This window comes from Prionailurus bengalensis, chromosome E2 (genome assembly GCF_016509475.1).
Source record: "Prionailurus bengalensis isolate Pbe53 chromosome E2, Fcat_Pben_1.1_paternal_pri, whole genome shotgun sequence".
NCBI classification, from domain to species: Eukaryota; Metazoa; Chordata; class Mammalia; order Carnivora; family Felidae; genus Prionailurus; species Prionailurus bengalensis.
In genome coordinates, this window is record NC_057352.1 from 5840229 (window position 1) to 5912317 (window position 72089).

At 40.6% G+C, this 72089-nt stretch overlaps 3 protein-coding genes and 1 non-coding gene across 4 annotated transcripts in view; 1 reads left to right on the forward strand and 3 right to left on the reverse strand.

Annotated features, from left to right (window-relative positions):
• Positions 1–14821: 14821 nt before the first annotated feature.
• TRNAQ-CUG lies at positions 14822–14894 on the forward strand. The gene has a single exon. It is a non-coding gene; the product is annotated as a tRNA-Gln (tRNA).
• A 4718-nt stretch (positions 14895–19612) lies between these two features.
• Positions 19613–20189, reverse strand: LOC122495249 (zinc finger protein 677-like; the record flags this gene model as incomplete). Its single annotated transcript, XM_043600995.1, has 1 exon — positions 19613–20189. A coding segment is annotated over one exon (237 nt), but the record flags the coding sequence as incomplete, so codon positions are not given.
• Positions 20190–32833: 12644 nt separating this feature from the next.
• LOC122495250 (zinc finger protein 677-like) lies at positions 32834–36200 on the reverse strand. Its single transcript, XM_043600996.1, is given in 4 exon segments — positions 32834–33151; positions 33239–33404; positions 33407–33682; positions 36147–36200. Coding segments are annotated over 4 exon segments (792 nt in total). The 3' UTR covers positions 32834–32855.
• Positions 36201–64543: 28343 nt separating this feature from the next.
• The window catches only part of LOC122494761 (zinc finger protein 665-like), a 14580-nt gene continuing 7034 nt past the window's right edge, over positions 64544–72089 (reverse strand). The window contains exon 3 of the mRNA XM_043600181.1: positions 64544–67043. Within this exon, the coding sequence (XP_043456116.1) occupies positions 64741–67043 (2303 nt within the window). The 3' untranslated portion in view covers positions 64544–64740. The remainder of the gene's footprint in view (positions 67044–72089) is intronic.

The following is a 72089-nucleotide window of genomic DNA, read 5'->3' on the forward strand; positions in this document are numbered from 1 at the left end:
CATATGGGTTCACCGGGCTGGATGTTTATCCTCAATGCCAAATATACAGAAATGTGAACTGATGTGGTTGTTTTACTCAGTGGTCAGAATCCAGGATCTTGGCTTACTGCCCATGTCGGAGCTGTCTGACCTGCCACTTGAAAAACTATACACTGGGGGCACCTGGGTGGCTCAGTTGGTTAAGCATTCAATTTCTGCTCAGGTCATGATCTTGTGGTTCGTGAGTTCGAGCCCCATGTTGGGCTCTGTGCTGACAGCTCAGAGCCTGGAGCCTGCTTCAGATTCTGTGTCTCCCTCTCTCTGCCCCTCCCCTGCTCACACTCTCTCTCTCAAAAATAAATGAACATTTTTTAAAGAATGGATTTTGGTCCTTGGGTTCAAAGACACTTTCTGCAAATATCACTGACTTAAGGTGGGGTTTCCCCCCAAATGTTTTATACCCTTGATCTCTTCTAGCAGTAAGGATTTCCTTATGGATAATTGTCCCAGTTCGGTTATATCCATCATAATATCTGTTCTGCCCATCACTACCTCCCACCACCTTCCCAGTGATTCATTAAGTATAAATACTCAAGGCCACAGCTTCCATATTTTCCCATATCATTCTATGGAATGAATCTCCTTTGCCTGTCTGCCAACAGGCCTAGGGTGTTATGGAAAGATGCAACCAAAAGATACAAAGAAAGTTATCCCACTTCTTACACTAACATGCATGTACATTAAAATGCTCATGTGCAAAATTAAATTTTTTTAAGGTTTATTTTTTGAGAGACACAGAGAGAGAGAGCAGGGCGGGGGGGGGGGGGGGGGGCAGTGAGAGAGGGAGACAGAGAGTCCGAGGCAGGCTCCAGACTTTAAGCTGTCAGCACAGAGCCTGACACAGGGCTCAAACCCACAAACCGTGAGATCATGACCTGAGCCTAAGTTGCAAGCTTAACCAGCTGAGCCATCCAGGCACCCCGCTAACGTGCAAAATTAATATGCGTAACAGGACATCAGCAGAATGGAGGAATAGGAAGCAACCTGGACTTTACTCCCCTGTGGAGACAATAATGGACCACATTACCTTGTGGAAGCTAGTTAGTGTCTCTCTGAGAAATAAAATAAACATTAAAAAAAATTAGAAAAACTGTAGACTAAGATTAAGGGCTGGTATCATTGTGTCGGTAAATTGTACAAACAAATCATTGGGGCTGATATAATCGTCTGCGTCATTCAGAAGCCATGGTGAGCAAATGCCTGTTCACTGAAGAAACGGATGGTAGTCATGCTGCTGGTGAAGCTGGACATGTTTTTATTTTTTTAAGTTTATTTACTTTGACAGAGAGAAAGAGAGAGAGAGAATGTGCACGCATGTGAGCCAGGGAGGGGCAAACAGAAAGAGAAGGGAGAGAGAGAATCCTAAGCAGGCTCTGCACTGTCAGCTTGGAGCCCGACACCAGGCTTGAACCCACAAACTGTGAAGTTGTGACCTAAGCTGAAACCAAGAGTTGGGAGTTTTAAGTGACTGAGCCACCCAGGTGCCCCAAGTGGGACATGTTTTTAAAGCACCATTTGTGGGTCTGTAGGCAGACACATTTGTCTCATGTTTTGGAATTCCCTCACCTGTTTATCTCCAGCTTTATAAAGCCCCTTTACTCTGCATCCTAAAACTCTCTTTCTTCTTACATTCCCTACGAATTCTCTTTCCCATGACCACTCCAGGCTGTTATGCAATCCTGGGACTGCATCAGTTGTGTGAGGAAAAGGGATACTTAATCAGCTTTGTGTAAGAAACAGCAGGGGCCACATTACCTCACTTTTTCCACAAACCCTCCAGGTTAGGACAATAGGAGGCAAGGTTACAGGGGATGCAGGCAGGTGCAGAGGGATGATGTGGGACATTAAGAATTGCTTTTGGGGTGGTACTCTGGCTAGATGAGACTGAGAAGCGCCTGAATTCGGATACTAGGTTACTCGACCTGTAACGATTATACGAAGGCACACACATGTACAATGGCTCCCGCTGACCACACCATTTCACAGGAAGGTCCCACACAATATCCAGCTGAGCCTTGCAGGGCGGGCGCCACCCAAAGGAGCCAGCTGAGAATTAACAAAGGTCAAACAACATGTCCAAAGTCAGGACCCAGAAGTTTTGCCACCAACACAAGTACCAATCCTCCCATGACACCAGAACCAATCCTGATACCCCTCTTCTTGTCTCACGCTGCGTGAAAACGAAAGAATGTCCCCATTGCCTCCTTCAGGGCTGTGACAATCACCAATACCCCACGGTATTCTCCCAGAAGCACAGGGAGGGCCTGGCCCCTGCTCAGAGAGCTTAGGGGTAAGGTCAAGATATGGGATTAGAGAACTACCAAAAACTGGTTGTCTTGTGTGGGGACGGCTTCCCTTCGTGAGGCAGGAGCTGTTCTGTGTATCTCTACTTCTTCCGTTGTGAGTGTCCTGGGAACTCCTGTCTGGAACGGAGGGTTTCTTATCCTTGTTCTTAAGAGAAAGACCGAAGCTTTGTTCATTCAGACATTAAGAGACTTTCAATGGTGCTTCTGGACTCATCATCTCCTTTCCTCAGACCATCTGCCCACTTCGTGCAGGATCATTGCTGGTTCCAGAACAAAGTATCCACCAATACACAGGAAAGCAAACACTTTAAACCCCAATCCTCTGGATGTACTCCTGTGCTCCTGACTCAATTCTTAAAAGAAGAGCGACTAAATGTTATGTCGGGTGGAGGCACATCCACATTTACAGTGTTCTGGAAAATTCCCAAAGAGGCGATGTATTTTAAGAATGATTTCTGGACTCACCTGTAATGTCCTTTATTCCCATCTGAACACAGAGCTGCACGAGAACTTCATAAAAGCCACCGAACATTGTGTTGCCTTTCTTATTTTGAAGGAATTATAGACACACAAACTGTGCGAACGAAGATAGTATGGAAAAGTCCTTGTAAACTTTACCCAGGTTCCTCAGAGAGTTACATGTTACATAATACAGCACAGTGTATGCCCCAGCAAGCAAATTTACATTCACAATCAGGGAGAAAATGCTCCTATCCAAAAGCTGTCACTGTTCTGGAGATTCTTGTAAAGATGATGAGTAAGGAGTTGGCTACAAACAGGTGCCTGACACTCACATCTGTGGCCCTTACCCTTAACCTATGAAGAAAAGGAAGATGTAATGGTAAGGAAGAGGGAAATTCCCCAGCATTTTAATCAGAATCTGTGATAAGGAGACCATTCCTACTGCCAAAACCCTGGAGGCCATATGTGGGTTCCCTATGATGCATGTCCTTCCTTTGTCCTTCCTTCCTGAACCATTGGCTACATTTACCATTTCAACTGAAATCCAGTATTCTCCACTTACCTTTACTACCCATTGAGAAATACTTACTTTACTTCTTTTTAGAGCCTTATCTATAATTCTGACTGTGACCAGTGTCCATTTATGTGTAGAGATTTATTCTAATGCCAATACCAATTATGCCTAAAGCTTCTGAGATCCTGTTAACTACAGATACTCAGACTGCAACAATTACACATGGAACCTGCCCTATGACCAAGTGGTCATTAAGTGGGACTGAATGATTGCAAGATTCACTCAGTAATAGTATGGTAACAGAGAGTCCTTTGTTTTTACGCTAGGAACAAAGCAGAGTAGCACCTGTCACCACAGCATTGAACTATTTCATATGATGCCCAAAGTTTGGTAGATAAAACACTAATATGCAATTATATCAAGCATGCAGGATACAAAGCTAAGGTACAAAAGTTAACTGCCTTCCCAGATACTAAAGATGAACAAGTGAATTGAAAATTGAAAACAAAATACCATTTACATTAGACCAAAACAAGAGGTTCCATCACAGACACTGTCATGGCAACATATGAAAGGTCTGTGATGAAGACATAACATGAATAACAGATTTTCAGCCAGAAGTCCAAAGTCAATAATGAAGTAACCTCATCAAGATATCTATCATTTTATTTAGGATGCCCTGTTTCTTTTATCTAAGTAAGTACAATGTAAGCTTTTGTGAAACCCTAAATGAATCATGTGCTTTTTTTTTTTAATGTTTATTTTTTGAGAGGGAGAGAAAGAGTGTGAGTGGGGAAGGGTCAGAGAGAGAGGGAGACACACAATCTGAAACAGGCTCCAGGCTCTGAGCTGTCAGCACAAAGCCCAATGCGGGCTCAAAGCCACGAACCCTGAGATCATGACCTGAGCCGAAGTTGGCCACTTAAACAACTGAGCCACCCAGGTGCCCCCATGTGCCTTTTATTAGCCCAGGTGCATCCTGGCTCACTGGGGCATTTCATATTCTTGGACTCTCCAGGTTGAATATCATCCATTACAATTTTCTTCCATGTTAGATTCAAACCTACAATTTTGGAAATACATATTCATAACCTGAATGTGTTTGAGAGTCATGCACTCCACAGTATATCCCAGATTATTTTTCTGGCTATAATGAAAATACCATAATAATGCAATTTCAAACTCTCACCCTCTACAACCTGCCTCGCCATTCATGAATATACACCACATGATTATATTTTGGCATGCCTTTTGTGCTGCAATGAGACCCATGTGTTGCACCGTTATATTAAATGACAACAGAAAAGTAGTAGGCATATGAAAAGAATGAGGAACTAAAAGAAAATTTCAGAAGCATGAAGATAACACAAACTACATTTTTGCTGGAGTGCTCAGGGAATAATTTGAAAAGATAAGGCTTCATGAGTTTACTCTCAAGAATGAACATACACGGGGAGCCTGGGTGGTTCAATTGGCTGAGCGTCCGACTTCAGCTCAGGTCAAGATCTCACGGTCTGTGAGTTCGAGCCCCACATCGGGCTCTGTGCTGACAGCTGAGAGCCTGGGGCCTGCTTCAGATTCCATGTCTCCCTCTCTCTCTGCCCCTTCCCTGCTTATGCTCTGTCTCTCTGTCTCCAAAATAAATTAATTTAAAAAAGAAGAATGAACATACACAATGGCAATTTTGATAACTAGAAATCTCTTATTTACCCTCTAAAACATTTATGCTCACTTGCATTGTGCTTAGTCCACTGGAACAGGATGTCAGATGTCAAGAATGATGACTGCATGCACTGAAGTGTAAGGAGAATGTTTATTACATAATGATGCTTTCTCGGGAGAGCAGGGTAGGCTTCTCAAGTTCTGAAAATGGGTAGAGAAAGCAGGGAATGGGGACTACTTTTGTTATGATGCATCCTATGTGGGGCGGGGGTGATGGTACTCACTGACACTGTGAACTTATGACTCCTGCCAAGGGAAGGGCCTCTCGGGCGTCATTATTAGCTTTTCCTGCCCAGATGGGCAGAATGGTAAGAGGTTGTAATGATGCTTCACAAGTATCATTAGTCAGACATCAAAAGTAGAGCCAGACTCTTTAATATAAGACTGAATGTTTACTCCTGACTGACTTGGTTGGGAAAGACCACAATCTTCCTCATGCTTCCTTTTGTTCCTGATGCACAAATAGCCCCCACTGCACAGTATGATTGTGGAAACTGGTTGTGAATTACTGTTTAGATCAACTACCTAAGATATTTTTAGACGATGTCCCAATTCTTTTTCTATTAAGTTCTAGTCTATTACTAAAACACATTCAGAAGTGATAGAATATTTCCCAACGACAAGCCTTTTATAGAGCTTTCACTTTAAGGGAGAATGGAATGAATGGAATCTCAAAATCACTCCTTCCATTTTTATACCAAGATACTAGAATCAGGGAGTGCCTGGGTGGCTCAGTCAGTTAAGCATCCAACTCTTCATTTTGCTGAGGTCATGATCTCCCCCGTTGGGGTCCACACTGAGTGTGAAAAAATAAATGAACAAATTCTTAAAAACTTTTAAAAAAGGTACTAGAATCAGAACATCTGTATTGAAACATGGCAAACTAGTTGATTCAGATAAAATTAACTTAAAATGAAATCAATAAATTTCATAGGAAATAAATCTGTAAGTTAGAAAACACTAAGGATTAACAATTTTTTAGTCATTTCAAACACATATCAGACTGGTCATGGGTTGCATGCAATATTATACATTCAGGATAAAGAACAAAGTCCACTGAAGAATCTGTCTCATCCCAAAGTTATCCTTGAGTACCTTGTCAGTTAATATTAATAGTGGGTATTTTTAAATTTGGTCTATGAAATGTTTTCTTTTTTTTTTTTTTTGTTTATTCGTTTTTGAAAGACAGAGACAGAGTACAAGCAGGGGTGGGGCGGAGAAGAGAAGGGGACACAGAATCTGAAGCAGGCTCCAGGCTCTGAGCTGTCAGCACAGAGCCTGACGTGGGTCTCGGACCCACGAACTTTGAGATCATGACCTGAGCCGAAGTTGGACGCTCAACCGACTGAGCCACCCAGGCGCCTGAAATGTTTTCTTCAGCATTGTTTTCTTTTACCTTCTGTTGTTGAGGTGGGTGGTAATATGAAATGTGAAAATTCCTCAATATATTTATTTTATTTTAATTAATTAATTTTAGAAAGGGTGCATACAAGTAGGGGACAGGGGCAGAGGGAGAGGGACAGAATCTTAAGTAGGCTCCATGTTCAGTGTAGAACTGACCTGGGGCTCAATCCCACAACCCACAGATCATGGCCTGAGCCAAAATCAAGAGTCGTGACAGTCAACTGACTGGGCGACCCAACCACCCACCCCCCCCAATATCTTTATAAAAATTGCACTTTTAAAATGTGTAGCTAATTAGGAAAAACCCTCTTGGATTACTTCCATGTAAATAAGACAAAACCTAATAATGAAAAGGCCTTTGCCCCTCACTATTCATTCTTCTTGGTCATACAGTGGCCATCCTGCAGTAAGAAGAGAGAGTACTGAGTGCTAAGGGAAGTGGAGCAGGCAGAGGACTGCCCAGGGGACCCGTCCCATCCCAACCTGCATCTCTGGGCTTCCTGTTATGTGAGAATGATAAACCACCTAGTTGTTTCAGCCACTGATTTCCAGGAGGTCTGTCCCTCACAAATAAGAACTGTCCAACCTGACCAATAAGATTAATATTTGTATTGAGAGTAGAATGGAGCATGTGAGAGGGAATCTTGAATTTAACATTTTGTAGCTGAGAAGATCTACAAAAGGAATCCTTCACAGATGGGTTAGAGCTGTTTGGCACGTGCTGCCTAAAACTCACAAGATGAACCGAACAAAATACAGCTTGAGAATTTATGAGGAATGTGCAGAATGCTAGGGTACAAAGTTACAGGAGTAAAGAATTTGGTGTCACAAATAGAATTACATGTTTACTTGAGCATGTGAACTATCAGTCTTGGAGTTTTTATGCACTACAGTAACTTTCTGCTTTGTAGAGATAAAACGCATTTGATCATTCTACCAGTTAGGAACTATTGTATTCATTGATATTAGCAGGAAACAAAATTCCCTGCCTTCAAGTAGCTTATATTCTGTAAGGTTAAGTCTGTAAGGATAAAATATGATAGTGGTAAGTACCGTAAACGTTTCATGTACAATGACAGATCACAGGGTTTCCTAATTTAAACAATGTTTTCAGGCAATGCCCACATGATGAGGTCATCTTTGAGCAGAACCACTGAAAGCGTATCATGCAAATACCAATGAGGAAGGGCAAGTGGGTGGAGGAAACAAGCAGAAAATTGCCAGAATGGGAACATATTTACAGTGGATTGGGAATATCCACAATTGTTGTGTGGTTTAGAGAAATGTGAAACTAAGTTTCCACTGCAGGCATTTAAATTTTGGGAATCCTTGCAGTTAGAATTTTTAAAATTTTAATAGGAAAACTGCCCAAAGTGCTTCAGATTGTAGGTAATAGATCCAAAACCATGACCTTTTTGGAGAATGCATGGACCTACTTCTTTATGGCAGCCTCACCCCTACCGAGAGAACATAGCAGTGGGGGGGGGGGGGCGGTAAGGACTGAAAGGAAAGACAGTAAATACCATTTGTCAAAACTGTCTGAGGGATTTGATCCCAGGACTTGCTAAGATACATACTTTTCGTCTTGTCTACCCCTGTAGCCAGCCAGGGGTATACTGCTACTTAAGAATGTGTATCAAGTAAAATTTGGTGGGTCTTTTATGCCTCAGTTATACCTTCAATGTCAATGTCAACAAATTTTTAACATATAATAAGATATTGTACTTAAAAATTGAATAGTAACAAAATCACATATTTCATGTTTCCTCATTAATACAAGATCTACTAACCCCCAATTATTCCTAGTCTTATGCTTCCATGTGAGACTTGTGCTTCCATCTTGTGCCTAGTATTTATACAAAGTTGACTTTTCATATGTTTCATATCCCAAGTTTTATACTAACTCAGATGTGATGATAATGTGACTCTATGTGTGAGATCGGCAAACTTTTATGCAAGGAACATACAGTAAATATTTTATTCTTTGTAGGCCATACTGATTCTGTTACCACTCTTCCAGTATGTCTTTACTGGATCAAAAGTACCTAAATATGAACGTGGCTGCATTCCAGTTACACTGTACTTAAAAACAAATGTTAGGCTGTATTTGGCTCATGTTCTGTAGGTGGCAGACTCCTGATCTACACAAAGGAATTAAGAGCACTAGAAGTAGTAACTCTATGGATAAATAAACAATACCTTTCCTATTTTTTAGCCTCCTTAAAATATGGTGGACTGTTTAATAAACTAACACTCTAGTATATTTGTGTATAGCATATGTAAAAGAAACCCATACTAATGGTAGCACAGGGCAGAAGCAGAGAAATGGAAGTCCATGTGGAAAGGAAGTGTCGGGTGCTCTACATGAAGAAGTATAAACTCACGTGTGGTAAGCTGTATAGGATAACCCCTAAAACAAACACATAAAAGATAGTTATAGGTAATACCAGTAAACCAAAAAAGAATAAAAAGGATTTAAAACAAAATCATCTGTAAAAACTGAGTTATTTCAAACAAGGCAGAAAAAGAGGAAACAGAGAAAGGAGATCTAAAAGCAACAGCAAGATAATTTAAATCTATATAGTAATATCTGTAAAAGGAAACAGTCTAAAAACCCCAATGAAAAGGAAAAATTGTCACTGATTTTTTTTTTTTTTTTTAGTTTTATTTATTTTGAGAGAGAGAGAGAGGGAGAGAAAGAATCTCAAGCAGGCTGTGTACTGTCAGTATAGAGCCCAGCAACCTCATCAATATATCTAAAAGACTAGGGGCGCCTGAGTGGCTCAGTCGGTTGAATATCTGACCTCGGTTCACCATCTCACAGTTTGTTAGTTTGAGTCCTGCATCAGGGCCACTGTCTGCTGCTGTCAGCACAGAGCCTGCTTGGATCCTCTGTTCCCCTTTCTACCCCTCCTCCACTTGCACGCACTCTCTCTCAACAATAAATTATGAAAACATTCAAAAATAAAAAGAGAGGCGCCTGGGTGGCTCAGTCGGTTAAGCGTGTAACTTCAGCTCAGGTCATTATCTCACGGCTCCTGAGTTTGAGCCCCGCGTCGGGCTCTGTGCTGATGGCTCAGAGCCTGGAACCTGCTTCGGATTCTGTGTCTCCCTCTGTCTCTGCCATACGCCACTCATGCTCTGTCTCTCTCTCTCAAAAAATAAACATTAAAAAAACTCTTTTAGGGGCGCCTGGGTGGCGCAGTCGGTTGAGCGTCCGACTTCAGCCAGGTCACGATCTCACGGTCCGTGAGTTCGAGCCCCGCGTCAGGCTCTGGGCTGATGGCTCAGAGCCTGGAGCCTGTTTCCGATTCTGTGTCTCCCTCTCTCTCTGCCCCTCCCCCGTTCATGCTCTGTCTCTCTCTGTCCCAAAAATAAAAAAAATAAAAAAATAAAAAAATAAAAACCTCTTTTAATTAAAAAAAAAAATCTAAAAAAAGACTGCACAAACTGAAGAGAAGTGGATGTTTCCACAGGTGCCCTGCTCCTTTGACGCCCAACATCTTATGAATTTTAGGTCATTTTGAGTTTTAACTTTCCTGCAGAGTGAAACGTTTGATTTGATTAACCTTCAAGAGCTAGACTTCGTTCTTAGTTCTCATGCACAACACATTGTGGAACCTGCTTAAGCAATTAACCACACTCATTATATTTGTTCTCCAACATGAAATCTTTGGTGAATCCTGAGGCCAAGTCATAGCATGAAGGCCCTGCTATGCTGTTTGTAAGGTTTCTTTCCATGACTCCGTGATTCTGTGGTATGGAGTTCCCCCATGACATTGCTTTACATTCATATCTTCATTCTACATGTATTCTGGAGTTTACTGAGGCTTGAATACTGCTTAAAGGCCTGGCCACACTGGTGACATTTGTAAGGTTTCTCTCCAGTATGAGTTCTCTGGTGAACTGTCAGGCTCGAATTCTAACTAAAAGCCTTGCCATACATATTACATTCATAGGGTTTCTCTCCAGCACGAACTCACTTATGTTGAGTAAGGTCTGAACTCCTGACCAAGGCCTTGCCACACTCATTACATTTGTAAGGTTTCCCTCCCCTGTGAATTCTCTCATTACCCCAAAGGTGTCAATGTGTAGTAAAATCTTTACCGCACTGATTATGTCGGTAAGGTTTCTCTCTAGAATGAATTCTTATGTTGAGCAAGATCTGAACACTCAGAAAAATGCTTTGCAACACACATTGCATTTGTAAGGCTTCTCTTCAGTATGAATTTACTCATGACCCCAAAGGTGTGACCATGTGGTAAAATCCCTTCCATATGCATTACATTTATATGGTTTCTCTCCAGTATGGATTTTCTGATGACTTGTGAGGTTCGAGAACCTGTTAAAGGCTTTGCCACACTCGTTACATTTGGAAGGTCTCTGCCCAAAATGAATTCTTGGATAATTAGCAGAAGTCAAGCAATGGCTAAAAGCCTTCCCACACTCATTAAGTTTGTAAGTTTTCTCTCCGTTGGGGGTTTTCTCACATTGTGTCAGTAATGAAGGATGCATAAGAACCTTCCCACACTTATTAACAATGTTGCTTTTGACAGTAGAAGGAATTCTTTGAGGTAGTGAAATCAAGGGCTTTTTTTTCTTTTACCTTTATTTATTTATTTTTTTAAATTTTTTTTTTTCAACGTTTATTTATTTTTGGGACAGAGAGAGACAGAGCATGAACGGGGGAGGGGCAGAGAGAGAGGGAGACACAGAATCAGAAACAGGCTCCAGGCTCTGAGCCATCAGCCCAGAGCCCGACGCGGGGCTCGAACTCCCGGACCGTGAGATCGTGACCTGGCTGAAGTCGGACGCTTAACCGACTGCGCCACCCAGGCGCCCCACCTTTATTTATTTTTGAGAGAGAGAGAGACAGAGTGCGAGCAGAGGAGGGGGCAACAAGAGACAGAGACACAGAATCCGAAGCAGGCTCCAGGCTCTGAGCTGTGAGCACAGAGCCTGATGTGGGGCTCGAACTCACAGACCGTGAGATCATGACCTGAGCGGAAGTCGGACGCTTAACTGACTGAGTTGCCCCAGGCTCCCTATAAATTGAGGACTTTTTGATAGACTTCTCAGCTTGATTACTTTCATAAATTTCCTCTTGGGTTTGAAATCTCTGAAGTTCAGCCAGATATGAATGAAAGCTTATTCCAAGCCTATTGCCCAAGCAGTTCTTATACTTGTTTCCTGAATAGCCTACCTTGCTCTTTAGTGACTTCTTTATCATATCATGTTTGTAATACTGAGATATACTTCTTCTTATGGAAATACCGTGCTTTACCGGGAAATGATTCCAGAATTTATGATGTTGTTGGTCTTCTCTACAGATGAGATTTAAAAAAAAAAAAAAAAAATTTTTTTAATCTTTATTTATTTTTGAGAGAGACACAGACAGAATGCGAGTGGGTTAGGGCAGAGAAAGGGAGACACAGTATCTGAAACAGGCTCCAGGCTCCGAGCTGTCAGCACAGAGCCCGACATGGGGCTTGAACTCACGAGCTACGAGATCATGACCTGAGCCGAAGTCGGACACTCAACCAACTGAGCCACCCAGGCGCCCCGTGGTGAGATATTTATAATGGGATGTGGTTATTCCTTCATAATTTGTTTTCTTCATATACCCACTGAGTGGCAAATTTGTTCACATCTTGCTGGATTCCTCTTAAAGTCATCAAAGTCATGACTTATGCATCTTTCCAAAATCAACGTTTAGAATAACTCTCCATTATTAAGGCCATCTTTTAATGGTAATTCTTTGCTCACACATCTAGTAATGATATCTGTAAGATATAAATAATCATAGCCTTCCTATTAATCAGGGTGGGAAGATGGATATTTTATACTGAAAAGTATTACACCAAAAGTAAAACTTATAACTGACAGAGTTATCAACTTTCTCCAACTATGGTTTGGAAACACAAAGGACCTAAGATTCCTCAGTGTAAAGACAGTGTCATTACATATAATCCAAATTGTTTTCAGGGAAGCCTATTTCCAAATAATCTGTGACCAAGAGTTACAAGAGCCCTGAGAAAACAGAAATTTGCCACAGGCATCCCAAAGCACACAGAACCTCACAAGAAGCATAAAGGTGTCTCACATATGAAAACAGATAGTAAAGCTGATTATCGAATGCTTATTATACACAACATTAAATCATGACTTAAAGAGAAACAAAATATTCTTCTGAATATGTGTTACAAAAATACATCCAGGTAGAACAGGCATACTGCAGTATTAATAATCCAGAATATACATTAAAAATTATCTGTTAGTCATAAAATATAATAAACATTTTGTTAACCCCCCCAAAAATCTAGCAATTAACAAGTATTTACAATTATAAGACATATATAGTCTGTGGAATTATAAGGAATTCACCCATAAGAACAAAGGAAAGGACCTGCATTTCAGAAAGAGCACACAATGTTGAGAACTGGAAAATATGCTGAACATCGCGGATTCTGGAATAAGAGATTCAGATAAATAGCTAATATTATAGAGATTAACAATGGGAAAATGGGACATCAAAATGATCAAGCTGGGAACTCCAAATGTAACTCCCTTTATAAAAGCAGGAAACAAGCTAGAAAAAAAAATGTCAGGATGAACTTAACTCTGGAAATTAGTCACAGGATTTCAGCAACCAGGCACACTTTTAATCAAGAAAAAGGTAGCTGTACCCCAGCTAAGAAGTAGCCTTGAAGATAGGAGCCTGCAGGGGGTACAAACTTCCTGAACTACAGGGGAACAGATGGGACCTTTAAGGAATTGTTGCTGTGTTTGTTTAATCTGAAGGACTGGCTCAAAGTGCTTGCTGTCTTTGGTCTACTTCAGATCTCTACTTAGGTGGAGGTGATAACCAGGGGTCATATGTCACAAACTTTTTTTTTTGTTTAAGTAATCTCTACACTCAACGTGGGACTTGAACTCATGACCCCAAGATCATGATCTGTATGCTCTATGGACTGAGCCAACCAGATGTCCCTAAATTTTTTTAAAAAACATTTATAGAGGGGCGCCTGGGTGGCGCAGTCGGTTAAGCGTCCGACTTCAGCCAGGTCACGATCTCACGGTCCGTGAGTTCGAGCCCCGCGTCAGGCTCTGGGCTGATGGCTCGGAGCCTGGAGCCTGTTTCCGATTCTGTGTCTCCCTCTCTCTCTGCCCCTCCCCCGTTCATGCTCTGTCTCTCTCTGTCCCAAAAATAAATTAAAAAAAAAAAAAAAAAAACGTTGAAAAAAAAAACATTTATTGACACATTTAAAAAAAACATTTAAAGGTAAATTAATGCCACCTAGGGCAAGGGATAACAATTGGAGCAAACAATGGGACAAACCTAAAACCCTGGTAAAAACATTGGGGAGTGAGGTGTACTGGGGAATAAGGCTTAGAAAATCCCCACATATTCCAGGGATTCTGGAAGGTTGTGAGCATGCCTGGGACTTGGTACTTAGGAAAAGACCTGAGAAATCCCCAAGCTTACCTCCTGTTGACCGCCCAATTCTGAGCAAGCAGAAATGAAGGGTAAGGCACTGGTGTAATCTTCTTCCTGAATACATAAGTCATTCCCTAAAACAATCTACCCCATACACAAACACACAGAGTTCGTCTACAGAGAACATAAGCAGGTCTTGTTTTGAATATGGATGCAAAAATACTCAACAAAATACTAGCCAACTAAATATACATAGCATATGAAGATTATACACCATTAAAATTGAGATTTACCCAAATGTCCATCAATGTATGAATAGATAAAGAAGATGTGATATGTGTATATATATACATATACATATAATGGAATACTAGTCGGCAATCAAAAAGAAGGAAATCTTGCCATTTGCAACTACGTGGATGGCAGTGGAGGGTATTATGCTAAGAGAAATTAGTCAGAGAAAGACAAATGTCATATGACTTCACTCACATGAGGACTTTAAGAGACAAAACAGATGAACATAAGGGAAGGGAAACAAAAATAATATAAAAACAGGGAGCGGGACAAAACAGAAGAGATTCATAAATATGGAGAACTGAGGGTTACGGGAGGGGTTGTGAGGGGGAGGGATGGGCTAAATGGGTAACGGACATTAAGGAATCTACTCCTGAAATCATTGTTGCCACTATATGCTAACTAATTTGGATGTAAATTTTAAAAAATGAAATTAAAACAAATAATAATAATTGAGATTTGTTCGAAGAATTCAAGGGTAAATGGTTCAACACGTGAAAATCTATCAATGTAATAAACCACATTCATGTAAGAAGGCAAGAAAAAACACAAACCTACATAATCACCTCATTGTATGCAAAATGTCTGAAAAAATCCAGAACTCTTTATTGATAAAAAAAAAAAATTCAGCATACTAGGGGCGCCTGGCTGGCTCAGTCAGTAGAGCATGTGATTCTGGATCTCAGGGTTGTGAGTTCAAGCCCCACGTTGGGTATAGAGATTACTTAACAAATCAAGGAAAATACTTTTAAAAATTCAGTATACTAAAAAGAAAAGTGAACTTCCTCAACCTCTTAATGATCATTTATGAAAAACCCACAGCTAATATCACAGTCAACGGTGAAAGAATAAAAGCTCTCCCCCCATAGGCAAAGAAAAAGACACAAATGCACACCTTTACCACTGCTATCAACGTGTTCTGGAAGTTTTACCCAAAGCCATTAAGCATGAAAAAGGAATAAGAAGCATACATATTGGAGAAGTAAAAGAAAAACTACCTCTGCATGTAGATGGCATAATCCTATATACAGAAAATTCCGTAAAATACCCCCCAACACACACACAACCTTCTAGTGTTACAAATGATGTCAGGAAACACAGCATCAATACATGAAAAATCAGCTGTGTTACTACTACACATTAAATGGACAATGTGAAAAAGAAATGTTAAAAATTATTCCCTGTATAACATAACATCCAAAGAATCAGATACTTAGGAACAAATTTAACCAAGGAGATGAAAGATCAACAGACTGAAAACTATAAAACGCTGCTGAGAGAAATTAAACACCTAAATAAATGGCGAAGATGTTCCATATTTATGGATGGAAATATTTCATAGTTTTGAAAATGGTAACATTCACCAAAGTGGTCTGGAGATTCTACAGACACACTATCAAAATTCCAAGACTTGTTGAGAAATAGAAAACATGATCCAATACATATGGAACCACAAAGGCCCCTAAAGAGTCCAGACAATTTTGAAAAAGAAGAAATCTACAGAACAGAAAAACAGAGACAGAATGCACACAGGCAGTTTCAGGGACTGGGGACAGAGGAAAGAAAATGTGGAGAAACTGATTAAGGGTAATGGACACTAATTTGGAGTGATGGGAATGTACAACCAGACAGAGATGGTGGTTGAACACCTGGTAAATGCACTAAATGCCACTGAATTATTCAGTTGAAAATGGTTAATTTTGTTACGTAAATTCCACTTTAATTAAAAGTTCATCTTTAGGGACGCTTGGGTGGCTCAGTTGGTTAAGTGTCCAACTCTTTATATCGGCTCAGGTCATGATCTCACGGTTCGTGAGATCAAGCCCCATGTTGGGCTCTGTGCTGACAATGTGGAATCTGCTTGGGATTCTCTCTCTCCCACTCTCTCCCTCTGCCCACCCCCCAGTATTTTTTAAAAAGTTAATTTTTAAATAACAATGTAAGTAATTTCACAACAGCTTTAAAAATATATTGGGGCGCCTGGGTGGCGCAGTCGGTTAAGCGTCCGACTTCAGCCAGGTCACGATCTCCCGGTCCGTGAGTTCGAGCCCCGCGTCGGGCTCTGGGCTAATGGCTCAGAGCCTGGAGCCTGTTTCCGATTCTGTGTCTCCCTCTCTCTCTGCCCCTCCCCCGTTCATGCTCTGTCTCTCTCTGTCCCAAAAATAAATAAAAAACGTTGAAAAAAAAAAATTTAAAAATATATATCTTCCAATTTTAATACCTTAAAATTTTGAAGCTAAGTCTGTTTATATTATATAAAAATAATAGTTTCTCTTAGGCTGGCTTCCTCTAATACCCTGAAATTCTCACTGGATCCCTCATCATAATTCCATGCATGAAACAGACATGAGGCGAGGGTAATACATTTTACTATGTATTAGTAAACATATATTTATCAAGAATAAATAAAAATTAATGTGCACTTGCCCACAATTAATAATCCTGACTTCATAAAGATTATTAGGGAACTATAGATAACCTTAAGGGTCATATGACCAAAAGAACAAGGAATAACTTTTTTTTTTTTAATTTCTTTTGAGAGAGAGAGAGAGACAGAGCGAGAGACAGAGGAAGGAAGGGGCAGAGAAAGAGAACCCCACGCAGGCTCTGCACCACAAGCATGGAGTCCGATGCAGGGCTCAAACCCACAAACTATGAGATAATAACCTGACCCAAAGTCAGATCTTAACCAACTGAGCCACCCGGGGGCCCCAGCAAGGAATAACTTCTAATGAAGGCAGTTTTATCAGTTAAAGGAAGAAACAGTATTTGCCAGTTCCAGAAGGTCCATGCAGGAGGTGGCTGTGCAGCGGTGACCAACAAATAAAAACCAATAACACCCTGAGAACAACAGAACACCAGGATATGGGTCAAGAAGGACAATGTGCACTTCAAACAGAGTTCAGGTTAATAGAATATGGGGAAGAAAACAGCCATCATGGGTTAATGAATAATAGGATTTCCAGAACCTTAGAAATTTTGTGGATACTGTCTCATGAATAACAGTGATGAAGAAGTACACGAAATGTAAGAAATTGGCTATGTTTCTATAAAATGAACTTAGATATTTAAGTACAAGTTCAATGTACCAAGAGTTACAGGGATATGATTAATTAAAATAAAGCACTTAAACCAAAATATAAAACATCTATAAAATTCATATAAAATTCAACAAGTCATATTTAGAAAATTTTAAATATACCATAGAAAAAACAAGGTATTTTATATAAAAAATTATGAATAAATTACTTTGTTTTTCTGGGATGAACAGAGTCACTTCATAACAAAAGCATATTCTCAAGATATCCAATATTCTTGATTTTAAAAATCCAAATTCAGGGCGCCTGGGTGGCTCAGTCAGTTAAGCAACCAACTTCAGCTCAGGTCATGAACTCATGAACTCATGAACTCATGGCTTGTGGGTTCGAGCCTCCCGTCATGCTCCATGCACAGCTTGGAGCCTGGAGCCTGCTTCATATTCTGTCTCCATTTCTCTCTCTCTGCCCTTCCCCTGCTTGTGCACTCTCTCTCTCAAATATAAAATAAACATTAAAAAAAAATTTTTTTTCTTCTAAATTCATTCAGATGGGCCAGGTATTTGTTAATGAGCAGGTATGAATTCAAGCAAAACATGTGCAGGAAGGATAAATATGATATATCTTCCCAAAATTCTAGACATTACATAGGTTTTAGAAAAACACTTGCTCCACCATAACCCTGAACACTCAGGAAGGAAATTTGTAATACCTGGAAATGTGCATCAAAGTACCAGCATCTTAAACAAAAGAAATGGAGTAGAGCTCAATAATGTAATAAGCATCATGAACTCATAAATTCTCTCAATACGATAATTTAAAATCTTATTTGCTGGGGAAGGAACAAGGACGTACACATGGAACGAACACTGTTGTGTGAATAATAGTTCAGTTAACAGCCTCATAGATGGGGTTATGAAGGCGGACAATGATCCCTCTAGAATAACTTCCTGTATTTCTTCAGCCAAATCAAGGGGGATGACCCTTAGTGTACTCAATCACCACTCCCACAGTGCCCTTGAGAGACACTTTTGTGACACTCCAAAAACCAGAAGTCCTGAAGCCCTAAGCCAGGCTCTCATGCTACACTAGATGCCAGCATCCTGGAACATGCTGACCACTCTACTCAGGTGCTTCGGGGGCACAACTCCACTTAGCAGAATGGTGCTTTGACATCTAAATATAAGTGTTCTGCATCTAGAATGTTCTTTTTACCACTAAAACTTTGTATGGAAGAGTTCACCACACAAGTCGTCCAGTACATAATGGGTAGGTTATCACACCAGAAAATACGAGGATAAAAGTTCAGACACTAAGGAAGTGTATTTCACAACCCAGAAAGTTTCAGAGGCAAAACCACACAAACTTAGGAGACTATGAAATCAGGGAGAGCCAAGGTTTTCCCACACTCCCAGACTAAGGAAGACCTGCAAGACAGAGACAAAGAAGATAAGAGACTAAGGAAAGGGGTTATACTTTGTGGGATGTTGAAACAGGACCTGGGATCTACCTACAGACTCCTGGCTGATGGCCCAAAGCCCGAGATATGGTCCCCATGAAGGACTGGGGATCAAACAAAGGGCCCCCCACCCGACCGCCCCCCGCCACACACTCTCCTTACAGCATTGCTGAGTAACAATCTCGAAACAATCACTCCATTCCCAGTACACATGCCCCTACAGCGTGAAAGTGGAAATGAAGAAATGGCAGAGGCATGGAGCAGGCAGAGGGCTTGGGACAGCCCATGCACCTGCCTCTGGCCCAAGATGCAAAGAATGTTCCCATCATGACAGGTCACTCAAGCACATGAAACAGGATACAAGCTGGAGAAGGCCCGCAGTCAGGACGAAGGGGGCCTCACCTAAGATCTGTGTGACTGACTAGAGAAGGAGATGCAACGAAGGAAGACGCCCCTTACAAACAGCCCTCCATGTGCTCCCCAAGGTCGAACCAGTAAGGACTCCTGGGGGCAGACAAGGGCATGCCTGGGTCGTGACAAAGACTTTGCCCTTGTGGCCGCCAGGAGCTGCACTACCACTGAGGAGGGCAGGAGACATGCACACACCAAGAAGAGGGTGAAGGAGGAGAATAACACCCTCCTTTGAGACCCCACAAGAGATCAACTCTTCTTTTCCAAACACCTCTCCCACCCGGGGAGAATGTCCCAAACAACATTTCAGGGAGTCAATTCCTCTCTGCCATCTGACCCTCACTTGCCTTCACATCTTTGATACCTTCCCACCCACCTGGGTTTTGCCGCTAGTTTCACCCCACTCCTGGCCGTGCAAGGCTCTTCCTTCCTCCACAGTGGAGATGATATTCAGCTCAGAAAGAGGGTCTTGCTGACATGGAAACCGGTAGATGATGTCCTGCAGCTTTTCCATAAACTAATCCCAGTCCCTGGACAGCTGAGACCAAGGACATTCAACACAGGCGGGTTGTGAATAGCATTTCACAGACTTGTTCAGTGACCGACCTACATCTTCCAAATGCTTGAATGTTTGACAAATACACATAACCAGCTCTCTTCCCAGAACTACTGAATCAAGAGTACAGTAATAAAACCAGGCAATCCGATGTTTTAAAGTTTTGACATAAAGTCTTGTGTCTCCTCAACTTCTAGCGCCACCACTAACCTGCATGTAGTGAGCACATCATCGGAAGAAAGGGGGCACTTCAAATCCAGACACCTCATTGTGAAGCTTTTCATTTCTGGATCAACAGGGCTTCACTCTCAGTCAAACAGGGCAGGGACTCTCAAGCGCCTCCCAAAAGAAACACAAAGATAGCCTAGAACATTTCCCAACCTCTGCAGGGAAGTTATCTTCACCCAGGGAGACCAGGGTCCTGTAGTTCTCCAACATCACGTCCCTGTACAAGGCCCTCTGAGCGGGGTCCAGGCACTCCCACTCCTCCTGAGAGAACTCTATGGCCACATCCCTGAATGTCAACAGTTCCTGAAATGAAAGCACATTTCACCAAGAGGCCATCAGGAGAGTACTTCTTTCAGAAAAATGAGAGGAGCAGAGAGGTATAAGAGTTAATTATAAATGAGTAATTGGATAAGACACATCATCTTGAGCAAGTCATAAATCCCTGATTTTGCTTTGTTACACTTTCCATCAGAGAATTTCCATCAGCTAAACTACGAAGAATTTTACAATATTGTGCCAGATAAAATTCAAAAATGAAAAACGTCAACAAATGGTAGACTATATGCAAGTTCTAGACAGTATGTTGTATACACCATATAACACTTAATTTCTCCACGACTTAGAGCACGAGTAGTGTCTTTAGGGATGACCAAGTCCAAAGTAGCATCAATGAAAAGTGAAACTGGAAAAAATGAGAAGCTGATGACAACAGAATCTATTCAAAGTTTCAAACACTTCTCATATGGTACATATCACCCTACTTGTAGAAGAACATAGCATCCAATTAAATTAGTAGTGGTTCCCATCTTACACAGGACCCAACTCACACACACACGCTAAGGAACATGCATCAATCAGGTAATAAGTGGCAGAGCCTGTCCCTAAACAAGTGGTCAGGCTTTAGCATGGAACCCACAGGGCCTCACAGGAATGTAATGGACACACGGTAAAAGTCTGTTGACACAGAGCTTCCTAATGGAGAAAATATGAAACAAGTTAATGGCTGAAACTTAAACGTGGATAAAGATAAATATATTTGTCTGCAACAGGCGCATGTGCACACACAGTATTCATACTGCTGTTACCTCATTTAGGTGATGGTGTAGAAAAAAATTTAAGGCCATGGAAAACATGTCAGACATACCTTCAAAGTTAAAATAAATATGAAACTTATTTCTGAAATGACACGGTGTTTTATACACACCACAGGCTCCTGCTCACACACGTGTGCACCTACAACACACACACTGAAAAAAAACGAAGTCGAATTAACGGTCTTTAAGTAACATCTTTTTATAGGTAAACCTTCATTCTCTATATCATTTTTACTCATGTGCATTTCAGCATTTCTGGTACAATAAACATGTATGAATTGCATTACAGGTAAATAAAATTGTAATGTTAAGCCTGCTTACAAAAACAACACTATGAAGAAAAAAAAAAAATCTAAGTAATCACACTCCCAAAGTCTGGCTCGAACCTCCAGATCGAGAGTCACTTGATCTACATACTGAGTCAATCAGGCAGCCTCTTGCAAAAAAATATTCAAAAATAGTAACAAGCGACTCAATCTCCATTAAATACACATACAGTTGAAGTATGAGCTGGAATCTGCGTGGAGATAGAGGGGCTCAGATAAGGTCCTGGGGTGAACGTGAGCAAGCATGTCAGGAAGGACGCTTCAGAGTGAGATGAGCATGGCCCAGTGGTAGTGCAGGACACAGAGGACAGAACAAGGAACCCAGATACAACTTTACCTGAGAAAGAGTCATTCTTGACTCCTGGACTTGCCTCCTCTGCGCTTCTGTCCCAGGCAAGATGGGTCTCGAGACGTCAAACCTGAGTGTCAAATATATGCTGTTTAATGCTTAGAGTCAACTTACCCCTTTCTGTGCCACAACCACAGACAGGTAGACCTCCCCATGTGGGAGACGGCCCTCTGCTGCCCACTGCCAAAGAGGGGTTCAGAACAGTAAACTGCTACACAGAGACCTCTTCCTGCAGAACGCACTCCCCTCCTGGTGAGGCACACACACAAGCTGCAGCAGAGGGGATCTGGGCTGCACTAACCTCCCCTTGGAGTCACAGGCTCCCCCAATAACACCCCATGTCAAGGACAGCCCGCCTCACCTCTCTCCCTGTCTCTAGATCTGGGGCTGGTTCATTCCTCATTAACGGATGAGCTAAGACCCTGGGGCCCAATGCTGGATACAAATTAGAATCACCTGGGGCATTTTCAACATCACTGAGTCTGTTCCCCATCATCCCAAACACAAGAAGGGGAATTCCTGGTGACTAGGCATAAGAGGTAACTACAAAATGCCTCAGCAATCCAATGCAAAGTCAGGGTCGAGCACCACGCAGAGGGCACCAGCCCAACACACCTCCCACCTGAGGCTCTGCTCTCTCCTGGGCCCCTGTCCCCTGTATCCAGACAGTGGAAGAGGAAGGAGCAGAGAGACCCATGCGGAGTAGGCATTACAGGCCAGAGCTGGGGTAGGGACGAGGCTAGGATGTGACAGGGCAGTGTCAGAGATGGCCCCACAAGAAAGTAATATCAAGACAAAGACCTGGGGAAGGAGGATCACCATGTGCATTTGAGGAGTCACAGAATTCTAGGCAGAGGGACCACCCTTGGGAAAGCCCTGAGGCAGTGCTGACCCTGGCCCCGGGAAGAGCAGACCTTTGAGTGCCTCTATCCCAGCGAGGGAGGAAGAGGGAGGAAGAGACAAGCCGGGTATTAGGTCACAGAAGTAGATCAGGAATAGCCAGCCGGCCATTGTCTTCAGACACTGTTCTCCCCCATCCCAACTGAATTTTGGAAACCATGTAGTGTTTTACCCATATTAATGTATTTTCTTTTAATCTATTTCTTTTTTTTAACGTTTATTTTTAGGGAGAAAGCGTGCATGCACACATGCGGAAGTGGGGGGGGGGAGGGAGAGAAAGAGAGAGAAAGAGAAAAAATCCCAAGTAGGCTCTGCACTGGCATTGCACGAACCGTGAGATCATGACCTGAGCCAAAACTGAGTTAACCAACTGAGCTACCCAGGTGTCCGCCCCACCCCTTTTTTTTATTCTGTCTTAAGTAAAAACACACACAATTAATGTAATATGCTCTGGAATTTGAAAACATGCCAAGATGGTCACCTAAGCCCCAGGAAGGATGGCACTACTCTTAACTGAGAAGTGGAGGACTGCAGGGAACATAATTGGGGGAGTTCAGGAGCTCATGTTTGGACATCATAAGGTGGAGATGCCTGTTAGACGTCCCAGCAGACATGTCAAGGAGACAGCTGGACAACACAATCTGGAGTTCAGGGAGGAGGTCTGAGATAAGACTGTGAAATTGGGACCCCGCGAGGTATTTAGAGCCATGAGATATAGTGACACAGAAAGTGACTTGGTGCAGGCTGAGAAGGAAAATGTCCAAGACTATGTTATGGGGCCCCCTTTCAATTAGAGAGCAGGGAGTAGAGGAAAAATGGGCAGAAGAAATGGGGAAGTGAACAGCAAGAAGAAAACTGAAACAGACACACAGATGACAGGTAAGATTTGTCAACAGAGGGATGTCCTGAAAGCCATTAAAAAAAAGTCTGTAAAGGAGTCACCACTGTTCAACATGTTGCTGATCAGACAGATGAAGACAATGAATTAACCAGTAGATTTAGAAAATTGGAGGGCATTACTGCCTCTGACAAGGAGAAAGAAATGGTAGATGGGAAAGCTGGGTTGGATGAGGACTGAGACAGAATATACACAAGCGTTCTGTGTTTTGCATAGAAGGGCTCTTTGGGTCTTTTGACTACTGTGAATAACGCAGCTATGAATACAGATGTACAAAATACCTGTTTGGGTCCCTGCTTTCAATTTCTTTGGCGGATTATATGGTAATACTATGTTTAATTTTCTTTTCTTTTTTTTCTTTCTTTCTTTTCTTTTTTTTTTTTTTTTAGCGTTTATTTATTTTTGAGACAGAGACAAAGCATGAATGGGGGAGGGTCAGAGAGAGGGAGACACAGAATCCGAAACAGGCTCCAGGCTCTGAGCTGTTAGCACAGAGCCCGACGCGGGGCACGAACTCACGGACCTCGAGATCACGACCTGGGCCAAAGTCGGCCGCTTAACCGACTGAGCCACCCAGGCGCCCCACTATGTTTAATTTTCTAAATTTATAATGAAAATAATTATAAAATTATTTTATACAGGAGCTGTATAAACAGGAGTTCTGTAATTCTCTTTCCCATCGGTTCAATTCAAACAGGCAAATTTCAAGTTAAAAACCTTATGAAGACACAGGTCACTGGATCACAACTTAATCACCCATATCCCATCAACCACCACTCATCCAGACCTGGGTTCCCCCTTTTTTCTCCCTCCGAAGCACTGTATTTCTATCAATCTGTTCATGTCTCCCTCTTTCCTGATTCTCTCCGCTGTTTTTCCTGTGTTTCCCCATCTCCTCCCTTGCTTTCTCCCCTTTCCTCTCTTCCTTTCCCTACACCTACACTTTCCGGGAAACTCTTCACACCCATTTCACCTTGTCCTACTCTTTCTCCCCAGTCTTTCTGACTGCTCCACTCGCCATACGTTTCTGCCTCTCTCTGCCCCCACGCACGGGTGTCCCCTCTGCTCTCCCTGTTCCAAACCCGCTTTCCGGTTACACCCCCTCCGCCCGGCTCACTGGCACCCCCATCGGATCTCGCACCGCTGTTTCCCTCCCCGCTGTCATCCCACCCTCTCCTGCTGTCTCTGCCTCGCCCGCCCGCAACCTTTTGCTCCTTCCCGCTCTGCGTTTGAAGCGCCTCGCTCTTGTGGCCCCACTTCTGCTTGTGCTTCTGCTATTTTGCCCCCCTTGTCCTGGGGCGCCTCCCTTGTCTCCACATTTCGCTCTTTTCTCCCGAGTTACTGTCGCCCGCTCCCACGGTCCCTCTGGGTCGACCCTCTCACTGGTCTTCCCTCCCTCATTCTCCGTCTCTCTCTCCTCATCCCTGGCCTCCCTGCCGCAGTCACGGCTTCCACAAGGCCCCTCAGCCTCGCGTGCGGGACGTGACCCGCGCTCTGACACCGCGCGCTCTCCCGTCCTCGGTCCCGCTCCTGAAAGCCCCCGCTCAACAGCGTGCTCTTCCCGGACATCGGTCCTCCCACCACATGCGGGGCTGCACGGGGGATTCTCAGGAGGCGGCGGGGTCTGCGCCACCCCAGGGCCAGACTCCGAGCCGCGATGGGCCCAGACCCGCCAGGCTGCGGGCACAGGCGCCGAGGGCTCCCATCCACCCCGCACGCCCATCTCCCGAGACTCACGCGGCGCGGGGGACACGGGTGCCCAGGGGCACAAGGCGGCAGGCGGCGTCTGAAGGCCCGAGGGCCCCGAACACCACAGGCGGGGACCGACTCCGAAAGATAGATCCGAACCGAAACCAACTGGGACCCTCGAGCCGGCAGCAGGGTTCGGTGTGTCCGCGACGCCACTCACCGCGGTGGGAGGCGCGGGGGAGGCGACGCTAACGTGCGTTGAGACCCCCAGGCGCTGGGCGTGTGCGACTGTGGACTGGAGACGCTCACGTACAAAACGGAAAGCTCAAAACGCAGAGACGGATTTGACGTCCGCTCCCGCAGCCGCTTCCGGCCGGTGAAACGCAGCGCGTGCGCACAGGAGGAACGCGGGTGGAAGACTGGACCTAGAGAGACGGCTTCCGGTACTGTTCGAGGAGAGAGCGAGGCCGTCCCGGATGCGCACTGCTTGGGCGGGGCTTGGGTGGAGCGCTTCTGGCTCGGGTCGGTTCGCGCTCTCAGGTCCGGCCTGGCCGCGGTCCATGGGACGGGATGGGGCGCTTTGCGGGAGCGCTTTCGGTAATAGGAAGAAGTGGATACGTCCGTAGACGCCACGTTGTCGGGAGAGCGGGCCCGGGCGGAACGTCGGCCAAGAGCTTACGGAACTTGGCGAGCCCAAGGCCGCCCGGACTGGGGCCAGAGGACGAGGCCACGACCGCCGGGCTGGGTCTGGGTTGAACGTGGAGGTACAGATCTGACTTCAGCCAGCCCGTACAGCTGTGAGCTGGACCCTGGGGACGAGGCCAGGACTCAAGGACCTGCCCGAGTGTGGCCCGAACACCTCTGGGCCCCAGGGCCGGGACGTGTCTTTGTTTGGAATTTCCAACCCTGTCCATTTCTGGCCCGTCCTGTGGTACAGGATGGCGTCTTGCCTATTTACGTTGGTGTTTTCAATAGTTTGAGGTAGAGCTTCGAGTTAGCATTCGGCTCTCAATGCTAATACGGTTACGTTTAATCTAGGTGAAAATGGCTTTCCTCAAAAAGTGTTTTGACAAGAAACAAGTTTTGGCAAGGATGTGGAGAGAAAGGAACCCTCCTGCACTGTTGGCAGGAATGCAACCTGGTGTAGGCACTGTGGAAGACCCTAGTATGGAGGTTCCTCAAAAAGTTAAGTAGAACTACCTTCCTACCAGAAATGGAACTACTTGGTAAATATGAAAGAATACAAAAACACTTATTTGAAAGGACACACGCACCCCTATGTATATTGCAGTGTTATTTACAGTAGCCAAATTATGGAAGCAGAGAAGTTTCCATGATAAATGAATGGATAAAGATGTGGTACGTATACAAGGGACTATTACTCAGCCATAAAATAGTGAAATCTTGGCATGTGCAACATTGGATGGACCTAGAGAGTATAATGCTGAGTGAAAAGTCAGAGAATGACAAATACCATATGATTTCACTCATATGTGGAACTTAAGAAACGAAATAGATGAATAAAGGAGGAAAAGAGAGGTAACCCCAAAAATGGACTTTATAGGAAACAAACTGAAACTTACCAGAGGGGAGGTGGGATGGGGGATGGGATAAATAAAGGATAGGAATTAAGAGCACATTTATCATGATGAGCACTAAGTTTTATAATTGTTGAATCACTATATTGTATACCTGCAACTAGTTTAACACGGAATGTTTACTACTTTGAAATTAAGAACCTAATTGAAGAAAACCTCTTTTCCCGAAGAGGTAGAGATGCAAATCCTGGGAGAGGTGAGTACTGCCCGGGCTGGGACCAGGTTCTACCTGGGGAGTGATGTGGGGCCATGGCTGGATCCAGAAATGTCTCCTGCATTAGACTTAAGCAGTTTAACTAAGCAAGGAGTGCCCGTGTATGCAGGGAATGCATACTGAAATGTGAAATACAGTACTCTGCTTATGTGAAATGTGCTTTTACCAGTATTTTTCAGAACGTCACTTCCATCTCTATCTACATTCACTACGTGCTCAATCCCTCAATCCTGTGCTCATTTCCAGAGATGTTCATAGGCCCAAGACCTGGGATGTAGGAGATGGGGGCTAAGACTATTGCTAAATAAATAAATAAATAAATAAATAAATAAATAAATAAATAAATAAAATGAAGATCTGAGTTGTACTTTATATTTGTCACCGTGTTCCACACTAAAGGTGACTAATAAGCCCAAGTAACTTGAGGTAAATCTTTGTGACATAATTCACTTCTCAGTAATTTCTTTTAACTTTATTTATTTTGAGAGAGGGAGAGTACACATGTGCACACAAGTGGGGAGGGGCAGAGAGAGGGGAAGAGAGAGAATCCCAATCAGGCTCCTTGCTCGATCTCCCAACCATGACATCATGACCTGAGCTGAAATCAAGAGTAGGGTGCTTAATTTCTAAATATAACTTCAAATTCACTTTACATTTTTTAAAGGCGATTTTTTTTTTTGAGAAACTTAAGACTTGAGTACATCAAATTTCTGGGGGGAAAAAATCAAAATCCACAATAGAAAAAGTTAATACTGTCTGGACCATAGCAGAACCCAATGCATATATTAATTGAAAATTTCTGGGGCGCCTGGGTGGCGCAGTCGGTTAAGCGTCTGACTTCAGCCAGGTCACGATCTCGTGGTCCGTGAGTTCGAGCCCCGCGTCAGGCTCTGGGCTGATGGCTCAGAGCCTGGAGCCTGTTTCCGATTCTGTGTCTCCCTCTCTCTCTGCCCCTCCCCCGTTCATGCTCTGTCTCTCTCTGTCCCAAAAATAAATAAACGTTGAAAAAAAAAAAAAGAAAAAGAAAATTTCTAAGCATTTCATAATTGACTTTTTGATACAAAATGACCTATTAAATTTACTCTTATCCAAAGTAACTAATCATGAAAAATTGTTTCTTTTCTATTTCTAAATGTTCTGTAAGGTGTATATTACAATCCTGCTCAAGTACATATTCCTTTTTTTTTCAGTATATGAAATTTATTGTCAAATTGGTTTTCGTACAACACCCAGTGCTCATCCCAAAAGGTGCCCTCCTCAATACCCATCACCCACCCTCCCCTCCCTCCCACCCCCCATCAACCCTCAGTTCTCAGTTTTTAAGAGCCTCTTATGCTTTGGCTCTCTCCCACTCTAACCTTTTTTTTTCCCTCCCCCTCCCCCATGGATTTCTGTTAAATTTCTCAGGATCCACATAAGAGTGAAAACATATGGTATCTGTCTTTCTCTGTATAGCTTATTTCACTTAGCATAACACTCTCCACTTCCATCCATGTTGCTACAAAGGGCCATATTTCATTCTTTCTCATTGCCACATAGTACTCCATTGTGTATATAAACCACAAATTGTTTATCCATTCATCAGTTGATGGACATTTAGGCTCTTTCCATAATTTGGCTATTGTTGAGAGTACTGCTGTAAACATTGGGGTACAAGTGCCCCTATGCATCAGTACTCCTGTATCCCTTGGGTAAATTCCTAGCAGTGCTATTGCTGGGTCATAGGGTAGGTCTATTTTTAATTTTCTGAGGAACCTCCACACTGTTTTCCAGAGTGGCTGCACCAATTTGCATTCCCACCAACAGTGCAAGAGGGTTCCCGTTTCTCCACATCCTCGCCAGCATCTATAGTCTCCTGATTTGTTCATTTTGGCCACTCTGACTGGCGTGAGGTGATATCTGAGTGTGGTTTTGATTTGTATTTCCCTGATGAGGAGCGACGCTGAGCACCTTTTCATGTGCCTGTTGGCCATCCGGATGTCTTCTTTAGAGAAGTGTCTATTCATGTTTTCTGCCCATTTCTTCACTGGGTTATTTGTTTTTCGGGTGTGGAGTTTGGTGAACTCTTTATAGATTTTGGATACTAGCCCTTTGTCCGATATGCCATTTGCAAATATCTTTTCCCATTCCGTTGGTTGCCTTTTAGTTTTGTTGGTTGTTTCCTTTGCTGTGCAGAAGTTTTTTATCTTCATAAGGTCCCAGTAGTTCATTTTTGCTTTTAATTCCCTTGCCTTTGGGGATGTGTCAAGTAAGACATTGCTATGGCTGAGGTCAGAGAGGTCTTTTCCTTCTTTCTCCTCTAGGGTTTTGATGGTTTCCTGTCTCACATTCAGGTCCTTTATCCATTTTGAGTTTATTTTTGTGAATGGTGTGAGCAAGTGGTCTAGTTTCAACCTTGTGCATGTTGCTGTCCAGTTCTCCCAGCACCATTTGTTAAAGAGACTGTCTTTTTTCCATTGGATGTTCTTTCCTGCTTTGTCAAAGATGAGTTGGCCATACGTTTGTGGGTCTAGTTCTGGGGTTTCTATTCTATTCCATTGGCCTATGTGTCTGTTTTTGTGCCAAGGTACATATTCTTTAGAAAACTGGATTTATTGTCATTTAACGAATACCTTTGCAATATTTCCAGGGCCATTTAATAGGCATGTGAATTCTCATCATATGAACTCTATGGAAAGTGAAGCTAAATTATCAACTTTCCAAAAGTCTCATTTATACCTTCAGTAATCTTTAATACAATATCCATGAGTTAAAATCCACCATGAAATATGTTTATCTAAAATCTATACATGTTAAAGATGAATTCTCCACTAAGAATATTTGAAGACATAAAGGCATTTTGGATACAAAACTTTTTATATTAAGTTTGTAAGGTTTCATTACCATATACATTATGTGGCATTTTATAAGCTTTAAGCATTGCTTATAGCCTTGTGATGTTCATTATATTTGAATTACTTTTACTAAGGTTTGAGTATCATTACTGGTAAAATTTTCAAGTTTTTATTTAAATTTTTTTTTTCTCAACGTTTTTATTTATTTTGGGGACAGAGAGAGACAGAGCATGAACGGGGGAGGGGCAGAGAGAGAGGGAGACACAGAATCGGAAACAGGCTCCAGGCTCTGAGCCATCAGCCCAGAGCCTGACGCGGGGCTCGAACTCACGGACCACGAGATCGTGACCTGGCTGAAGTCAGACGCTTAACTGACTGCGCCACCCAGGCACCCCTCAAGTTTTTATTTAAAAGTAATGTGATCATCCCACTAGGATTGAGTGCTGGATGAAAACATTGCCATGTCTGTTACATTTTAAGATTTCTCTGAGGTATTTATTTACTGATGTTTAGTAATGTTTGATTGTTGGTTAAATACAGTGGCCTACGAGTATAGTTTTAAGATCTCCCCAGTATGAATTTCTAATTAGTGAAGATTGGTCCTGTCTAAAGACTTTCCAAGTTCATTACACTTGTAGTTTCTTTGTAATATGTATAACTGTGATATTTTGTTATCAACAAAGAAAGGATCAAAACTTTCCTACATTGATGCCAGTGTTGGTTTTGACACTGGGAAGAATTCTTTCAAGATTGTGACACCCAGAAACCATTTTCATAGATTTTTTTACTTGACTGCATTTACATTGTGCATCCTGTTTTAAATGTCTGCAAATATCCTACATGTAACCGAAAGAGAATTGAATCCTGTTATCAAATCATTCCATGCATTTAATTCATGCACATTAAAACAAACAAAAAAAAAGCAGTGCTGGACATCAATTTGGGGATATTCAGAAGGTAGATTCTGTAGATTATGCTGTATTATGTAATACTGCCTACCAGCCATGTTGGCATGAAAGAGGTTTCACAGCATGGACCCCCGTGTTCACAAACAAGTGACTTGTGGAACTTTCATTGAACTCTCAACAGTTGGGAAGAAGGCAATTATACATGAAAGTCATGGATCCATTTTGTTTATGGAGAATTTCACTGCTTGCAAAATTCATCTTATGCTGCATCATAAAGCGTTCCTTCATGTCATGTGAGAATCTCACATGAGAATCTCACATGACAACCCCAGATTGTACTGCGGTCCTGGGACTGCATCAGCCATGTAAGAAAAATGGATACAGGAAAAATTCATCAGATTTAAGAAATAGATACCATGTTACCTTTTTTTTCCCCCTCCCCCTCAGGCAAACCCTCCAGGTAAGGACAACAGCACACCTATAATGTAAAATTCTATGCTATAAGGGCAGTTAATGTCTTTATTCCTCACAAATCTAGGGTGGGACCTACTACTCTTTCCATTCTAAAGATGATTCAGAGTCATAGTATTGAGTGATTTCAGTACCTTCACATCCTGTTTAGCAGCAGGCTGCAGACTTAAACCTACTGGGGGTGGTAAAAAAAAAAAAAATCGCATCATGTAATCAACATGATACACAGAAAAAGATGGTTGGTGATGTTTTTCCAATAATCTAGATATACATTTAGGTGTTTTCATAACCAAGTTATGGTATTTATGGTATAAATATGGTATTTATACTTGTGGCTGTGACCAGTTTCTATTTATGTGTAGAGATTTATTTTTCTAAGTCAATATCAGTTATGTGTAAAGTTTCTGAGATCTTAGTATAACTCCAGATACTGTGATTTTAACATAGTACAACAGGACCTGCCCATGACCAAGTTGTACTTAATGACTGCAAGATTCACTCGATATTAGTATGATGAGAGAGTCCTTTCTTTACATGCCAGGAACAAAACAATGGCATCTGTCACCACAGTAGTCAACTATTTCATATTATGCCCCGAAGTATGGGAGATAAAACACTAGTATGCAATTATAGCAAGGCGACAGGATACAAAGCTAATGTACCAAAGTTAACTGCCTTCCTAGATGCCAGAAATGAATCAAGTGAATTAAAAATTAAAAACAAAAAAACACTTATATTAGGACCAAAACAAAAGGTTCTATCACAGACAGTGACATAGCAACCCATGAAAGGTCCGTGATGAAGACCATCACTACCAGATTTTCTTTTTTCTTTTTTTTTTTTTAATTTTTTTTTCAACGTTTATTTATTTTTGGGACAGAGAGAGACAGAGCATGAACGGGGGAGGGGCAGAGAGAGAGGGAGACACAGAATCGGAAACAGGCTCCAGGCTCTGAGCCATCAGCCCAGAGCCTGACGCAGGGCTCGAACTCCCGGACCGTGAGATCGTGACCTGGCTGAAGTCGGACGCTTAACCGACTGCGCCACCCAGGCGCCCCCACTACCAGATTTTCAACTGCAGGTCCAAAGTCAGTAATAAAGTCTCCTCATCAAGAAATCTAAAAGACTGTATAAATTGAAGATAAGTGGGCAATTCCACAGATGTCCCTGTTCCTTTGACACCCATCATCTCATGAATTTTAAATCATTTTGAGTTTTAATTTTCCTGCAAAGTGTAATGTTTGATTTTATTAATCCCTGAGAACTAGACTTCGTTATCACCAGTAATAATTCTCTCATGCACAGTAGGCTGTGGAACCTGCTTAAGCAATTTACCACCTAATTATATTTGTAGGGTTTTCTCCAACATGAAATTTTTGGTGAATCCTGAGGCCAGGCCATGGCATGAAAGCCATGCTACATTCTTTGGTGAGGTTTCTTTCCAGTATAAATTCCCTTACAACTCCAAAGCTGAGAACATTCAATAGAAGCCTAGCCACGTGTTCTACATCTATATTTTCACTCTATGTATATTGTGGTGCCTATTCGGGCTTGAATAGTGCTTAAAGGATTTGCCACATTTATGAGATTTGGAAGAATCTCATGACTGCAGTAGAATTTGATTTCTCCATTATGAATTCTCTCCAATATGAATTCTCTCATGACCCCAAAGGTATTAATATTTAATAAAAGTTTTACCACGCACTTTACATTTGTATCTTCACTCTGTGTGTATTATGGTACTTACTGATGCTTGAGTAGTGCTTAAAGGCTTTGCCACATTCATGACATTTGTAGTGTTTCTTCCCAGTATGAATTCTTTGGTGAACCGAAAGGCTTGAATTCTGACTAAAGGCCTTGGCACATATGTTACATTTATAGGGTTTCTCTCCATCATGAACTTCCTTAAGTTGAGTAAGATTGAAGGCCATGCCACACTCATTACATTTGTAAGGCTTCTCTCCAGTATGAATTCTCTCATGAATCTGAAGGTATGACTGCCATAAAATCTTTACCATACTGATTACATTTATAAGTTGTTGTTTTTTTCCAGAATGGGTTTTCTTATGTTGAACAACATCTGAACCACTAGAAAAGGCTTTGTGACACTCCTTACATTTGTAAGCCTTCTCTCCAGTATGAATTTGCTCATGATCCCGAAGCTGTGAAGGTATCGTAAATTTCTTATCACATATATTACATCTAAATGGTTTCTCTCTAATATGAGTTCTTTTATGAATACAAAGGTATGAATGTGTGGCAAAATCCTTACCACATGCTTAAAGGCTTTGCCACATTCATTACATTTATAAGGCTTCTCTCCAGTATGAATTCGTTCATGACCCCAAAGGTGTGACTGTGTGGTAAAATCTTTACCACATACATAACACTTACATGGTTTCTCTCCAGTATGGATTCTCTGATGCCTCCTGAGGTTTGAGAACCTCTTAAAGGCTTTGCCACAATCATTTCGTTCACCAAGGTCATGCGGTTCACCAAGGTCTCTGCTCAGAATGAATTCTTTGATGATTAGCTAAAGGTCGAGCAATGGATAAAAGACTTCCCACACTCATTACATTTGTAAGGCTTTTCTCTATTGGTGTTTTCTCCTGTTGTGTCAGTAATGAAGGATGCATAAGAACCTTCCCATGTCTATTAACAATGTTGGTTTTGACACTAGAAAGAATCCTTTGAAGTTGTGAAACTGAGGACTTTTTGGTAGACTTCTCAATTTGATTACTTTCATAAATTTCCTCTTGGGTGTGAAATCTCTGTAGTTCAGCCAGATGTGAACGAAAGCTTAATACAAGCCTATTGTCCAAAGAGTTCCTGTTCTTGTTTCCTGAATAGCCTATCTCGTTTTTTAATTCCTTATTCGTCATATCATGTTTGTACTATTGAGATGTACTTCTTCCTTTAGAAACATTGTGCTTGATAAAAATATTTATCCAGAATTTACGATACTGTTGATCTCTACAGGTGAGATTTGTGTAATGGGTTGCAGTATCTCCATAATTTTTTTCTTCATATAGGCACTAAGTCTCAAATTTGTTCACATCTTGGACTTTCCTCAAATCAAAATCATCAAACTCATGACTTATGTGTCTTTCCAAAATTAATGTTTGGAATAATTCCCCATTATTAATGTCCTCTTTGGGTAGAAATCCTTTGCTCATACATCTAGTAGAGACATCTGTAAGGTATGAAGAATTATATGCTTCCTATTAACCAGAGTTCGAAGATGGATATTTTATAATGAAAAGTATTATACCAAAAATGAAACTCATAATTAACAGAGCTATTACCTTTCTCAACCATGGTATGCAGATGTTTAGAAATGCAAAGGGCATAAGACTCCTCAATAAAGAAAGGGTGATTACACTCAGTTCAAATTATTTTCAAGGAACTCTATTTACAAATACTCTGTGATCAAAAGTTATAACCCCTAAAAACTCAAATTCCACAGTCACCCCAAAGCTCACAGGAACCAACAGGAGGCATGAAGGTGGCTCATATTTAAAAGAAAAATAGAGGGACACCTGGGTGGCTCAGTTAAGTGTACACCTCTTGATTTCAGCTCGGTTCGGGATCTCATGGTTCATGGGATCAAGCCACATGTAGGCTCTGTGCCGACAGCACGGAGACTCCTTGAGATTCTCTCCCTCTCTGCCCCTCTCCTACTCACATGCACTCATGCACATTCTGTCTCTCAAAATAAATATTTTAAGCAATTAAAACTTTTCTTTAAAAGTATTTTTAAAAAAGAAAAATAGACATTAAACCTAATTATCAAATACATATTGTACATAACATTAAAACATTAAAACAAATTTAAGGGGCACCTGACTCTTGATCTCTGCTCAGGTCATGATCTCATGGTTCATGACATAGAGCCCTGCGTCAGACTCTGTGCTAACAGCATGGAACCTGTTTGGGATTCTCTCTCTCCCTCTGCCCCTTTCCTGCTCACACATGCTCTCTCTCCCAAAATAAGTAAACTTTTTTAAAAATCAAAGCTTTAAGAATAACAGTATATTCTTCTGTATACTCACTATAAAACTGCATCCATGCAGAATAGATACATTGCAATGTAATAATCAGTGTTCTGTGTTTATATTCCATAATATATGCTAAAAATTATCTATTAATCATGAAAAAACAAACATGTTTGTAACCCCAGACAAATCTAGCATTAATTAATATGTATGCTTATAAAAATATATAGAGACTTTAGATTTTTAAATAATTCACCCATAAGAAAAAAACAGGTTGTATTTCAGAAGCAGCACACAATATCATAAATGGAAAATATGTTGAAATCTCCCATTTGAAATAGAAGTTCTGATAAATATGTAATATTATAGAGACTAACAATGAGGAACTGTGACATCAAAATGGCAAAGAAAGGAACTCCATATGTACCTCCTTCTACAAAAGCAGGACATAAACTAGCAAAAACTGTCATAATGAACTTTATAAGACCTCTGGAAATTAATCACAGGATTCCAACAACCAGACACACTCTTTAGAAAATGGGAGCTGTTTTAACTTGTCCCAGCTCTCTGCCCTGCACCCCAATGAGGAAGTGACCTTGAAGATGGGAGCCTGCAAGGGTACAGACTTCCCAAACCATAGGAGACAGTCAGGACCTTTAAAGAATTGTGGCTAGTCATTTGTTTCATTAATCTGTTTGCTGGCTCCCTGAACTGGCATAAAGTGCTGGCCTTTCTTTGGCCTACCTCGGCTCTTTACCTAGGTGGAAGTGACAACCAAGGGCCATTTGTCACAAACATTTAAAGGTAAGTGTAGTAGCCACTGCCACCTAGGGCAAGGGTAACAGTTGGGGCAAACAGTGGGACAAACGAAAACTCTGAGAGAAAAACGGGGGAATAAGGCTTTGAAAATCCCTTACATATTCCAGGGACTCTAGAAGGTTATAGGCATGCCCAGAACCGGGCACATGAGAAAAGACATAGGAAGCCCCCCTAAACTTTTACCCTCCTGGTGACCATGAGATTCTGGGCAAGCAGAAGTGAAGGGTAAAGCACCATCGTAAACTTCTACCCTGTGTGTTTCATGCACTCTCCAGCACACACATACAGTGCATCTATAAAGTGTGGAAAGTTTGTTTGTATTTGGCTCCAGTGGTTTCAGGAAATCTGTTGAATCACTTAGTTAACTAAGAAGTGAATCAAAGTCTTCACCAGCCACACACACCAACAAAAATACACCACACAAAATTTGTTGAGAAGAGCAATACACAGCAATCATAAGAAACATAAAAAACCCTAGAAAGGGAGAATATTATTATGTCCAAAGTTTCAGCATTCAAAATGTCCTGTTTTTAACAAGAAGGTACAAAGAAGGCAACACAATAATAAAGTACGACCCATACAGAAAAGTAAATAAATAAATAACAAATCTTGGCCCTAAGGAACCCCAAACTCTGGACTTACTAAACAAACACTTTATTTTTTAATTTTTTTTCTTAATGTTTATTTATTTTTGAGACACAGAGAGACTGAGCCACCCAGGAGCCCCCTAAACAAACACTTTAAATCAACTATTTAAACTAAAGGAAATGATGGACAAAGAATTAAAAAGAAATCAGGAAATCAGCATTTAAATAAACAGAGTATCAGTAAAGAGGTAGAAGGTGGAAGATGAAACTAAACACATTCTCAAGTTTAAATGTAAAATACTTGAAATGTAAAATACTGAAAAGTAAAATTTCACATGGAGGTTCAATAACAGATTTAATGAGGCAGAGATAAGATTCAGTAAACTGGTAGGGACATCAGTTGAAATTACCTTGTTTGAGCAGCACAAAGAGAACGAATATAAATGAACATAGTCTATAATCCTGCAGGACAACATCACGGGGACCAATATATGAACAATGGGAGTCCCTCAAAGAAAGGAGAAAGAGAAGGAGGCAGAAGGAATATTAGGAGAAATATGGTAGACGATTTCTAAACTGTTAAAAGACATGAACCTACAAATCTAAGAATTCAGTGAACATGTAATTAAAACCTGAGAGATGCACACTGCGACAAAGCATAATCAGTATGTGGAAAGACAAAGGTAAAAGTAGAATCTTAAAAGCAGGAAGGGAGAAGCATCATGTACAAAGGACACACAATAACTTCCAGAGCTGATTTTTCAGCTAAAATATGAGGCCCTTATTTTAGCTGGATAAATGCAATAACATTTAAAATGGACCTAGGTGAGGGGCACCTGGGTGGCTCAGTCAGTCGACTTCGGCTCAGGTCATGATCTCGCTCATGGTTTGTGAGTTCGAGCCCCCCATCAGGCTCTGTGCTGACAGCTCAGAGCCTGGAGCCTGCTTCAGATTCTGTGTCTCCCTCTCTCTCTGCCCCTCCCCTGCTCATGCTCTGTCTCTCTAAAATAAATAAATGTTAAAAAAAAATTTTGTTTAATAAATAAAAAATAAAAAGGACCTGAGTGGCTCAGTTGGTTAGGTATCTGACTCTTGTAAAAAGAGAAAAAGAAAAACCTACGTAATCATCTCACTGTCTACAGCATATTTGAAAAAATCCAGAACTCTCTTTCATGATAAAAACATCAGCATTCTAAAAACAGAAGTGAACTTCACTAACTTCTTAAAGGTCTATTATTAAAAATCCACAGTTAATACCATCATCAATGGTGAAAGAATAACACTTTCCCTTCAAGATAAGGAATAAGACATGAATACCCATTTTTATCAATGTTATCCAGCAATGTACCGGAAGTTCTATATGACCAATAAGACAAAAAAGGAAAGAAATTTTTAAAATACACATTAGGGAAGAAAAAGAAAAATTATCTCTATGTCCAGGTGACATAATCCAATATATAAAAAATTCCATAAAACACACACACACACAACCTGCTCTAATGATGTGTCCTAATAATGTCAGGAAAGTTGTAGGAAAGAGTATCAACACATGAAAGCAGTTGTGCTTTACACTATAATGAACAATATGGGAAGCAAATGTTAACAATTATTCCATATATGATGAAACATCCAAGAAATAAAATACCTAGAAATAATCTTAATACAGGAGGTAAAAGACCTATAGACTGAAAAGCATAAAATGCTGCTGAAATACCTAAATAAATGGAAAAGACATTCCACATTTTATGGGTTGGAAGATTTCATATTTTTAAGATGGTAATATTCACCAAAGAGGTCTAGAAATTTTATATACACAGTATGAAAATTCCAAAAACCTTTCCTGGAGAAATAGAAAACATGATCCATTACATATGAAACTGCAAAGGGCCCTGAAGAGTCAAGATAATATTGAAAAGGGGAAATCTAAAGAATAAACAGAGTCAGAACACAGACTGGTAGTTCCAGGGACTGGGGAGAGAGCAAAATGTGGAAAAACTGCTTAATGGGTAACGGATGTTAAATTGGAGTGATGGAAATGTACAACTAGACAGAGGGAGTTGAACAACTGGTAAATGCGCTAAATGCCATTGTTCACCTGAAAATGGTTGATTTATGTTATGTGAGTTCCACTATAATAAAGTGTTCTTTTTTAACTAGCTAACAATCTAAGTGATTAATTTCACAATGGATTAAAAATAGGTATTTTTCACGTTGCTGCCAATGTCAGGATTTCATTCTTTCTCATTGCCAAGTAGTATTCCATTGTATATATAAACCACATCTTCTTTATCCATTCATCAGTTGATGGACATTTGGGCTCTTTCCATAATTTGGCTATTGTTGAAAGCACTGCTATAAACATTGGGGTACATGTACCCCTATGAGTCAACACTCCTGTATCCTTTGGATAAATTTCTAGTAATACTATTCCTGGGTCGTAGGGTAGTTCCATTTTTTAATTTTTTGAGGAACCTCCACACTGTTTTCCAGAGCAGGTGCACCAGTTTGCATTCCCACCAACAGTGCAAGAGGGTTCCCGTTTCTCCACATCCTCGCCAACATGTTGTTTCCTGAGTTGTTATTTTTAGCCATTCTGACTGGTGTTAAGATGGGATCTCAGTGTGCTTTTGATTTGTATTTCCTTGATGACGAGTGATATTCACATCTTTTCACGTATCTGTTGGTCATCTGGATGTCTTCTGTGCTAAGTGAAGTCAGTCAGTCAGAGAAAGACCAATATTGTATGTTTTCACTCATATGTGGAACTTGAGAAACTTAACAGAGGACCATGGGGGAAGAGAAGGGGAAAAATAATAGTTACAAACAGAGAGGGAGGGAGGCAAACCATAAGAGACTCTTGAATGTAGAGAACAAACTGAGGGTTGATGGGGATATGGGGGAGGGAGAAAATGGGTGATGGGCATTGAGGAGGGCACTTTTTGGGATGAGCACTGGGTGTTATATGTAAGTGATGAATCAAGGGAAACTACCCCCAAAACCAAGAGCACACTGTATACATTGTATGTTAGCTAACTTGACAATAAATTTTTAAAAATAATAAAAATGAACATTAGCAATCTAAGAGAATAAATGAGTAAGTAAAAATAGGTATTTTCCAATTTTAATATGTGAAAATTTTGAAGCTAAGTGTGTTTATAACATATAAAAATAAGTGTCTCTTAAGCTGGCCTTCCCTAATACCCTGATACTCTATCACTGGATTTCTCAATGTAATTCCACACATGAAATAGAGATGAGGTGAGGAGGGTTTTTATTATATGTATCGATAAACTAAAAGTTCTCATGAAAAAATGAAAATTAATGTACACTTGCCCAAAATTAACAAATCATGACTTCACAAAGATTATCAGTGGACAACAGAGGACCTTAAGGATCACGTGACCAAGAGCAAGGAATAACTTCTAATGAAGGCGGTTTTATGAGAAGCAGTTAAGGACAAAAACAGTATTTGCCGGTTCCAGGAAATCAATGGAGGAGGTGGCTGTGCAGAGGTGACAAACAACATAAGAACAAATAACAGCCAGAGAACAAGAGAATAGCTGAGAACAAAGCACTCTTTATGAATTAATGAATAACAGGATTCCCAGAACATGAAAAATTGTGTGGAAATCTGTGTCATACATAACAGTGATGAAAAACTATATGAAATGCAAGATATTGGCTATGTTCCTATTAAATAAAATTAGGTATTTAACGATTAGTTCAGTATACCCAGAATTACATTGTGAACCTAGGTAGGGAGATGATTTTTATTTATTTATTTAAAAAAAATTTTTTTTTTTCAACGTTTATTTATTTTTGGGACAGAGAGAGACAGAGCATGAACGGGGGAGGGTCAGAGAGAGAGGGAGACACAGAATCGGAAACTGGCTCCAGGCTCTGAACCATCAGCCCAGAGCCTGACGCGGGGCTCGAACTCCCGGACCGGGAGATAGTGACCTGGCTGAAGTCGGACACTTAACTGACTGCGCCACCCAGGCGCCCCGGGAGATGATTTTTAAAATAAAACATTTTAACTGAAATAAAAAACTCTGTAAAATTCATACAAAATCCAACAAATTATGTTTAGAAAACTTAAAATATACTATAGAGAAACTGAAATATCTTATAAAACAAATTATGGATACATTTCTTTCTATTTAAGCGACAAATAGTCACTATAACAATAACAATATTCTCCAGATATCCAATAAAATCCAAATTCATTCACATGGGAAAGTATTTGTTAATAGACAAGTATTAACTCAAGCAAAACAGATGTAGGAAGAATCACTATGATGATATTTGTAGCAAATTCTAGAGGTTATTATAGGTTTTTTGGACAACAGCTCCACCATAACCCTTAACATCCAGGAACAAATTATAATTTATGAAATAATATTCATTCCATGGTCAAACAGCCCAACAAATTACAATTACAAAACAAAGAACACTTATGGGTGTCATAAAAAATACATAACCAATGATTATATATTTAAATAACAAGTTCATTTATAATACACGGAAACCAGAAGAACAAAGCAAAGAGCATTTTCAACAAAAGAAATAGGGTAGAGGTCAATAATGTAGGCATCAAGAACTCATAAATTCATTCAATACAATAAATCAAATCTTATTTGCTAAAGAAGGAACAAGGGCATACACATGGAATGAACATTGTTGCATGAACAATAATTTGGTCAACAGTCTCATAGATGGGGTTATGAAGGCAGGCAATGATCTCCTCACAATAAATTCCTGTACTTGCTCATGCCAAATCAAGGGGGATGATCCTCAGTGAACTCTATCACCATCGCCCCAGTGCCCTCAAGGGACACCTTTGAGACACTCCAAAAACTGGAAGGACACTAGAGCCCTACTCCAGGCTCCCATGCTACACTAGATGCCAGCATCCTGGAACACGCTCACCACTCTACTCAGGTGCTTCGGGGGCACAACTCCACTTAGTAGGATGGTGCTGTGACATCTAAATCTAAGTGTTCTCCATGCAGAATGTTATTTTACCCAGTAAAACTCCTCATGGCAGAGTTCACCACACAAGTTGTCCAGCACCTAAAGGGTGGGTTATCACAGCACAAAATGCGAGAATAAAAGTTCAGATGATGAGGAAGTGTATTTCAGAACCAAGAAAGTTTCAGAGGCAAAACCACACAAACTTAGGAGACTATGAAATCAGGGAGAGCCAAGGTTTTCCCACACTCCCAGACTAAGGTGGACTAGCATGTCGGAGACAAAGAAATGATAGGAGAGTAAGGAAACGGGGTCATATTTTGTGGGATGTTCAAATAGGATCTGGGGTCTGACTACAGACTCCACGCTGATGGCCCAAAGCCCGAGATATGGTCCCCATGAAGGACTGGGGATCAAACAAAGGGCCCCCCACCCGACCGCCCCCCACCACACACTCTCCTTACAGCATTGCTGAGTAACAATCTCGAAACAATCACTCCATTCCCAGTACACATGCCCCTACAGCGTGAAAGTGGAAATGAAGAAATGGCAGAGGCATGGAGCAGGCAGAGGGCTTGGGACAGCCCATGCACCTGCCTCTGGCCCAAGATGCAAAGAATGTTCCCATCATGACAGGTCACTCAAGCACATGAAACAGGATACAAGCTGGAGAAGGCCCGCAGTCAGGACGAAGGGGGCCTCACCTAAGATCTGTGTGACTGACTAGAGAAGGAGATGCAACGAAGGAAGACGCCCCTTACAAACAGCCCTCCATGTGCTCCCCAAGGTCGAACCAGTAAGGACTCCTGGGGGCAGACAAGGGCATGCCTGGGTCGTGACAAAGACTTTGCCCTTGTGGCCGCCAGGAGCTGCACTACCACTGAGGAGGGCAGGAGACATGCACACACCAAGAAGAGGGTGAAGGAGGAGAATAACACCCTCCTTTGAGACCCCACAAGAGATCAACTCTTCTTTTCCAAACACCTCTCCCACCCGGGGAGAATGTCCCAAACAACATTTCAGGGAGTCAATTCCTCTCTGCCATCTGACCCTCACTTGCCTTCACATCTTTGATACCTTCCCACCCACCTGGGTTTTGCCGCTAGTTTCACCCCACTCCTGGCCGTGCAAGGCTCTTCCTTCCTCCACAGTGGAGATGATATTCAGCTCAGAAAGAGGGTCTTGCTGACATGGAAACCGGTAGATGATGTCCTGCAGCTTTTCCATAAACCAATCCCAGTCCCTGGACAGCTGAGACCAAGGACATTCAACACAGGCGGGTTGTGAATAGCATTTCACAGACTTGTTCAGTGACCGACCTACATCTTCCAAATGCTTGAATGTTTGACAAATACACATAACCAGCTCTCTTCCCAGAACTACTGAATCAAGAGTACAGTAATAAAACCAGGCAATCCGATGTTTTAAAGTTTTGACATAAAGTCTTGTGTCTCCTCAACTTCTAGCGCCACCACTAACCTGCATGTAGTGAGCACATCATCGGAAGAAAGGGGGCACTTCAAATCCAGACACCTCATTGTGAAGCTTTTCATTTCTGGATCAACAGGGCTTCACTCTCAGTCAAACAGGGCAGGGACTCTCAAGCGCCTCCCAAAAGAAACACAAAGATAGCCTAGAACATTTCCCAACCTCTGCAGGGAAACTATCCTCACCCAGGGAGACCAGGGTCCTGTAGTTCTCCAACATCACGTCCCTGTACCAGGCCCTCTGAGCGGGGTCCAGGCACTCCCACTCCTCCTGAGAGAACTCTATGGCCACATCCCTGAATGTCAACAGTTCCTGAAATGAAAGCACATTTCACCAAGAGGCTATCAGGAGAGTACTGCTTTCACAAAAATGAGGGAAAGAGAGGTATAAGAGTCAATTATAAGTGAGTAATCAGATAAATACATAAAATATTTTAAACAAGGCACAAATCCCTGAATTTGCTTTGTTACATTTTCCATCAGAGAATTTCCATCAGCTAAACTATGGAGAATTTTACAATATTGTGCCAGATAAAATACACAAATAAAAGACTTCAACAAATGGTAGACTATATGCAAGTTCTAGACAGTATCATTCCAAAATTCCAGCATCATTCACAATATGCCTGACCAAAGAAACGTCTTTCATGGTTTTAGTCACATTAATCCCAAACAATTAGTGCTTCTTTTCCAGGAATTTATAGGGAAATGTTTTAAACATATAAAATGATAAACACAGAGATTTGCTGCTTAACATTTGGGTCAGCTATGGAAATGAGCTCCGAGCACATTTCCTGACCATGAATAGATGGGTTCTGTTGGAACAAAGTTCCAAGTCAACACAGCCTACCTTCAACATATTCAGACGATGGACAAGGGGGACTTGTGGGAGCATCTACTTCAAAGCTGACACCTAACTCATAGACAAATCACATCAAGGAAGACACATTGTGCAATATTAGACTAACTTACTAAACTAGGTTCTGTCTAGATCGTAGACACACCAGGTGCACAGTGAAATAGTAAAATTACTCACTGATTAGAAAAAATGTTCCAACATATGACAAAAAGTAGAAAGAATGGAGAGCTGCTCATCTGAACTACACAAAATATATATTTTTTAATCAGCAATTTCATTTAATCTAATGTCTTCTGGGGTCAAAGCTTTAAAAACTCCAACTACGTCCTATTTAGAAAAGAATAATAAGGGCTGGTTTGAGATGTCAACAAAGCCTATTGAAGAAGTTAATGATTTACAGAACACCAGATATCCAAAACACTAACATTTACCTCTATTTAAAAAGATAGTAATAATTAAATGCGAGAGAGGTAGAAAAATTAAATCCATTTAAAAGGAAAAGAAACACTTGATAGTGCTTTAAAAAGCATCATGTAGTGCCCGATTCAGTAATTTCTTGCTCTAGTCCACCTTCTTCATGCCATCCCAGGATAAGAGAAGGGGGTGACCCATAACTGACTGAAACAGGTCTCTCCCCTCTGGCTGATTAAGGTTGCAAATGCAAGCTATGTTATGATGCAAATAATTATAAAATGCGCGAGCCATATAAGCAGGAGTTCTGTAATTCTTTTTCCCATCTGTTCAATTCAAACCAGCAAATTTCACTTGTTATTTATTTTTTTTTAGAGAGAGAGAGAGAGACAGAGTGCGAGCGGGGGAGGGGCAGAGAGAGGGTGACCCAGAATCCAGAGGCTCCAGACTCAGCTGTCAGCACAGAGCCAGTGATGGGGCTTGAGCTCATGAACCATGAGGTCTTGACCTAACCCCAAGTCGGATGCCTAACCAACTCAGCACCCAGGTGCCCCCAAACCAGCAAATTTCAAGTTAAAAAACCTTATGAAGACACAGGTCACTGGATCACAACTTAATCACCCATATCCCATCAACCACCACTCATCCAGACCTGGGTTCCCCCTTTTTTCTCCCTCCGAAGCACTGTATTTCTATCAATCTGTTCGTGTCTCCCTCTTTCCTGATTCTCTCCGCTGTTTTTCCTGTGTTTCCCCATCTCCTCCCTTGCTTTCTCCCCTTTCCTCTCTTCCTTTCCCTACACCTACACTTTCCGGGAAACTCTTCACACCCATTTCACCTTGTCCTACTCTTTCTCCCCAGTCTTTCTGACTGCTCCACTCGCCATACGTTTCTGCCTCTCTCTGCCCCCACGCACGGGTGTCCCCTCTGCTCCCCCTGTTCCAAACCCGCTTTCCGGTTACACCCCCTCCGCCCGGCTCACTGGCACCCCCATCGGATCTCGCACCGCTGTTTCCCTCCCTGCTGTCATCCTACCCTCTCCTGCTGTCTCTGCCTCGCCCGCCCGCAACCTTTTGCTCCTTCCCGCTCTGCGTTTGAAGCGCCTCGCTCTTGTGGCCCCACTTCTGCTTGTGCTTCTGCTATTTTGCCCCCCTTGTCCTGGGGCGCCTCCCTTGTCTCCACATTTCGCTCTTTTCTCCCGAGTTACTGTCGCCCGCTCCCACGGTCCCTCTGGGTCGACCCTCTCACTGGTCTTCCCTCCCTCATTCTCCGTCTCTCTCTCCTCATCCCTGGCCTCCCTGCCGCAGTCACGGCTTCCACAAGGCCCCTCAGCCTCGCGTGCGGGACGTGACCCGCGCTCTGACACCCCGCGCTCTCCCGTCCTCGGTCCCGCTCCTGAAAGCCCCCGCTCAACAGCGTGCTCTTCCCGGACATCGGTCCTCCCACCACATGCGGGGCTGCACGGGGGATTCTCAGGAGGCGGCGGGGTCTGCGCCACCCCAGGGCCAGACTCCGAGCCCCGATGGGCCCAGACCCGCCAGGCTGCGGGCACAGGCGCCGAGCGCTGCCATCCACCCCGCACGCCCATCTCCCGAGACTCACGCGGCGCGGGGGACACGGGTGCCCAGGGGCACAAGGCGGCAGGCGGCCTCTGAAGGCCCGAGGGCCCCGAACACCACAGGCGGGGACCGACTCCGAAAGATCCGAACCGAAACCAATCGGGACCCCCGCGCGGGCAGCGCCGCCAGCACGGTTCGGTGTGCCCGCGACGCCATTCACCGCGGTAGGGGGCGCGGGGCAGGGGACGTTAACGCGTATTGAGACCCCAGACGCTGGGCGTGTGCGACTGTTGACTGGAGACACTCACGTACAAAACCGAAAGTTCAAAACCCACTGAGGTCGATACGACCTTCGCTTCGTCCAGTCGCTTCCGGGTCTTTCAATAACTGCGCAAGAGCGCAGGTGGAAGATCAGGCATGGGACACGCCTGGAGGGAACGCTTCCGGTAATGGGCGGGGTGTGTCTATTGGCCAGGCCCCGACGCGCAACGGCTGAGGGCGGGGTTGAGGCGGGGCCTAGGTGAAGCGCTTCGGGCAACGCAGTGGACGCAGGCACCTGCCACGCTTTGGCCCAAACGTTGCAGGCAGGATGGGGCGGAGCTTTGGAGGGGCGCTTCCGGTAATGGGAGGAAAACAAATATGGCCGCTGGACTGAGAGTATCCGGAGGGCCTTGACAGGGCGGTGACCTGAGCGGACTGTTAGGCACCCGTTGAAACGCGATGTTCGCTGGGACTGGGGCTTGAGGGCAAGGCCAAAACTTCTGGGCGGGATGTGCGGGGGCGGGGGGGAGGCGTGCTGGTTTTCTCTGGGTGCCGATCCCTGGGCGTGTCTTTTTTTTGGAAATTCCCACTCTCTGAATATGCTTTGTGTTCTCTGGGTCAAGACTGTTCCCTCCCCCCCAATAAATTTTTTTTTTATGTTTATTTTTATTTTTGACAGAGTGCGAGGGGGAAAGGACAGAGAGAGAGGCAGAATCCGAAGCAGGCTCCAGGCTCTGAGCTCTCAGCACGGAGCCTGATAGTGGGGGATCATGACCTGAGCCGAAGTCAGAGGCTCCACCGACCGAGCCCCGGGGCGCCCCTAGAGTTTTAGAGTTGTGCGGGCCGCTTGTGTTGAAAGTTTACATTTTATCAAAGTGACAATCGCTTAACTCAAAAACTTTTCAGAACAATCTCTTTGTCCCTCTCTCGCTGCCCCTTCCCCACTTGCACTTTCTCTCTCTCAAAATAAATGAACTTAGGGGCGCCTGGGTGGCGCAGTCGGTTAAGCGTCCGACTTCAGCCAGGTCACGATCTCGCGGTCCGTGAGTTCGAGCCCCGCGTCAGGCTCTGGCTGATGGCTCGGACCCTGGAGCCTGTTTCCGATTCTGTCTCCCTCTCTCTCTGCCCCTCCCCCGTTCATGCTGTCTCTCTCTGTCCCAAAAATAAATAAACGTTGAAAAAAAATTTAAAAATAAATGAACTTAAAAATATATATATTTCCACAACAAGAAACACTAAGCCCCTTGGCTGGGTGTGGAGACAAAGGAACTCCCTTGCACTGTTGGTGGGAATGCAAACTGGTGCAGTCACTATGGAATACAGTATGAAGGTTGCTCAAAAATTTAATTCTGTAACTACCTTATGACATAGTAATTTCATTGCTGGGTATTTACCCAACCAAGAGGAAAACACTAATTCACTAGGATACAAGCACTCCTGCGTTTATAACAGCATTATTTACAATAGCCAGAGTATGGAAAGCAGATTAGTGTCCATTGATAGAGGAATGGGTAAAGAAGATGTGGCATAAATACACAATGGACTATTACTGGGCCAAAAAATGGAGTGAAAGTTTGCCATTTCAAAGAAATAGATGGAGCTAATGTATATTATACTAAGTGAAATAAGCCGGTCAGAGAAAACAAATACCATAGGAATTCACTCGTGGAATTTAAGGAAAAAAAGAAAAAAGAAAGAACAAGGGGGGGGGGAAGACCAAAAAAAAAAAAAAAGCCTTTTTATTGTTTTGAGAGAGAGAGAGAGTGTGTGTGTGTGTGTGTGTGTGTGTGTGAACAGGAGAGCAGTAGAGGGACTGAGAGAGAGAGAGAGAGAGAGAGAGAGAGAGAGAGAGAGAGAGAGAAATCCCAAGCCAGCTGTTCATTGTCAGCCCAGAGCCAGACACATTCTGGTCTTGATCTTACCTACTGTGAGATCATTACCTGAGCTGAAATCTAGAGTCAGACACTGAACTAACTGAGCCACCCAGGTGCTCACCCCCTAAAACAGACCTTGAACCTTAGAAAATTTATGGTTAGCAGAGGGGGAACTGGGTGGGGATATGGGAGAAATAGGTGATGGGGATTAAGACTACACTTATGATGAACACTGGGTAGTATACAGATTGGTTAAATCATGATACTGTACACCTGAAACTAATGTAATACTGCATGTTAACTATATTGAAATTAAATTTTAAAACTTAATTAAAAAAAACTTTTCACAAAGTGGTAGAAAGGCACATCCTGCGAGAGACAGGCAGGGTCTGCAGTCTGGGACTAAGTCACCCATGGAGAGTCTATGTGGGGCCATGGCTGGATCCACATATGTCTCCTGCATTAGAATTTAAGCAATTTAACTAAGTAAGGAGTGCTTCTGTCTGTGTAGGGGATGCAAACTGAAATGTGATATGCAATGCTTACCAATGTGAAATGTGCCACTATTTACTGACATTTTTTCAGAATGTCATTTCCATTTCTATCCCCGTTTACCATGTGCTCAACCCTGTGCTCATTTCCAGAGATGTTCATAGCCACAACACCTGGGATGTGGGAGATGAGGGATAAGACATGTGATAATTTAGCTTACCAACCATTTCTAAAAAAAGAAAAGAAAAGAAAAGAAACCCAAAACTTCAAAATGTGAAACTAAGTTGAGTTGTTCTTTACATTATTCATCGTGTTCCATACTTGAGGTGATTGATAAACTCAAATCACTTTCAGGTAATCTTTATGACATAATAATTCATTTCTCAGTAATCTCTAAATATAATTTCAAAATCACTTTACTTTTTTAATTTCAGAAGATTTTTTTTTATTTTTAAAAAATTGTTATAGTTTATTTTTATTTCCACTTAGCTAACATATAGTGTTAATATTAGTTTCAGGTGTAAAGTATAGTGATTCAGTAATTCTATACATCACCCAGTGTTCATCAGGACAAGTGCACTCCTTAATCCCCATCACCTTTTTAATCCATCCCTCCATCCATCTCCCCTGTGGTGACCATCAGTTGTTTTTTTTTAATTTTTTTAAGTTTATTTATTTATTTTTGAGAGAGACAGAGAAAGAGTGGGTGGGAGGGGGCAGAAAGAGAAGGAGAGAGAGAAAATCCCAAGCAGGCCCCTCACTGTCAGCACAGAACTGGTCACGGGACTCGAACCCACAAACCCTGAGATCATGACCTGAGCTGAAATCAAGAGTCAGATCTTGGGGCGCCTGGGTGGCTCAGTCGGTTGGGCTTCCGACTTCGGCTCAGGTCATGATCTCATGGTCCGTGAGTTTGAGCCCTGTGTGGGGCTCTGTGCTGACAGCTCAGAGCCTGGAGCCTGCTTCAGATTCTGTGTCTCCCTCTCTCTCTGACCCTCCCCCATTCATGCTCTGTCTCTCTCTGTCTCAAAATAAATAAACATTAAAAAAAAAAAAGAGTCAGATCTTTACCCAACTGAGCCACCCAGGCGCCCCCTACCCCCATCAGTTTGTTTTCTATAATTAAGAGTCTATTTTTTGGTTTGTCTTTCATTTTTTCCCCTTTGGTCTTTTGTTTTCTTTCTTAAATTACACATGAGTTAAATCGTGTGATATTTGTCTTTCTCCAACTGACTTATTTCACTTAGCCTAATACACTCTACCTCCATTCATGTTGTTGCAAATGGCAAGATTTCATTCTTTTTTATGGTTGAATAATATTCCAGTGTGTGTGTGTGTGTGGCACATCTTTTATTATATTTTAATTTTTTAAAGTAAGCTTTACACCTAACATAACACTTGAACTCACAACCCTGAGATCAGAGTTCTGTGCTTTACCGACAGAGCTAGCCATGTCCCTATACTACATCTTCTTTATCCATTCACCAATCGATGGACATTTGGGCTGTTTCCATATCTTGGCTATTGTAAATAATGATGTTGTAAACATAGGGATGCATGTATCCCTTTGAATTCGTGTTTTTGTATTCTCTGGGTAAATACCCAGTAGTGTGATTGCTGGATCATAGGGTAGTTCTATTTCTAACTTTTTAAGGAAGCTCCATACTGTTTTTTTTTTTGTTTTTTTTTTTTTTAAATTTTTTTTTTTTCAACGTTTATTTATTTTTGGGACAGAGAGAGACAGAGCATGAACGGGGGAGGGGCAGAGAGAGAGGGAGACACAGAATCGGAAACAGGCTCCAGGCTCTGAGCCATCAGCCCAGAGCCCAACGCGGGGCTCGAACTCGCGGACCGCGAGATCGCGACCTGGCTGAAGTCGGACGCTTAACCGACTGCGCCACCCAGGCGCCCCCCCATACTGTTTTTGACAGTGGCTGCAACAGTTTGCATTCCCACTAACAACGCATAAGCACTCCTTTTTCTCCACGTCCTTGCCAACACCTGTTGTTTCTTAGGTTGTTGATTTTAGACATTCTGACATGTGTAAGGTGATACCTCACTGTAGTTTTGATTTGCATTTCCCTAATGGTAAGTGATGATGAACATCTTTTCATGTGTCTTTTGGCGATCTGGTTGTCTTCTTTGGAGAAATATCTGTTCATGTCTTCTGCCAAATTCACTTTACTTTTTATCCATAGTAACTAACATGTTTTCATTGAAGAAAATTATTTTATAGTTTAGCAATTTTGTTTCTTTCTTGTTTCATTTTGGATAAAGACTTTTAATATATTAAATTTGTAAGGTTTTCTTCTTCCTTACATGCATTATGCATGTAAGTAGTGCTTATAGTTTTGATGGTCATTACATTTGAATCACTTAACATTTACTAAGGTTTGAATAATATTACTCATAAAATTCTTAAGTTTTCATTCCAAAATTAATAATGTGATTATCCCACAAGGATTGCGTTTTGAATGAAAATGTTGCCACATATATGACATTTTAAGATTTCCCAGCACCTGGGTGGCTCAGTCAGTTGAGCATCCAACTTCAGCTCAGGTCATGATCTCCTGGTTTGTGAGTTCAAGCCCTACATTGAACTCACTGCTGTCAACCTATCAGCACAGAGCCTGCTTCAGATCCTCCGCCCCCCCCCCCCCCCCCCCCCCCCCGTCCTTCTCCCACTTGGGTTCTCTCTCAAAAAATAAATAAAACATTTTTTGTCAAGATGTCTCTGAGGCACTTATTTACTGGTGTTTAGTAATGTTTGACTGTTGGATAAATACAGTGCCCCATTCAATATAATTTTAAGATCTCTCCAGTTTGAATTTCTGACTAGTGAAGATTTATCCTAAAGACTTTCCAAGTTCATTACTTTTGTAGTTTTTTTTTTTTTTTTTGGTAATAACTGTGATATTTTATCAACAAAGAAGGGACCAAAACTTTCCCACATTTATACAAATGTTGGTTTTGACACTAGGGGAAATTCTTTCTGATTGTGACACAAAGGGACTATTTCGATAGATTTCTTTACTTGATTACATTTACAATGTGCATCCTCAGTTTTAAATGCCTGGAATTTGCCCAGATAGATGTGAAAAGAGAATCCAATCCTATTATAAATCATTCCATGAATTTTTTTCCTGCACATTAAAAAAAGCACAGTGCTGGTGATATATTTGGGGATCTTCAGAAGGTAATGTATATAGATTATGCTGTATTACATAATATTAACAACCAACCATGTTGGTTTTAGAGATTTTAGGATGAACTCCCATGTTCACAAGCAAATAAGTGACTTGTGGAACTTCCATCAAACTCTTAATAGTTGGGGAGAGAAGCCAATTATTGGTTGAAGTCATGGACCCATTTTGTTTATGGGGAGTTTTGTTCCTTGTAAAATTTACAAGTCAGCAAAATTAAGACATTCACAGGAAAAAGAAGAGACTATCTCCTCAATCACAGGAAGCTTTTGACATATGTCTCCCTGTTACATCATTATATAACAGATGCAATTTATTAAAGATTTAAGACTTCAAGGGGCGCCTGGGTGGCGCAGTCGGTTAAGCGTCCGACTTCAGCCAGGTCACGATCTCACGGTCCGGGAGTTCGAGCCCCGCGTCGGGCTCTGGGCTGATGGCTCAGAGCCTGGAGCCTGTTTCCGATTCTGTGTCTCCCTCTCTCTGCCCCTCCCCCGTTCATGCTCTGTCTCTCTGTGTCCCAAAAATAAATAAACGTTGAAAAAAAAATTTAAAAAAAAAAGAGTGTTTCTTGGTTTGCCTCTCTCTCTCTCTCTAAAAAAAAAAAAAAAAAGACTTCAAAATCATTAGACTTCAAACTTCAAAAAAAGCATAGGAACTAGCTTAACTAGGTGAATTAAAAATTAAACTTTGTACCACAAAAACAGAGACTACATTTTTTTAAGAACACATTTATCAGTATAAAAATTTTTAAATCTGGACTTAGATAAGGAGAGTATATACAAAACATTCTTGCAATAGAGAAAATTCTCTGATCACAAAATGTGCAAATATTTCAAAGGACAGACAGAAAAAAAAAGTGTTTCTTTTATAAAAAGGAGTAAACAAGACCAGAGAGAAGAGGAGATGGGATAGTTGGATGAACAGGTGTCATGACCTATAGCTGATGAGGGAATGTTTTGCCCAGAGGTCAGCCTTCTCTTTGGACAGGCTATTAGGAGGAAGGATTTTTTCCTAATTATAATGCTCAAGGATGAGGCAATGTTCAGGGTCCTTAGGAGATAAGTTTAAGTAACATTTGATTAAATCATTTACAAATATTAAATTCCGATTGATCAGTAGGACAATCAGTTCACCTAATTATTCATAAGATAAGAAATGGGAATTTCAAGGATCTGTGTCTGACCTTGTCCTAAGCAATCTATGGGCTATCTATAAGTCCTAACAAGTAATATAAGAAAGGGTGTTTTTTTCAGGAAGCTGTTTCCTGGAACAGATATAATTGGGGGAATTTCTTAACCATACTGTTTTCCAGGATCTCATACAGATAAATTTCAATATTGTCACTACCCATTAGGAGACCCTAAAATGAATGTAGTTCAAAAAATGAATACATGTTATATTTGTAAAAAGTAACATTAAAAATGTGGATTAAAAATGTGATGATGAACTTGCCTAGGAACTTTGAAGCATATACCTTTGTATGTCACTGAAAGGCCCTGAATCTTTATTATGTCATTTTTGCAAAATTTTGACAGGAAGCTTAAAAATTATTATACAAAATACGATGAGGTGCAGAATGATAACCCCCATTTTGTATGATAGTATCACATTTTATGAGAGTCCATTTCATCTTAAAGGGGTCTTTTCTAAAAACCTGGAAAAGAGAGTCCATGTATATTTTCCTAGGATGCAGGGGAACAGATCATATTTAGGTAAGCAGAAGAACATGGAGAAGTGACGGTCGTATAATTGACAAAAATGGTGATGTTTAGTTAGTTCAGCTAGTATGGTTATGACTGGGGAAAGATCGAAACAAGCTATGGGAACACCTACTTATAGCAACCTAATTTGATAGGTAACATACATAGGCTTTCGGGTATAATCAGTAGTGGCATTTGGGAACTAAAGGGAAATTGGTTACAGTAAAATCAAGTGGTCTTCAACATAGTGAACAGATCACAATTTTTGGTGACAAATCCAACAGTCAGAAAGATTTTCCCCTTTTGGAATGGATTGACACAGTGCATATTGGAGTACTGTCTAGGAAAGAAACCCCAGAAATTAAATCTTTGTGTGAAACCACAGAAGAAGAGTTTTCCTTGCTCAAGCACATGAATAAGTCCTGGAATAGAAGAGGGGTAGTGAGGAAACCAAACCCTGACCACTGGCCCCTCCAAGACAATGGCTTATTTTTTGGTTGGGAGGTTTTGATAACAGATTCCACTTCCTTACTTGTCATTAGTCTGTTTAGATAGATTTTGTTTGTGATTTAGTCTTTGTAGATTGTATATTTCTAGGCACTTTTTTAGGTTATTTAATTTGTTGGATGGTTCATACTTTCTTATGATCCTTTGTATTTCTATGTTATCTGTTGTAATGTCTCCTCTTTTCATTTGATTTTGAGTTTTCTTTCTTTTCTCTCCTAGTGTAGCTCAAGTTTTGTCATTTGTATTTATTTGTTTAAAAAAAACAGTCTTTAATAATAAAGGGGACAGCCCAACAAGAAAATATAACAATTATAAAATTTATGCACCCAACATAGAACACCAAATACATAAAACCATTAATAACAAACATAAAGGAACTATTTGATAATAATACAATCATAGTAGGGGACTTTAACACCCCACTTACATCAATGCACAGATAATCTAAACAAAATCAACAAGGAAACAATGGCTTTGAATAACACACTGGAACAAATGAATTTAACAGATATACTCAGAACATTTCATGCTAAAATAGCAGAATACACATTATCTTAAAGTGCACATGTAACATTCTCCAGAATAGATCATATATTAGCTCACAAAACAAGACTCAACAAATTCAAGATAGAGCTCATACCATGCATATATTCTGATCACAATGCTATGAAACTAGAAGTCAACCACAAGAAAAAAATATGGAAAGACCATAAATACACAGAAATTAAATAACATGTTACTAAGCAATGAATGGGTCAACCAGGAAATAAAAGAATAAATCTAAAAATATATATGGAACTAAATGAAAATGAAAACACAATGGTCCAAAACCTTTGGGACACAGCAAAAATGGTTCTAAGTGGGAAGTTTATAGCAATACAGGAGTACTTCAAGAAGCAAGAAAAATCTGTAATAAACAACCTAGCCTTACACCTAAAAGAGCCAGAAATGAACAACAAACAAAACCTAAAACCAGCAAAAGGAAGGAAATAATAAAGATCAGAGCAGAAATAAATGATATAGAAAGTAAAAAACAAGAGAACAGATCAATGAGACCAGGAGCTTGTTCTTTGAAAAGGTTGGAAAATACACACACACACACACACACACACACACACACACACACTAAACCTCTAACCAGACTTATCAAAAAGAAAAGAGAAAGGACTCAAATAAAATTGCAAATGAGAGAGGAGAAATAACAACCTTCACCACAGAAATACAATTAGGGGCCCCTGGGTGGCTCAGTTAGGCCTCTGACTTCGGCTCAGGTCATGATCTCACAACTCATGAGTCGAGCCCCATGTCAGGCTCTGTGCTGACAGCTCAGAGCCTGGAGTCTGCTTAGGATTCTGTGTCTCCCTCTTTCTCTGCCCCACCCCTGCTTGCTCTCGGTCTCTCAAAACTGAATAAACATTAAAAAAAAAGAAATACAAACAATTATAAGAGAATTATGAAAAATTATATGCCAAAGAATTGGACAACCTATAAGAAATGGATAAATTCCTAGAAACATAAACTACAAAAACTGGAGAAAGGAAGAAATAGAAAACTTGAAAAGACTGATAAAGAAATTGAATCAGTATCAAAAAACTCCCAACAAGCAAAAGTCCAGGGCCAGATGAATTCACAGGTGAATTCTACCAAACATTTAAAGGAGAGTCAAATCTTACTCTTCTCAAACTTTTCCAAAAAAGGAAAAGGAGGGAAACCTTCCAAATTCAATCTATGAGGTCAGCATTATCCAGATATCAAAACTGGATAAAGACAACACTAGAAAAGGGAACTATAGGTCAATATCCCTGATGAACATAGAGGCAAAAAAACTAAATAAAATACTAGCAAACCAATTAAAAGAATCGTTCACCATGATCAAGTGGAATTTACTCCTGGGTTGCAAGTTGGTTCAATGTTTCCAAATCAGTGTCTACATCACATCAATAAGAGAAAGGATAAGAACTATATGATTATATTATTAGATGCAGAAAAAGCATTTGACAAAGTACAACATCCATTCATGATAAAAATCCTCAACAAAGTAGGTTTAGAGGAAACATCTCAACATAATAAAGGCCTTATATGAAAAACCCACAGCTAACATCATCCTCAATGGAGGAAAATGGAGAGCTTTTCCCCTAAGGTCAGGAACAAGACAAAGATGTCAACTCTCACCACTTTTATTCAACATTGTACTAGAAGTTCTAGGCACAACAGACAACAATAACAACAACAACAACAAATTAAAAGGCATCCAAATCGGTAAGGAAGAAGCAAAACTTTCACTATTTACACATGACATGATACTATATATGTAGAAAACCCGAAGACTCCACCTAAAAAATTTGCTAGAACTGATAAATACAGTCAAGTTGCAGGATACACAACCAAAGTACACAAATCTGTTGCATTTCTATACATCAATAATGAAGCAGCAGAAAGAGAAATTAAGAAAACAATCCCAGAGCATCTGGGTGGCTCAGTCGGTTAAGCGTCCGACTTGGGCTCAGGTCGTGATTTCACAGTTTGGGAGTTCGAGCCCTGCATTGGCTCTTTACTAATAGCTCAGAGCCTGGAGCCTGCTTCTGATACTGTGTCTCCCTCTCTCTCTGCCCCTCCCCCACTTTCTGTCTCTCAAAAAGTAAATAAACATTAAAAAATATTTTTTAAAATACCATTTACAATTGCACCCAAAATAATAAGATACCTAGGAATAAAACCTAACCAAAGTGAAAGACCTGTACTCTGAAAACTTTAACATTGATGAAAGAAATTGAAGATGCATACAAATGGAAACACCCACACCCACCCACGCGCGCACACACACACATACACACACAGGGAAAGACATTTCATGCTCATGGATAGGAAGAACAAATATTGTTAAAATGTCTATAGTACCCCAAGCAATCTATACATTTAATATAATCCTTATCAAAATACCAATAGCATTTTCCACAGAACTAGAGCAAACAATTCTAAAATTTGTATGGAACTGTGGCACCTGGGTGGTTCAGTCAGTTAAGCGACCAATTTTGGCTCAGGTCATGATCTCATGGTTTATGGGTTTGGGCCCCATGTCAGGCTCTGTGCTGACAGCTCAGAGCCTGGAGCCTGCTTTGGATTCTGTGTCTCCTTCTCTCCCTGCCCCTCCCCCACCTGTGCTCGGTCTCTCTTTTTCTGTCTCTGTCTCAAAAATAAACATTAAAAAAATAATAAAATAAAATAAAATTTGTGTGAAACTGCAAAAGACCCTAAATAGTCAAAACCATCTTGAAAAAGAAAAGCAAAGCTGCAGGCATCACAATTCTGGACTTCAAGTTATATTACAAAGCTGTAGTAATCAAAACAGTATGGAATTTGCACAAAAATATTCACATAGATGAGGGAACAGAATGGAAAGTTCAGAAATAAACCCACGACTATATGGTCACTTTCTCTTTGACAAAGCAAGAAAGAATATCCAATGGGAAAAGGACAGTCTCTTCAACAAATGGTGTTGGGAAAACTGGACATCAACATGCAAAAGAAAGACACTGGACCATTTTCTTACACCATATACAAAAATAAACTCAAAGGTCTAAATGTAAGAACTAAACTATAAAAATCTTAGAACAGGCAGTAAACTCTGACATCAGCCATAGCAACTTTTTCCTAGATATGTCTCCTGAGGAAAGGGAAACAAGAGGAAAAATAAGTAATTGGGACTTAAAATAAAACTCTTCTGCACAGAGAAGGAAAGAATCAACAAAGCAAAAGGCAACTTACAGAATGGGAGAAGATAGTTGCAAATGACATATCCAATAAAGGACTAGTATCCAAAATATATAAAGAACTTATAAAACTCAACACCCAAAAACCAACTAATCCAATTAAAAACTGGACAGAAGACATGAACAGAATTTTTTCCAAAGAAGACATCCAGATGGCCAAGAGATACATAAAAAGATGTCATCACGTACCATCAGGGAAATGCAAATCAAAACTACAGAGAGATGACCTCACACCTGTCAGAATGGCTAAAATCAACAACACAAAAAATAACAGGTGTTGGCAAGGATGTGGTGAAAAAGAAACACTTATATACTCGTTGGTGGGAATGCAAACTGGTGCAGCCACTCTCTTTTGGTTTCCATTTACATGGAATATCTTTTTCCATCCATTCACTTTGAGCCTTTGTGTACCCTTAAGTCTAAAGTCTCTTGTAAGCATTGTGCAATTGGGTCTTTTTTTTTTTTTTTTTAAGCCTTCCAACAACTGTCTTGATAATTCATTCATTTACATTGGCTAATTATTGATAGGTAAGGGCTTACTAATGCCATCTTATCAATTGTTTTTCTGGCTGTTTTGTAGTTCCCTTATTCCTTTTTTCCTTTCTGGTTTCCTTTAGGAATTGATAATTTTCTATAGAGGTATGCCTTAGTTTCCTTTTCTTTCTCTGTGTATCTACTGCAGGTTTTTGCTCTGTGGCTATTATAAGGCTTACATAAACCATCTTGTAGATAAAAGTTCATTTTATGGTGAGAAGAACTTAAATTTAATTGCATATAAACACTTTATTCCCCTCTCACATTTTGTTTTTGATGTCACTGTTTTTACATTACATGTGCATTAAAAAATATTGTTATATTTTCGGGGCGCCTGGGTGGCGCAGTTGGTTAAGCGTCCAACTTCAGCCAGGTCACGATCTCGCGGTCCGTGAGTTCGAGCCCCGCGTCAGGCTCTGGGCTGATGGCTCAGAGCCTGGAGCCTGTTTCCGATTCTGTGTCTCCCTCTCTCTCTGCCCCTCCCCCGTTCATGCTGTCTCTCTCTGTCCCAAAAATAAATAATAAAAACGTTGAAAAAAAAATTAAAAAAAAAATATTGTTATATTTTTATTACTTTTGTCCTTTAATTTTTTTATACTTGATCTAAGTGGTTAACACACCACTATATTGCAATATTAGAATATTCTGCGTTTGACTACATACTTTACCAGTGTTTTCTATTTTCATATTTTTATATTACTAATTAGCATTCTTTCATTTCGGCTTGAAGTCCAATGTCTGGACATCCTCAAAGGTTGTTTCTGTTTTTTAATTTTTTTTTTTTGTTATTGTTGCTTTAATATGAAATTTATTCTCAAATTGGTTTCCATACAACACCCAGTGCTCATCCCAACAGGTGCCTTCCTCAATGCCCAGCACCCACTTTCGCCTCCCTCCCACCCCCCATCAACCCTCAGTTTATTCTCAGTTTTTAAGAGTCTCTTATGGTTTGCCTCCTTCCCTCTCTGTAACCTTTTTTTTTTTTTTCCCCTTCCCCTTGCCCATGGTCTTCTGTTAAGTTTCTCAGGATCCACCTAAGAGTGAAAATATATGGTATCTGTCTTTCTCTGTATGACTTATTTCCCTTAGCATAACACTCTCCAGTTCCATCCACGTTGCTACAAAAGGCCCTATTTCATTCTTAATTTCTTTTTTCTTGTGACTGAGTCATACTTTTGTTTCTTTGCGTTCCTCATAATTTTGGTGAAAACTTGCATTCAAAATAGTATAAAGTGGAACTCTGGAAATCAGATTCTCCTCATTTTTTAGAGTATGTTTTTGCTGTTTGTTATGGGTTATAATTCGCTTAGTGACTTTCTCAAACTAATTTTGTAAAGGCTGTTTCCATTATCATGTGTGATCAATAGTCTCTCTTCCATTAGCTTAGTAATCATATTGTGGTTTGACAGATTTCACCAAATGTCTAGCACTAAAAGAAAGAAAAGAGGAAAAGAAAAAGAAAGAGGAAACGAAAAAGAAAATGTTCTCCCATCATTTGCAGATTTGCTCTTAGTTGTGACACTCCAACTCTTAACCAAGCGGTTTACCACTCTGCTTTTACCTGTTTTACACTTTGTGCAGAGCCAGAGGAGACAGCTTATGGTTTTCTCAGGTACTTTATTCTCCACTATATGTAGGCTTTATTCCATACACTTTTTTTTTTTTTTTTTTTTTTTTTTTTTGCTCAGCCTCTCCCCATGCTTTTGGTCTATTGCTTATCCTATTTTCAGTCTACTACGGTCAATCTTTTGCTTTTAAACACTGTATGATTCTCACTGGCAAAATGAGAAAAACCTAGATGGAATTTGGAAGGCAAATTGAAACAGAAAATGTTAATCTCGGGAGAAACCAGTGACAGGATAAAGATTTTGCAGACCTCCCCACTAGCTCTAACTACATATTTAAGGCAACCAGAGGCAGTAATTTCTCACATATATGCATGATTTTTGGCTTCTCCACCCACTGTGGAGCTTTAAGATTTAACTGTTAGTAACTGTTCCTATGATCTACCAGTCTTTCACACATTTCACTGCTCAAACTCCTTCCAAAATCTTGCCTTAATTTATGCAATTCTTACTCTTAAATAATTGTATGTATATATTTCCCTGACCAAACACTGATCACTACAGTCCCTCAGAATACTACTATTTACGTATTTTCAAAGTTTAAAAATGTCAACCAGCCTGACTATATTGGTTCCATGGCCCAGTGGTCTTATCATTTCTCTTAATAAAAGAGCAATTTTGATCTTTTTAAATATAGTAAAGGAAATCTGATGCTTAAAAACATTGAATAGATGGAGGGGAGCCTGGGTGGCTCAGTTGGTTAGGTGTCCGACTTTGGCTCAGGTCATGATCTCACAGCTTGTGAGTTCAAGCCCCATGTCAGGCCCTGTGCTGACAGCTGTCTGGAGCCTGCTTCAGATTCTGTCTCCCCCTCTCTCTCTCTGCCCCTACCCCACTCATGCTGTCTCTCCCTCTCTCAAAAATAGACACTAAAAAAATTAAAATATATATATTGAATAGATGGGACAACTGGGTATCTACATGGAGAAGGATGAAGTTGGACCCCTACCTCACACCATATACAAAGGTCAATTCAGAGGCGCCTGGGTTGCTCAGTCGGTTAGGCATCCGACTTTCATTCAGGTGATGATCTCATGGTTCATGGGTTCAGGCCCCACACTGGGCTTTGTGCTGACAGCTCAGAACCTAGAGCCTGTTTCAGATTCTGTGTCCCCCCCCCCGCCCCTCCCTTGCTTGTACTCTCTCAAAAATGAATGTTAAAGAAATTTTTTTTTAAAAAGTCAATTCAAAACAGATCAAAGAACTTAATGCAAGAACTATAAAATATTTGGAAGAAAACATAGGTATAAGTCTTCCTGACATTTGAGTTAAGCAATGGTTTCTTAAATACAATACCAAAAGTGCAAGCAACCCCTTCCCAAAATAAAGTTTCACCAAAACTTAAAAGTTGTGTGTCAAGGACGTTGTCAAAAAAGTGAAAAGATAACCCACAAAATACTTACAAATTATATACCTGATAAGGGTATAATATATCTATCATACGTAAATTATTCTTAAAACAAAAAACAACTTCTCAATTTAAAAATGTGTATAGTACTTGAATAGTTTTTCTCCAAACAAGATATACCTATGGCCAACAAACACATGAAACACATTAGTCATTAGAGAATGCAAGTCAAAAACACAGTGAGATACCACTTTCACCTGTTGGGGTAGCTGTAATAAAAAAGGTGGAAAACAACTGTTAATGAGGAAGTGGAGAAACTGAAACATTTGTGTATGATTCTTATGCTACTACAATCTCAACCCAATACATGTACCCAAGAGGACTGAGAATGTCCACCAAACACACACATACACACACACACACACACACCAAAAACCAAAACCCAAAAGGTTGTAAGTGCAACATTACTTAAATAGCTTAAAAGTAGGAGTCCAAAGAATTTCATACAATGATTTCATATACAATATTTCAGGACACTTATAATACTACAATTCAGCCATAAAAAGGACTCATGTAATGATCCATTACAACGTGGATCAGTCTTGAAAACATTTTCACAGAAAAAAGACATGACAGGCCACATATTGTATGATTTCATTTATATGAAATGCCCAGAATAAGGACAAACATGAAGACGGAAATTACAGTGCAATTTCCAAGGGGTGGGGGTGTGAAGTGCTAAAGGGTATGGGGTTGCTTTATGGGGTGATGAAATTGGTCTGGAGTTAGTACTGATAGGTTTTACAAAATTGTGAATACAAAGTGACTTAATTGTACACAGTTAAGGTGTCAGTTTTATGGCATGTGAATTATATATAAATAAAATGAACAAATATCCATTATATTTGCATTGAATTCAGGAAAACATTCTGACTGACTCTGTCCTGCAAGACCTTGGAGATATGGGTCCCAATCTCCATTGCAATAGAAGTGATGACGACAGCAATTGTAACAGCAGAAAGAGCATGTATTTTAGAAACTTTTCAGGTAAAATGAGCATATTTTTAACTAAAATTCTAGTGTGACTTTCAGGGAAGCACTAGGTCTCCTGCCTCCACATTACAAGATACCAGTTCATCATCCTGTACCATTGCAATTGTTACACTGAACTAAAGACATGACAGACCTTCTTTCTTTACATTCATAAAGCACTTTGTACCTCTCATTTTTATGTTGTAAAAGTTTCAGAAGCCCTTTGTCATACATCCTCCAAATTTTTTAGTAAAGGGATAAAATGTAAATTAAATATATAAGTTGATTTAAAAGATGTGAAGGGAAAAGTGGTAAGAAAAAAACTTATAAGAAAATCAACATGAGAGGTGCCTGGGTGGCTCAGTCGGTTAAACAGCTGACTTCAGCTCAGGTTATGATCTCGTGGTTTGTGAGTTTTAGCCCTGCATTGGGCTCTGTGCTGTTGGCTCAGAGCCTGGAGCCTGCTTCAGATTCTGTGTGTGTTTCTCTCTCTTTCTATCTTCCCTGCTCACACTCTGTCTCTCTCTTCCTCTCAAAAATATATAAACATTTAAAAAGTTAAAAAAAAAAAGAAAATTAAAATGAATCTCTAGCAAAGTTGAAAAAGAACCATGAACCATAAGGCTTGTTACCATAATCCCAAATTGAGATTTTGATAGCCTTTGAAAAACTGCTTTCCTAGTAAAATCCCTAAATCATATCTATTGTCTGATAAAACTTCCTACACATTCATTTTCATGAAATTACCCTAAAAATGTCACAGGCAATTTATCTGAACAGTATTTCACAAACACTTTCACATATTATATAAATGATCCTACATGTGCAGCAGAAAAGGACACGCGATTATTAGCACGAGGAAAACTCATCTTTCCCAACCAAGAAGTGAAAAACTTTAAGAGTAAACATTCAGTGTTAAATTAGTCTGACTTTATTTTTTGTTTACTCATTTTGAGAGAGGGAGGGAGGGAGGGAGGGACAGAGAGAGGAAGAGACAGAATCCCAGGCAGGCTCTACACTGTTAACGCAGATCTGATGTTGGGCTCAAACTCAGAAACTGCAAGAGCATGACCTGAGCCAAGATCAAGAGTCCAACGCTTAATTGACTGAATCATCCGGGTGCTCCATCCTGACTTCATTTTTTAATTATTTGACTATTAATGGCTTCAAGTATCCCATCCCTCCCCCTTCTACCAATTAGGTAAGCTGATTAGATAGCCTATCTACTCTTTCTTTGGCATTGGTTGGGAGGTTTAAGCCACATTCAGTACCCTCCTCAGATCCACTATAAAAGCCCCATACCAACAAATCTGGAGAAGAGAGTCCTTAACACATTGATCTTGATGACTGGGATCATAGTTTTACATCAACTATATGCCACCCACACTGTCACTCAAATTCACGGTTCTTGTTCTTGCAGGAAACTCTGGACATGGATGAACATCACCTAATGAAGTTTGCCCTTTTATCTTATTAAACCCTTCCAAGAGATCTTCATGGTGACATGAAAGGATTGTAATGAAGGTATAACATGAACAGATTTCAAACCTCAGGATGAAAATCATCAACAGTAACTTGGCCTTTTCAAGAAACCTGAAATAAACTATATAATAAGAGGAAAGTAACAGGACCTTTTCACAGATAGCCTTGTAACTTAAATAACCAATCAATAGGTATTATTTTGATTTTTTAACTAATCACTATTAACATTATTTGGAATTTTAAAAATTTTTTGGTGTTTATTTGTTTTTGAGAGACAGAGAGAGACAGCATGAGCCGGAGAGGGCAGAGAGAGAGAGAGGGAGACCCAGAATATGAAGCAGGATCCAGGTTCCGAGCTGTCAGCCCAGAGCCCGACGTGGGGCTCGAACCCACAGACCGCGAGATCATGACCTGAGCCGAAGTCGGATGCTCAACCGACTGGGCCACCCAGGCGCCCCAATGTTATTTGGAATTTAATTAAGTAATCCTTCAGGAGAACTCAGACATTATCTTCTCCACTATGAATTATCTGATGTGTAGCTGATTGTGAGAAATGGTTAAATTATCACATCATTTCATTTTTAAGGTTTCTCTACAATATCAACTCTCTGATAAATCTTAAAAGTCAGACCATTGTCTAAAGGCCTTGCCATTTTCAATACATTTGTATGTTTTCTCTCATGGCCCCTAAGGTAAACATTTTAACATCTGACAAAAGTTTAACACATTCATTATATTTATATGGTTTCTTTCCAGTAGGAGACATTACATATGCTTGATCTTTGGATAAAAGCCTTGCCATACCCTTTACCTTTTTGTGGTTTCTTTCAAAGATGCATATTCTGGGGTCTAATTAAACGTGAACCCTGGTTACAAGCTTTGCAAATACATGACTTTTATATGGTTTCTATTCAGCATGGATTCTTTGATGTTGAGTAAGTCTTGAACACACATTAAAGGTTGTACTATAAACATTATATTTGTGAGGTTTCTCTTCACTACAGATTCTCTGAAGATCCCCAGTACTTGATTTTTGGACAATAGCATTTCTACACGTATTGAATTCACAGTGTTTCTATTCAGTATGCATCTTCTCATGTCTAGTAAGGTTTGCAAATTGAGTAAAGGACCTGCCACATTCATTGCATTTGTAAGGTTTCTCTCCAGTATGGATTCTTCGATGCCGGACAAGGCTTGAACACACATTAAAGGCTTTGCCACACTCATTACATTTGTAGGGCTTCTCTCCAGTATGAATCATCTGATGTATGACAAGGTTAGAGGACTGGCTAAAGGCTTTGCCACATTCTTTACATTTGTAAGGCTTTTCTCCACTATGGATTCTCTTATGTTGAGCAAGGCTTGAACCCTCCATAAAGGCTTTGCCACACTCATTACATTTGTAAGGTTTCTCTCCTGTATGAACTCTCTGATGAATTATAAGATTTGAATATTGACTACAGACCTTGCCACACACATCACATTTATATGGTTTCTCTCCAGTATGGATTCTCTGGTGTCTAGTGAGGTGTGAGATGCAGCTAAAGGACTTGTCACACTCATTACATTTGTAAGATCTCTGCCCAGAATGAGTTCTCTGATGATTGGTGAGGTTTGAGCTGCCTCTAAAAGTTTTCCCACAATCATTACATTTATAAGGCTTCTCTCCAGAATGGATTTGTTTATGTCTAGTAAGGCTTGAATGCTCAGAAAAGGCTTTGCCACATTCATTACATTTGTAAGGTTTCTCTCCCATATGAATTTTCTGATGCTGTGCAAGATTTAAATTTTGACTACAGCCCTTGCCACATATATTACATTTATATGGTTTCTCTCTGGTATGGATTCTCTGATGTCTAGTAAGTTTTGCAAATTGGGTAAAGGCTTTGCCACATTCTTCACATTTGTAAGGCTTTTCTCCACTATGGATTCTCTTATGTTGAGTAAGGCTTGAATGCTCCATAAAGGCTTTACCACACTCATTACATTTGTAAGGCTTCTCTCCTGTATGAACTCTCTGATGAATTACAAGATTTGAATATTGACTACAGACCTTGCCACACACATCACATTTATATGGTTTCTCTCCAGTATGGATTCTCTGGTGTCTAGTGAGGTGTGAGATGCAGTTAAAGGATTTGTCACACTCATTACATTTGTAAGGTCTCTGCCCAGAATGAATTCTTTGATGAAGGGTGAGATTTGAGCTTCCTCTGAAGGTTTTCCCACATTCATTACATTTATAAGGTTTCTCTCCAGAATGGATTCGCTTATGTCGAGTAAGGCTTGAATACTCAGAAAAAGCTTTGCCACATTCATTACATTTGTAAGGTTTCTCTCCTGTATGAATTTTCTGATGCCGTGAAAGATTTGAATTTTGACTATAGCCCTTGCCACATATATTACATTTATATGGTTTCTCTCTGGTATGGATTCTCTGATGTCTAGTAAGTTTTGCAAATTCGGTAAAGGCTTTGCCACATTCTTCACATTTGTAAGGCTTCTCTCCTGTATGAACTCTCTGATGAATTGTAAGATTTGAATGTTGACTATAGACCTTGCCACACACATTACATTTATATGGTTTCTCTCCAGTATGGATCCTCTGGTGTCTAGTGAGGTGTGAGATCCGGCTAAAGGATTTGTCACAGTCATTACATTTGTAAGGTTTCTGCCCAGAATGAATTCTTTGATGATTGGTGAGGTTTGAGCTTCCACTAAAAGCCTTCCCACAATCATTACATTTGTAAGGCTCTTCATTATTATGTGGTTTTTGATGTGTAAGTAATGGAGGATGAATAAGAAATTTCCTGGATTTACTACAAATGCTAATGTTGATATTAGAAGGAATTCTTTGAAGTGGTGAAGCAGAACTACTGTTGATCAACCTCTCAACTTGATAACATGCATGAATTTTCTCTTCAGTTTGAAACTTCTGAAGGTCAGTCAGATGTGACTGAAACCTTAATCCAATCCCATTTTCAAAACATTTTATATACTTGTTTCCCGCACAAGTTATGTTATTTTCTAGTTTTAACAAATAACTTTTATATGACTTCTCGCATTTGTAAGATTGAGAAGTACTTTTCCTTACAGAAACATCCTGTTTTAGAGGGAAAACATTCCAGGAGATGTTATGCTGTTCATCTCTTCTACCAGTGAAACTGTGGTTATGGGCTGCAGTTACTCCTTTGTAATTTGTTTCATTATATCCATAGTGACTCTCAAACTCATGTGTATTTTGCTGGACCTCTCTGAAACCCAAACCCTTGATGTCATTTCTTTTGTGTCTTTCCAACATCAGTGTTTGGAACAGTTCTTCTTTGTTAATATCCTCTTTTGTTGATAATTCCTTAATCACACTTCTAACAGAAATATCTGAAAGATATAAAGAACCATAGGTTTGCTATTAACTAGAGTTGTAAAATGAATATTTTACCTTGAAAACATAACATTATGCCAAAAGTTATTCTTAGATAGTTCTAAAACTTCTCAACCAACGTATGCAAATATTTAGGAATACAAAGGGAATTGGATTCCTCAATTAAGAAAGGGTGTTTACACATAGATAAAATTATTTTCAGGAAAGCCTACTTCCAACACCCTATGATCAAACCACTCAGAGTATTTACATAGGCCCTGAAACAAGTAGTATCTTTCTGTTGCCACCCCAAAGTACTCACCATTTGGCAGTAGATATTTGGGTGTCTCATATTTGAAGAAAAGCAATATTATATTAATGCACATACACTGTAAAGGTACCTAACTATTTAGGTACAACAATAAAGGCTAAAACAGAGCATTGATAATATAATGATAAATAATATCTTAATTTTTTTTAATGTACGTTTATTTTTGAGAGACAGACAGAACACGAGCAGGTGAGGGGGAGACAGAGAGGGAGACACAGAATCCAAAGCAGGCTCCAGGCTCTGAGCTGTTAGCACAGAGCCTGACGCTGGGCTCGAACTCACAAACCACAAAATCATGACCTGAGCCAAAGTTGGACACTTAACTGACTGAGCCACCCAGGCACCCCAATGATAAATATCTTAACAAACTTCTCTAATAAATAAGTCGCAATTCACAATTACAAAATAAAAACAGCTCTGAGAAAATGAGGCAAACTTGATAAAACACCATTGTAAGAATAACAAATATTGTTCTGAATTTCTATAATAAAACTATCTATATTCATGCAGACATTAACCACTGGTGCATGACAGTCATAATACATAATGGATACTGAAAACCATTATCTGTAAATCATAATAAAATGAATCTAACATTTTTAGAAACCCACAGTAAATCTAGAAGATAAATAAGCAAACACAATTACAAACCATTTCAATCTGTGGCATTCTAAAGACTTCTTCCGTCAGAACAAAGAAAAAGGCTCCTATTTCGGAAGGAGTACGTACTATGAGCATTGCAGTCAAATGCTCTACCACTGAGCTATACCCCCACCATATGAGAATTGAAACATATGTTAAGAACCACTGATGTTTTAAATATCTGGTTCAGGTATATACATATTTTAAGATAAAGAATTTGGGAAGGCGATCAGAAATCAGAATTATGATTTCATACTTGCAGTTAACTAACAACCAATAGAGCTATTTCCTAACTATGAAACAACACTTAATTATGCAATTCTGCAATTACGAAATACATGTATTAGAGGGGCGCCTGGGTGGCTCAGTTGGTTAAGTGACCAACTTCGGCTCAGGTCATGATCTCATGGTTCATGGGTTCAAGCCCCGCGTTGGGCTCTGTGCGGAACGCTTGCTCGGAGCCTGGAGGCTGCTTCAGATTCTGTGTCTCCTTTTCTCTCTGCCCCTCCTCCGCTTATGCTCTGTCTCACTCTCTCTCTCAAAAATAAATAAATGTAAAACAAAAAAAAAATTTTTTTTTAAAGAAATACATGTACTAGAGTATGTGCCTCGAAAATTTACTAAGGCAGAGACAACATTGAGATGAGACAAATTACAAAATGAATACAAACACAATACACTGCAGGCAAAGGTCAATCACGTAAGAGGGATTAAAAAATATTAGAAAAACAAAAGTAAATTTTCAGTCCTTGCTATATGCTATACAAAAATCAAAATGTTCTCACAGCATTAACATATTTAATATTCTTGAGGTAAATCATCATATTACTTCAGGTAAAAACAATGGACCCATGGTGTTTATGTATCCAATACTAATTCACCCAGAAAGTAAATGTGAAAGCCAAAACTTGAACCTGGGCCTGTAAGCTCAGAGCACAGGTCCTTGAGCACTAGACACCGCTGCCCACCCCAGGAAGTAAGCAAAAGGGCATAATAAATCCCATCAACCTGCAGAGAAATGCTTCAGGAAAACTACGGAATTGAGTTGTGTCACTAATATTGTTTCTGACTCCTCCCTCCTGGATAACGGCATCTGAATCATCACTCCCTGAAAGTGTTGATTTAGAGAGTGACCAGGAGTGGTGCTATCCTGAGCAAGATGTCCTCTGGAAGAGTATAGATCTTTATACAATGTGGGAGAAGGGGTAAGGATAGGGTTCTCTGAGGAGACTTGGGTGTCCAGGGGCTCAACAATAATACGCTAATAAAGGAACAGTGTGCTCCATCCAGATCAATGAACAATCTGAGAAAAGGTAGAAGAACAGAGCCTAAGCTTGCAAATTTATGAGAATACAATTGTGCTGGGACAGTACAAATCTTTATCTTACAAAAAGACATGAACTGATTTATATCAAGTGGCACAATACTGACCCATTCTTCAGGAAATACACTATGGGTGTGGCAGGGGTGGGGCAGGGAAGAATGAAGAGATTAGAAAGGCAGGCAGTACGATACAGTGGGAGGAATATAGGTTTACCTTCCAACATTTGCCTTAAAATTTATCAAATTGAATATCCTTGGCTTTCTGTTTATAAGCATATCCTCAAAAGAGTCCTACATACATATTACATCAGACATGTACAAAAAATGTTCTCAACAGGTATCAAAAGCAAATTTCTTAGGGCGCCTGGGTGGTTCAGTCAGGTGAGCATCTGACTCTTGGTTTAGGCTCAAGTCATGATCTCATGGTTCATGGGAATGAGCCCTATGTGGGGCTCTGTATTGACAGCATGGAGCCTGCTTGGGATTCTTTCTCCCAGAGAGAGAGGTTCTCTGCCCCTCCCCACTGTGTGTGTGAGCTCTCTCTCTCTCTCTCCAAATAAATAAATAAACATTAAAAAAAATAAAAGCTAAATTCTGGACATGGCCATCAAGGAGAGAATGGATGAATTCATTCCAGGTACACATGCAGATGCAAAGAAAGTCTGTCAAGAATTCAGCAATGGAGGGTGACACATGGCAAGATGATGAATCCCTGGTAGGGAAGACAAAGGGTTTGTTAGGAGGAAACAAATTTAGCAGCAGATTTTTGTCAAGTTCTGAACTTGGGGGGATGTGGTTAGATTAAGCTAAAAAAATAAAAATAAGGGGAGCCTGGGTGGCTCGTTCGGTTAAGCGTCCGACTTCGGCTCAGGTCATGATCTCATGGTCTGTGAGTTTGAGCCCCGTGTCAGGCTCTGTGCTGACATCTCGGAGCCTGGAGCCTATTTCCAATTCTGTGTCTCCCCTCTCTCTCTGACCCTCCCCCATTCATGCTCTGTCTCTCTCTGTCTCAAAAATAAACGTTTAAAAAAATTCTTTTTAATAAAAATTGAAAAGATATATATATATATACCAACCAAATTATTTACATATTTTATAAATGGAAATTTACCAATTTTGGCATGTTAGCCTTTTTGAGACTAAGTATCCTTGTTTGTTATATAAAAATAAGAGTGCTTCTTTTGCACTCTCCTCTAGTTATCTGAAATCATATATTTGGATCTCTTTACACAACTGCTGGCATAAAGAGACATGAGGTAAAGGATGCTCTTACTATAGGTATTGGTGGATATATAGTTATTATGAATCAGTGGAAATTATGTGTACTTAGCCAAAATTAATAAATTCTGATTTCATTAACAATTATCACAGCCTAGGCAACCTCAAGGGGAAAATAATGACTCACAGTGCGGAATGGATTCTACCGAAGGGCAATGTTAGTACCAGGTGACTCTACAGAAACAACTTGTGGCAGTGCCACGCAGGAGGCAGATGTGCAGAGAGGTGGTTAGCAATGTAAGCAGTTGACTGTAGCCAGGGAACTGCAGAGTACTGACAGGTGAAAGTCAATGAGGACCAGGTGAACTTTTTGTGGAATGCAGTTTAAAAGATGAAGATCAAAACAGCCTTCAGGTATTAAGCAAAGAATGTAGTTTCCAGAACATGAAAAATTTGGTGGAAAATTCCAGGAGTTATAGAAGCAATAGTGGTGAGGATGTACATGGAGTGGAAGAGGTTGGCTAAATTCCCAATAAGATAAAATGAGACATTCAAACATTAGTTTAGTATACCAAGATGTACATGATAAACCTAGAGAGGGAAATTAATTATCAGAGTAAAGCATTTGGGGGTGACTGGGTGGCTCAGTTGGTTAGGTGACTGACTTTAGCTCAGATCATGATCTCACTGTTCATGGGTTTGAGCCCCACATCAGGCTCTGTGTTGACAGCTCAGAGCCTGGGGCCTGCTTTAGATTCTGTGTCTCCCTCCCTCTCTGTCCCTCCTCTCTCTCTCTCTCTCAAAAATAAACACTAAAAAAATTTAAAAAATACAGCATTTGTACCAAAATAGAAAGAGTCAGTAAAATTCAAATAAAATCCAAGAAGTTGTATGTATGCATGTATTTATTTATTTTGAGAAAGCAAGAACACGAGTGGGGTAGGGGCAGAGAGAGGGAGAGAGAGAATCCCAAGCAGGCTCAATGCCTGGTGTGAAGCCCGATGTGGGGCTCAATCTCATGACTGTTAAATCAATCATGACCTGAGCCAAAATCAAGAGTCTGATGCTTAACCAACTGAGCCACCCAGGTGCCTCCAAGAAGTTTGTATTTAGAAAACTTAAATATACTATAAAAAAAAAAAAAAAGCAAGGTATCCTATATAACAAATTGTGGCAAATCAATTTAATGGTTTCTGGGATGAACAGTAACTTAATAAAAAAATATTTTCTCAAGATATCCAATAGTCCCACTTTAGAAATCCCATCAATTTGAGAAAAGGGTACTTTAATAACAGGTAAATCAGGTGAAAGAGAAATAAAGGGAATAAGATAAATTTTTCACAAAATTAGGAGTTTGAATAGATTTTGGGGAAACTGCTGCTGAGCCATAACTCTCAACATTCAAGAAGCAAATCCTATAAAACACATTTAAAAATATTTATTACTTGATCCAGCAGCCCACAAATCACAGATATAAAACAGAATTCTGAGTGTCATCAAAAACATATAATCAATGATTAAATTTTTGAAGTTCATTTTTTAAAAATGT